Here is a 72089-nt window from a genome sequence, read left to right as displayed (position 1 = left end):
CTTTCCGAGATAATGTTCTCGACTTCCACACATTCTTCAAGGCTCCCAGAATTTTCGCCCCCTCCCCCACCCTATGATCCACTTCCGCTTCCATGGTTCCATCCGCTGACAGATCCACTCCCAGATATCTAAAACACTTCACTTCCTCCAGTTTTTCTCCATTCAAACTCACCTCCCAATTGACTTGACCCTCAACCCTACTGTACCTAATAACCTTGCTCTTATTCACATTTACTCTTAACTTTCTTCTTCCACATACTTTACCAAACTCAGTCACCAGCTTCTGCAGTTTCTCACATGAATCAGCCACCAGCGCTGTATCATCAGCGAACAACAACTGACTCACTTCCCAAGCTCTCTCATCCCCAACAGACTTCATACTTGCTCCTCTTTCCAAAACTCTTGCATTTACCTCCCTAACAACCCCATCCATAAACAAATTAAACAACCATGGAGACATCACACACCCCTGCCGCAAACCTACATTCACTGAGAACCAATCACTTTCCTCTCTTCCTACACGTACACATGCCTTACATCCTCGATAAAAACTTTTCACTGCTTCTAACAACTTTCCTCCCACACCATATATTCTTAATACCTTCCACAGAGCATCTCTATCAACTCTATCATATGCCTTCTCCAGATGCATAAATGCTACATACAAATCCATTTGCTTTTCTAAGTATTTCTCACATAACATTCTTCAAAGCAAACACCTGATCCACACATCCTCTACCACTTCTGAAACCACACTGCTCTTCCCCAATCTGATACTCTGTACATGCCTTCACCCTCTCAATCAATACCCTCCCATATAATTTACCATATATATATATATATATATATATATATATATATATATATATATATATATATATCCTGGGGATAGGGGAGAAAGAATACTTCCCACGTATTCCCTGTATGTCGTAGAAGGCCACTAAAAGGGGAGGGAGCGGGTGGCTGGGAATCCTCCCCTCTCGTTTTTTTCTAATTTTCCAAAACAAGGAACAGAGTGGGGCCAGGTGAGGATATTCCAAAAAATGCCCACTCGTCTGTTCTTAACGCTATATCGCTAACGCGGGAAATGGAGAACAGTTTAAAAGAAAAAAAAGAAAATATATATATATATATATATATATATATATATATATATATATATATATATATATATATATATATATATATATACATCATACTTAACCGCCGTGTCGAACGTTGTTTGTTAGGTTTAGCGGCCATCGACCTATGAGGAAGGTCATTAGGCCTGCAACCCTATTCAATGTATGACTGAGGTCATCATTCCTGAATACACATTAGAAAATATGTATATATGTGATTTTGATATAATGATAATAAAGATAAATAATGATAATAAAAATATGTAATGGAAATAAAAGATTTGTGGGTATTGGTCCGACATGGCGGTAAATACCACCCCGTCGGTACAGTATCCACGGTTGTATTTTAACCAAGAATGCGAGAAGATAGGACAGGTTAGAGACAGGCTTCCACCATGACATGCACACAGAATAGATAGTTAGTCGGAGGTCCGCTGACTCAACACCATGACGCAGCCGACCCGGAGGATGACCACCTCCCTCCGAGGCCGACCGCCTGATAAATGGACATATCCACCCACCACCATGCGACCAGCCCAAGTAGGAGGAGCCGCACACCAAGCCGACTCCGCCACAGAGGAGAATCCATGAACCACCTTACATCATCTTGATTAATTCTATTTATCTGAGGAAGACCATCAGTTTGTTAATAGTTCTCTGGCTATCCCCGAGTACATTAATAATGTTAAAGGAAATGTTTTGGTTGATGTGGTAATTTAAAAATTTTCATCTATATTGTTCATATCTCCTACATTTTAACAGTAGATGTTCTGTTGTTGATGTCTGTTTGTACTGTTGGCATACGAGTGGAAAGCTTTTGGTTGTGTATGGCTGCAGGTGGGTGGTGTACGTACAGTTCATTCTGTGGCGGGCCAGCACGACCTCTTCTGTTCTTACGGTATGAGGTCGGCCAGTCTGCCACTTCTTGCTGGTATTTCTTGTTGATGGTCAGGTTGATCCACTGACTCTGCCACAGAAGATGGATTGATCTCTTCCACAAGGAAAGGCAAGACCCCAGCTCCCGAGGGATCGGAACGAGCTCCTCGAGTTCTGAGGTCGACTTGGCCAAGCTGTCTGCCTGCTCATTGTTGCCGTATATATTGCAATGACCAGCCAGCCACGCACCCACATCAAGATGATATCTTTATCACATGAATTTACTTTATTAGTAATATTGCCCTGTAATTCACAGGACTCTGTATATTTAGAGCCTATTGCTTTAAGAGCAGAAAGAGAATCAGAAAAAATTATGGCTTTACTGTGATTTGAATTAATTATGTAGTCTATGGCTCGATCAATGGCAAACAATTCAGCGCGAAGTACGGATGTATGGTTCGGCAAGCGATATCTGAGTGCACACTCCATCGACCATACACTTGCGCCCACACATTCATCCTTCTTGGAGCCATCAGTGTAGAAGTGAACATACGATAAGTGATCAATGATGACCTGACGAAAACGCTGGTGTGCCTCGCTCTCCGATGTATGTGCTTTTTTGGTTGGTAGCCAGCTCGTCTTTATGTTAATTTTAGAACCCTCGCAGGGGGGTAAGGAATTCTTAACCTCAGTTCTCACTGAGGAAGTGTATTCTGACGGCTAGGGGCCTGACGCCTGTGTTGACGAGCTGTGAACATTCCAGAATGAGGCGACGATCAGTTGTATTGTTCCTCCTGACCATCAGAATATCGCGTTGCCACGACAGGATCTCACGTCTTAGCCGGAGAGGAGGTACATGGACCTCAACTTCCAATCGTGGAACTCTGGTACAGGTTACGGCTCCGAGACACATTTGCAAACATTTATTCTGTATCACATCCAACCTCCTCAGGGTATACTCGCTCTCCGAAGCACACACCTGAGAGCCATAGTCTAATTTAGATCTAATTAGAGACTTATAAATCATTAATAAAGATCTTCTGTCGACTCCCCAGAAGGAACCCGGAAGGCATTTAAGAACATTTAATCTCTTAATGCAGTTTGTTACTAGATAGTCAACATGACTTTTCCAATTAAATCTTTTATCAAAACCTAAGCCTAGGAATTTAACTGTATTTCGAAATGGGATCGGGCTGTTGTCTAACGTTAAAAGCAAATTCGGGATATAATTTTTCGGGTGAAGGCAACCACGATACTTTTGTTGGGTGAGAACCTAAATCCCCACAGTAGCGCCCAACTATGAACGGACTCAAGCGCAGCTTGGACCCGCTCAGCCGAAAATTGTGCGCCAGGCGAAGATGTGCCTTAGCGCACAATAATCAGCATAAAGTGAGTATTTAAGATCTCGCGGGACGCAACCTGGAGACATATTATCATTAATCATAATATGAAATAATGTTGTGCTCAGAACGCTGCCTTGAGGCACTCCATTCTCTTGGACAAATGTGTCCGAAGTGACATTGAGTGCTGTAAGTTTCACAACAAAAGTTCTATCGTTCAAAAAGTTTTTTATAAATATGGGTAAATAGCCCTTTGAATCAAAAGCATAAAGTTTGCTTAGAATTCCGTTTCGCCATGTCATATTGAAGGCTTTTTCTAAATCTAGAAATACGGTAACCAAAAAACACACTTTACTAAATGAGTCTAGGATAGAATGTTCTAGGTGTATTAAATGATCCAATGTCCCTCTGTTTCGACGGAAAGCACACTGTTGATCATTTAATGAACCCTTCGATTCTAACAAAAACGTAGCCTTCTCTTAACCATTCTCTCCATGACCTTACAAATGCAGCTCGTGAGCGCAATAGATCGAAACGAATTAGTCAGGTAAGGTGCTGGATCATCCCATAAGTGATCCCGCTGGGTCCCGGGCTCGAACCTTTACAGGATTTCAGGGCAAAAAGCAATTCTATCATTATGAATATTTGGTTATAATCAAAAGTGTCATCTGTGGCAAAGTCTGGTAACTGCATCTCGGCCTGGCGCTTGCTTGTGGTGTAGGAAGCGCTGGTCGTTATTGGCCGAGCTGCTTGTTTCTGAGAATCTGCTGGCGAGTGTGTTGACCATGTCCACCGCGTCGTCGATGACTTGATCTTGGTGCTGGATTTGCGGGGGAAGTGGCGGCTTGTATTTTCTTTTGATTTTATTGATTGTGGACCAGACCTGACTTATTGGTGTATCCTTGTTCACTGTAGTGACAAAGCCGAGCCAGGAGTCTCGTTGGGCTTGTTTGATAGTTCTTCTTGCCTGAGCCTCGCACGTTTGTATGTAGTAAAGTTATTATCTGAAGGCTCGTTGTCGAGATTCCTGTATCTCCTATTGCGTTCACGCTATGCATTTCGGCAATCTGGTGTCCACCAAGGAACTCTGTGCTTCGTGGATATTGTAGAAACCTTAGGTATAAAGTTGTCAGCAGCCCTCAGTATGGTGGAAGTAACCTTGAGGACTTTTGCATCAATGTCACCACCGGATATATCAAGGACGGCTTGCCTTGTAAATGACATCCAGTCTGCTTTCTTATAGTTAAATTTAGGCGGAGACGAGACGGGTTGGTAATAATGTCGCATGAATAAGAAAAACAGATCGGGAAATGGTCACTTCCCAGGGAGTCGTCATAAATACCCCAGGTGATGATGTCGTTATGTATATCCGACAATGACAAGGATAAATCAATTGTTGAGGTATTGCCAGTTCGGTCATCTACACGAGTCCCACTACCATCGTTCAGAAGAGCGAGGTTGGCGTTTATCATAAGATTAACCATTTGTTCTCCCCTGGCGTCTGTCCGGATACTTCCCCACTGATAATGATGAGCATTGAAGTCTCCTAAAACTACTTTACGGTGAGGCAATTGATTAACAAGCAAATTTAACTCATCATTATTAAGGGCACTGGAACCGGAACAATGTATTGAACAGATGGCCAGGTACATGTTATTAAATTGCACTCTACATGCGACAGCGTTTAGAGTGGAATTTAAAGTCACTCCTGTGTGGGATAGATTTTGGTGTACATAGATAGCTACCCCACGATTCTCGTCTCTTCAATGCGAGTGATAGTAAACTGTGCCGTTTAGAAGGGTCTCCTGTAAACATATCACGGCTGGCCTATACAGTGCAAGCAACAGTTGTAGTTGTGCTTGCTTATGCCTAAGGCCTCTACAATTCCACTGGATGATGTTGAACGCGTTAGTTTAAGAGTTATTTAACCGACCAGCCCGTTTATGTCGGGACTTGGGCGAGTCCCCAGGAGAACATGATCGGTCACTTATCTTTATGGCGGGAAGAGGATGTGGTGTTGGCATAGGATTTTTTGTGGGCTTTGGTTGGAGAATTTGGTATAGGGTTAGGTGGAGCTGGGTTCTTGGCATTGACGGTCGGCGTGTCACAAGGAGTCTGCGTCGAGATTGTTTGCATAACCGGCTTACATTTCAGAGCCGACGCGTAGGATTCATTAGGTTTAGGAGTCTCATGAAACTCCTTAACCCTCCTCCTAGCCTCGCCATATGAGATGTTATTTTGCGTCTTAACTGTGCACACTTCTTTCTCAAACTGGAACCGGGGACAGGCCCGGTCCCAGCTTGGGTGGTTGCCATCACAGTTGACACACAACATCCTGTTGCTCGCACACTCCTCCGCAGTATGACCCTCCTCAGCACACTTCCCGCATCTTGCACAATGGGTGCAAGACTTGAAAGAGTGACCAAACTTCTGGCATTGAAAACAACGTAGGGGATTCGGGATATATGGACGAACTTGACAACGCATGTAACCAATCGAGATGTTATCCGGTAGATGAGATTATCCGAATGTTAGATTTATCAGGGGAGTTTTACATCGTTCGCCATTGATAAATCTAGTGATGAACCTGGCAGCGATAACGTCCTCGTTTGCCAGTTCCTTCACAATGTCGTCCTCTGACATATCCATGACATCAGTGCAGTAGATGACTCCACTGTATGAGTTTATGGAAACGGATATAGAGAGCACAACATCATAAGTATGGAACTTGATCAACTTTAGCATTTCTACCACCTGATTCGTTAATTTTACTTTAACCAACAAGTCACCACTAGCCAGTTTCCATGCCGTTACAACAGGCCCAGACCATCCATCAATGACCTTCCTGATTAGGAAGGGATTCAGGGAGGCGAGGGTCATTGCTCCGGTCGCATGAGCCAAAACGGAATCAGCATTTTTAGTTTCGATAGAAGGTCCGTCACCACTACCGCCTAAGGGGGAAGTGGATGGCTTACCTGGATCCATCCTATAGGGGCCTAACCCCAAAGTCTGGGGTGGCAAACCACCCCAAACAGTGGGAAAAAAAAAACTAGCTACCCCCCCCAAAAAAAAAAAAAAATCAGGCAATTGTTTTATGCAGAAAAAATTTTCAGGACAGAGCCGGTCGCACAAAGGCCAGGCGGAGTTCTCGTGCGGACACCGATCAGTGAGATATCAATTTTACATAAAACAACCTTATCAAAGATACTGATGAACAATTTTACATAAAACAACCTTATCAAAGATACTGATGAACAATTTTACATAAAACAACCTTATCAAAGATACTGATGAACAATTTTACATAAAACAACCTTATCAAAGATACTGATGAACAATAACTTTACAAATAAAACCTTCAAAACAAAGCAAGGGTAGCGACAACGCAGGGGGGATTAGCTACAGCCTACCTCTGAAAGACGACAGCAGCTCAGTACACGTCGGTAGCTGGTGGGCGACTGTCGAACGTTAGCGAGGTTTTTCAAGGAAACAGACGGAGAATGGCCGAACTTGCCCATATACGCCCACACACGCGCATGCACATAAATATATATATATATATATATATATAGTTCAACGTTTACAGACATAATGAGACATATTCATATATACACATGTATATATCCGTACTTGCTGCCTTCATGTATTTCTGTCGCCACCCCGCCACACACGTAATAGCATTCCCCCTCCCTTCCCCTCCCTCCAGCGAGGCGGCGCCGAATAACAGGCAAAAAAGACCACTTTCGTTGACACCGAAACCACAGCTCCCTTTCCACATCCAGGCCCCACAAGACTTTCCATGGTTTACCCCAGACGTTTCACATGCCCTGGTCAATACATTAACAGCACCTCGACCTCGGTATACCACATCGTTCCAGTTCACTCTATTCCTTGCACGCCTTTCACCCTTCTTTGTGTTCAGGGCCCGATCGCTCAAAATTTTTTCACTCCATCCATCCACCTTGAATTTGGTCTCCCACTTCTCCTTCTTCCTTCCACCTCTGACACATATATCCTCTTTGTCAATCTTTCCCAACTCATTCTCTCCACGTGTCCAAACGATTTCAACACACTCTCTTTGCTCTTTCAACCGCACTTCGTATATCGACACATTTCTCTCACCCTTTCATTACTTACTCGATCAATTCACCTCACTCCACATATTGTCCTCAAATATTTCCTTTCCAACACATCCACCTTCCTCCGCACAACCCTATCTGTAGCCCATCCTTCTCAACCATATAACATTGTTGGAACCACTGTTCTTTCAAACATACCCATTTTTGCGCTCTTAGATAACGTTCTATATATTTCATATATATGTATATATATATATATATATATATATATATATATATATATATATATATATATATATATATATATATATATATATATTTATTTTCTAAATTGTTTCTTACATTTTTCATATGTATATATATGTATGTGTGTGTGTGTGTGTATATGTGTGTATGTATGTGTACGTGTGTGTATGTGTATATGTATATATATATGTATATTATCCCTGGGGATAGGGGTGAAAGAATACTTCCCACATATTCCTCGCGTGTCGTAGAAAGCGACTAGAGGGGACGGGAGCGGGGGGCCAGAAATCCTCCCCTCCTTGTATTAACTTTCTAAAATGGGAAACAGAAGAAGGAGTCACGCGGGGAGTGCTCATCCTCCTCGAAGGCTCAGAGTGGGGTGCCTAAATGTGTGTGGATGTAACCAAGATGTGAAAAAAGGAGAGATAGGTAGTATGTTTGAGGAAAGGAACCTGGATGTCTTGGCTCTGAGTGAAACGAAGCTCAAGGGTAAAGGGAAAGAGTGGTTTGGGAATGTCTGGGGAGTAAAGTCAGGGGTTAGTGAGAGGACAAGAGCAAGGGAAGGAGTAGCAATACTCCTGAAACAGGAGTTGTGGGAGTATGTGATAGAGTGTAAGAAAGTAAATTCTCGATTAATATGGGTAAAACTGAAAGTTGATGGAGAGAGGTGGGTGATTATTGGTGCATATGCACCTGGGCATGAGAAGAAAGATCAAGAGAGGCAAGTGTTTTGGGAGCAGCTGAATGAGTGTGTTAGTGGTTTTGATGCACGAGACCGGGTTATAGTGATGGGTGATTTGAATGCAAAGGTGAGTAATGTGGCAGTTGAGGGAATAACTGGTATACATGGGGTGTTCAGTGTTGTAAATGGAAATGGTGAAGAGCTTGTAGATTTATGTGCTGAAAAAGGACTGATGATTGGGAATACCTGGTTTAAAAAGCGAGATATACATAAGTATACTTATGTAAGTAGGAGAGATGGCCAGAGAGCGTTATTGGATTACGTGTTAATTGACAGGCGTGCGAAAGAGAGACTTTTGGATGTTAATGTGCTGAGAGGTGCAACTGGAGGGATGTCTGATCATTATCTTGTGGAGGCTAAGGAGAAGATTTGTATGGGTTTTCAGAAAAGAAGAGTGAATGTTGGGGTGAAGAGGGTGGTGAGAGTAAGTGAGCTTGAGAAGGAGACCTGTGTGAGGAAGTACCAGGAGAGACTGAGTACAGAATGGAAAAAGGTGAGAACAATGGAAGTAAGGGGAGTGGGGGAGGAATGGGATGTATTTAGGGAATCAGTGATGGATTGCGCAAAAGATGCTTGTGGCATGAGAAGAGTGGGAGGTGGGTTGATTAGAAAGGGTAGTGAGTGGTGGGATGAAGAAGTAAGAGTATTAGTGAAAGAGAAGAGAGAGGCATTTGGACGATTTTTGCAGGGAAAAAATGCAATTGAGTGGGAGATGTATAAAAGAAAGAGACAGGAGGTCAAGAGAAAGGTGCAAGAGGTGAAAAAAAGGGCAAATGAGAGTTGGGGTGAGAGAGTATCATTAAATTTTAGGGAGAATAAAAAGAGTTCTGGAAGGAGGTAAATAAAGTGCGTAAGACAAGGGAGCAAATGGGAACTTCAGTGAAGGGCGCAAATGGGGAGGTGATAACAAGTAGTGGTGATGTGAGAAGGAGATGGAGTGAGTATTTTGAAGGTTTGTTGAATGTGTTTGATGATAGAGTGGCAGATATAGGGTGTTTTGGTCGAGGTGGTGTGCAAAGTGAGAGGGTTAGGGAAAATGATTTGGTAAACAGAGAAGAGGTAGTGAAAGCTTTGCGGAAGATGAAAGCCGGCAAGGCAGCAGGTTTGGATGGTATTGCAGTGGAATTTATTAAAAAAGGGGGTGACTGTATTGTTGACTGGTTGGTAAGGTTATTTAATGTATGTATGACTCATGGTGAGGTGCCTGAGGATTGGCGGAATGCGTGCATAGTGCCATTGTACAAAGGCAAAGGGGATAAGAGTGAGTGCTCAAATTACAGAGGTATAAGTTTGTTGAGTATTCCTGGTAAATTATATGGGAGGGTATTGATTGAGAGGGTGAAGGCATGTACAGAGCATCAGATTGGGGAAGAGCAGTGTGGTTTCAGAAGTGGTAGAGGATGTGTGGATCAGGTGTTTGCTTTGAAGAATGTATGTGAGAAATACTTAGAAAAGCAAATGGATTTGTATGTAGCATTTATGGATCTGGAGAAGGCATATGATAGAGTTGATAGAGATGCTCTGTGGAAGGTATTAAGAATATATGGTGTGGGAGGAAAGTTGTTAGAAGCAGTGAAAAGTTTTTATCGAGGATGTAAGGCATGTGTACGTGTAGGAAGAGAGGAAAGTGATTGGTTCTCAGTGAATGTAGGTTTGCGGCAGGGGTGTGTGATGTCTCCATGGTTGTTTAATTTGTTTATGGATGGGGTTGTTAGGGAGGTAAATGCAAGAGTTTTGGAAAGAGGGGCAAGTATGAAGTCTGTTGGGGATGAGAGAGCTTGGGAAGTGAGTCAGTTGTTGTTCGCTGATGATACAGCGCTGGTGGCTGATTCATGTGAGAAACTGCAGAAGCTGGTGACTGAGTTTGGTAAAGTGTGTGGAAGAAGAAAGTTAAGAGTAAATGTGAATAAGAGCAAGGTTATTAGGTACAGTAGGGTTGAGGGTCAAGTCAATTGGGAGGTGAGTTTGAATGGAGAAAAACTGGAGGAAGTGAAGTGTTTTAGATATCTGGGAGTGGATCTGGCAGCGGATGGAACCATGGAAGCGGAAGTGGATCATAGGGTGGGGGAGGGGGCGAAAATTCTGGGGGCCTTGAAGAATGTGTGGAAGTCGAGAACATTATCTCGGAAAGCAAAAATGGGTATGTTTGAAGGAATAGTGGTTCCAACAATGTTGTATGGTTGCGAGGCGTGGGCTATGGATAGAGTTGTGCGCAGGAGGATGGATGTGCTGGAAATGAGATGTTTGAGGACAATGTGTGGTGTGAGGTGGTTTGATCGAGTGAGTAACGTAAGGGTAAGAGAGATGTGTGGAAATAAAAAGAGCGTGGTTGAGAGAGCAGAAGAGGGTGTTTTGAAGTGGTTTGGGCACATGGAGAGGAATGAGTGAGGAAAGATTGACCAAGAGGATATATGTGTCGGAGGTGGAGGGAACGAGGAGAAGAGGGAGACCAAATTGGAGGTGGAAAGATGGAGTGAAAAAGATTTTGTGTGATCGGGGCCTGAACATGCAGGAGGGTGAAAGGAGGGCAAGGAATAGAGTGAATTGGAGCGATGTGGTATACCGGGGTTGACGTGCTGTCAGTGGATTGAATCAAGGCATGTGAAGCGTCTGGGGTAAACCATGGAAAGCTGTGTAGGTATGTATATTTGCGTGTGTGGACGTATGTATATACATGTGTATGGGGGGGGGGTTGGGCCATTTCTTTCGTCTGTTTCCTTGCGCTACCTCGCAAACGCGGGAGACAGCGACAAAGTATAATAAATAAATAAATTAATATTTATTTATTTATCTATTTATTTAGCTTTGTCGCTGTCACCCGCGTTAGCGAGGTAGCGCAAGGAAACAGACGAAAGAATGGCCCAACCCACCCACATACATATGTATATACATATATGTCCACACACGCAAATATACATACCTATACATCTCAATGTACACATATAGATACACACACAGACATATACATATAAACACATGTATATAATTCATACTGTCTGCCTTTATTTATTCCCATCGCCACCTCGCCACACATGGAATAACAACCCCCTCCCCCCTCAGGTGTGCGAGGTAGCGCTAGGAAAAGACAACAAAGGCCCCATTCGTTCACACTCAGTCTCTAGCTGTCATGTAATAATGCACCGAAACCACAGCTCCCTTTCCAAATCCAGGCCCCACAGAACTTTCCATGGTTTACCCCAGACGCTTCACATGCCCTGGTTCAATCCATTGACAGCACGTCGACCCCGGTATACCACATCGTTCCAATTCACTCTATTCCTTGCATGCCTTTCACCCTCCTTCATGTTCAGGCCACGATCACACAAATTCTTTTTCACTCCATCTTTCCACCTCCAATATGGTCTCCCACTTCTCGTCGTTCCCTTCACCTCCGACGCATATATCCTCTTGGTCAATCTTTCCTCACTCATTCTCTCTATGTGACCAAACCATTTCAAAACACCCTCTTCTGCTCTCCCTCAACCACACTCTTTTTATTTCCACACATTTCTCTTACCCTTACATTACTTGCTCGATCAAACCACCTCACACCACACATTGTCCTCAAACATCTCATTTCCAACACATCCACCCTCCTGCGCACAACCCTATCCATAGCCCACGCCTCGCAACCATACAATATTGTTGGAATCACTATTCCTTCAAACAAACCCATTTTTGCTTTCGGAGATAATGTTCTCGACTTCCAAACATTCTTCAAGGCTCCCATGATTTTCGCCCCCTCCCCCACCCTATGATTCACTTCCGCTTCCATGGCTCCATCTGCTGCCAGATCCACTCTCAGATATCTAAAACACTTTACTGCCTCCAGTTTTTCTCCATTCAAACTTACCTCCCAATTGACTTGACCCTCCGCCCTACTGTACCTAATAACCTTGCTCTTATTCACATTTACTCTTAACTTTCTTCTTTCACACACTTTACCAAACTCAGTCACCAGCTTCTGCAGTTTCTCACATGAATCAGCTACCAGCGCTGTATCATCAGCGAACAACAACTGACTCACTTCCCAAGCTCTCTCATCCTCAACAGACTTCATACTTGCCCCTCTTTCCAAAACTCTTGCATTCACCTCCCTAACAACCCCTTCCATAAACAAATTAAACAACCATAGAGACACTACACACCCCTGCCGCAAACCTACATTCACTGAGAACCAATCACTTTCCTCTTTTCCTACACGTACACATGCCTTACATCCCCGATAAAAACTTTTCACTGCTTCTAACAACTTTCCTCCCACACCACATATTCTTAATACCTTCCATAGAGTATCTCTATCAACTCTATCATATGCCTTCTCCAGATCCATAAATGCTAAATACAAATCCATTTGCTTTTCTAAGTATTTCTCACATACATTCTTCAAAGCAAACACCTGATCCACACATCCTCTTCCACTTGTGAAACCACAATATATATATATATGTATATATATATATATATATATATATATATATATATATATATATATATATATATATATATATATATATATATATATATATATTATCCCTGGGGATAGGGGATTAAGAATACTTCCCACGTATTCCCTGCGTGTCGTAGAAGGCGACTAAAAGGGGAGGGAGCGGGGGGCTGGAAATCCTCTCTTTTTTTTTTTTTTTTTTAATTTTCCAAAAGAAGGAACAGAGATGGCCAGGTGAGGATATTCCCTCAAAGGCCCAGTCCTCTGTTCTTAACGCTACCTCGCTAACGCGGGAGATGGCGAATAGTTTAAAAAAAAACAAAAACAAAAAAAAAATATATATATATATATATATATATATATATATATATATATATATATATATATATATATATATATTTTCTTTCATACTATTCGCCATTTCCCGCGTTAGCGAGGAAGCGTTAAGAACAAAAGACTGGGTCTTTGAGGAAATATCCTTACCTGGCCCCTTTCTCCGTTCCTTCTGGAAAATTAAAAAAAAAGAAACGAGAGGGGAGGACTTCCAGCCCCCCGCTCCCTTCCCTTTTAGTCGCCTTGTACGACACGCAGGGAATACGTGGGAGGTATTCTTTCTCCCCTATCCCCAGGGATTCTATGTATATATATATATATATATATATATATATATATATATATATATATATATATATATATATATATATATATATATATATATATATATTTATATATATATATATATATATATATATATATATATATTTATATATATATATATATATATATATATATATATATATATATATATATATATATATATATATATATATATATATATATATATATATATCTTTCTTTTAAACTATTCGCCATATCCCGCATTAGCGAGGTAGCGTTAAGAACAGAGGACTGGGCCTTTGTGGAATATCCTCACCTGGCCCCCCTCTTTTCCTTCTTTAGGAAAATTAAAAAAAAAAAAAAAAAAAGGAGAGGGGAGGATTTCCAGCCTCCTGCTCCCTCCCCTTTTAGTCGCCTTCTACGACACGCTTGGGAATACGTGGGAAGTATTCTTCATCCCCTATCCCCAGGGATAATATATATATCTATATATATATTTATATATATATATATATCTATATATATATATATATATATATATATATATATATATATATATATATATATATATATATATATATATATATATATATATATATATATATATATATATATATATATATATATATATATATATATATATATATATATATATATATATATATATATCACATTTTTAGAAAGTTACCTTGTGGAGGCGAAGGTGAAGATTGGTACGGGTTTTCAGAAAAGAAGAGTGAATGTTGGGGTGAAGAGGGTGGTGAGAGTAAGTGAGCTTGGGAAGGAAACTTGTGTGAGGAAGTACCAGGAGAGACTGAGTACAGAATGGAAAAAGGTGAGAACAATGGAAGTAAGGGGAGTAGGGGAGGAATGGGTTGTATTTAGGGAAGCAGTGATCGCTTGCGCAAAAGATGCTTGTGGCATGAGAAGCATGGGAGGTGGGTTGATTAGAAAGGGTAGTTAGTGGTGGGATGAAGAAGTAAGATTATCAGTGAAAGAGAAGAGAGAGGCATTTGGACGATTTTTGCAGGGAAAAAATGCAAATGAGTGGGAGATGTATAAAAGAAAGAGACGGGAGGTGCAAGGTGCAAGAAAGGTGCAAGAGGTGAAAAAGAAGGCAAACGAGAGTTGGGGTAGGAGAGTATCATCAAGTTTTAGGGAGAATAAAAAGATGTTTTGGAAGGAGGTCAATAAAGTGCGTAAGACAAGGTAGCAAATGGGAACTTCAGTGAAGGGGGCAAATGGGGAGGTGATAACAGGTAATGGTGATGTGAGGAGATGGAGTGAGTATTTTGAAGGTTTGTTGAATGTGTTTGATGATAGAGTGGCAGATATAGGGTGTTTTGGTCGAGGTGGTGTGCAAAGTGAGAGGGCTAGGGATAATGATTTGGTAAACAGAGAATAGGTAGTAAAAGCTTTGCGGAAGATGAAAGCCGGAAAGGCAGCAGATTTAGATGGTATTGCAGTGGAATTTATTAAAAAAGGGGGTGACTGTATTGTTGACTGGTTGGTAAGGTTATTTAATGTATGTATGACTCATGGTGAGGTGCCTGAGGATTGGCGGAATGCTTGCATAGTGCCATTGTACAAAGGCAAAGGGGATAAGAGTGAGTGCTCAAATTACAGAGGTATAAGTTTGCTGAGTATTCCTGGTAAATTATATGGGAGGGTATTGATTGAGAGGGTGAAGGCATGTACAGAGCATCAGATTGGGGAAGAGCAGTGTGGTTTCAGAAGTGGTAGAGGATGTGTGGATCAGGTGTTTGCTTTGAAGAATGTATGTGAGAAATACTTAGAAAAGCAAATGGATTTGTATGTAGGATTTGTGGATCTGGAGAAGGCATATGATAGAGCTTATAGAGATGCTCTGTGGAAGGTATTAAGAATATATGGTGTAGGAGGCAAGTTGTTAGAAGCAGTGAAAAGTTTTTATCGAGGATGTAAGGCATGTGTACGTGTAGGAAGAGAGGAAAGTGATTGGTTCTCAGTGAATGTAGGTTTGCGGCAGGGGTGTGTGATGTCTCCATGGTTGTTTGATTTGTTTATGGATGGAGTTGTTAGGGAGGTGAATGCAAGAGTCTTGGAAAGAGGGGCAAGTATGAAGTCTGTTGGGGATGAGAGAGCTTGGAAAGTGAGTCAGATGTTGTTCGCTGATGATACAGCGATGGTGGCTGATTCATGTGAGAAACTGCCGAAGCTGGTGACTGAGTTTGGTAAAGTGTGTGAAAGAAGAAAGTTAAGAGTAAATGTGAATAAGAGCAAGGTTATTAGGTACAGTAGGGTTGAGGGTCAAGTCAATTGGGAGGTAAATTTGAATGGAGAAAAACTGGAGGAAGTAAAGTGTTTTAGATATCTGGGAGTGGATCTGGCAGCGGAGGGAACCATGGAAGCGGAAGTGAATCATAGGGTGGGGGAGGGGGCGAAAATCCAGGGAGCCCTGAAGAATGTGTGGAAGTCGAGAACATTATCTCGGAAAGTAGAAATGGGTATGTTTGGAGGAATAGTGGTTCCAACAATGTTGTATGGTTGCGAGGCGTGGGCTATGGATAGATTTGTGCGCAGGAGGGTGGATGTGCTGGAAATGAGATGTTTGAGGACAATGTGTGGTGTGAGGTGGTTTGATGGAGTAAGTAATGTAAGGGTAAGAGAGTTGTGTGGAAATAAAGAGAGCATGGTTGAGAGAGCAGAAGAGGGTGTTTTGAAATGGTTTGGGCACATGGAGAGAATGAGTGAGGAAAGATTGACCAAGATGATATATATGTCGGAGGTGGAGGGAACGAGGAGAAGTGGGAGACCAAATTGGAGGTAGAAAGATGGAGTGATCGGGGCCTGAACATGCAGGAGGATGAAAGGCGGACAAGTAAAGAGTGAATTGGATCGATGTGTTATACCGGGGTCGACGTGCTGTCAATGGATTGAATCAGGGCATGTGCAGCGTCTGGGGTAAACCATGGAAAGTTCCGTGGGGGCCTGGATGTGGAAAGGGAGCTGTGGTTTCGTTCATTGTTGCATGACAGGTGGAGACTGAGTGTGAACGAATGCGGCCTTTGTTGTCTTTTCCTAGCGCTATCTCGCGGACATGGGGGGGGAGGGGGATGTTGTACCATGTGTGGCGGGGTGGCGATGGGAATGAATGGGGCAGATGGTGTGAGTTGCGTGCATGTGTGTATATGTGTGTCTGTGTGTGTGTGTATGAGTGTACGTTGGATATACGGGTATGTATATTTGCGTGTGTGGACGTGTATGTATATACATGTGTATAGGGGTGGGTTGGGCCATTTCTTTCGTCTGTTTCCTTGCGCTACCTCGCAAAAGCGGGAGACAGCGACAAAGCAAAATATATATATATATATATATATATATATATATATATATATATATATATATATATATATATATATATATATATATATATATATATATATATATATATATAATTTTATATATAATTTTTTTTTTTTTTTTTTTTTTTTTTAAATTTTCCAAAAGAAGGAACAGAGGGGGCCAGTTGAGGATATTCCAAAAAAGGCCCAGTCCTCTGTTCTTAGCGCTACCTCGCTAACGCGGGAAATGGCGAATGGTTTAAAAGAAAGAAATATATATATATATATATATATATATATATATATATATATATATATATATATATATATATATATAAATATATATATATATATATATATATATATATATATATATATATATATATATATATATATATATATATATATATATATATATATATATATATATATATATATATATATATATATATATATATATATATATATATATATATATATATATATATATATATATGTGTGTGTGTGTGTGTGTGTGTGTGTGTTGCGTTTAGGATGTAGAGGTGAGTGAATGTGCTCTTTTATGATTTCCGTGTCTTCCCCCGTCCCTCTGTTCCTCTCACCGCCGGCCCACTCATAACAAGTGGCACACGACACAGGAAACCCGCTTGGAAAGGAACTTTTACTTTCTACGGAGATCCATCGTACCCGGGCACGTCAACCCACCGAGCGAAGCGGCAGCTCTGAACGAAACACTGGCGTGTACCGTACTACCATACGACGTTGTTTACTGTGGTGCAAATCATACTGAAATATTCGTTCAGTATTACTCTATGTGTCCCATCTGACGTATTTTTTGAGATATCCTTTCTTCCTGTGCGAGGAGGAGAGTACGAGGCCATACAACTCTCCACTGGGAAGCAAAACGTACGAATGAAATCCGTACAATCCGAGGAAACCCCATGTGGGATAAGGTCAACGATTCCTGTTAGTGAGGGTCATGTGGCGCCTCCTCCCAGGTCGGGGTGGCAGTATATAAGGCTGGGCAGTCATGCTAGAGGCAGCAGATCCTCACCTTCTCTCCACACACCAACACCAGCAGCATCTACACCATGAAGGCAGTGAGTACAACAATGTTTCTCACGCTTTCCTGAGGAAACTCAGGCCACTGCTCTTATGATGTTTGATACAGTTTGTCTGTTTTTCTATCTCTCCTGGAGCCTCTAGGTGCCTGGGAGACATTAGCTCAGTCCTTTGGAGCCTCCAGGAAGCTGAAAGACATGTGTTCTATTGTACAGTCTCCAGGAGCCTAGGAGGCAGGCGTTTCTTCCTGTGGGATACTCAGAAACTTAAGAGGTGTGTTCCTTCCTGTGAACTCTACAGAAACCTACGTAAAAACATGTGTTTTATCGAATAATCTTAGAATATTTTCAAAGAAATTTTGATTTTTCTTGATTATTTTTTCTGTAATTCCAATTGCCTTTCGTGAGCTACCATCAGGGACAAACGAAAGATAGCCTCGTTGCTGTCATCCGGAGTTAATCCATCATGTATATTGCACAAAACAAGCCACAATCAACAGCCAAGCCACACGGGATACCTCTTTGTTTACCATCGTTGCTTCATCTGCCCTTGTTCAGCCCTTTCACAATACGTGACCACTGAGGAGAGCGGATGGGGAAGTAGTAACAGGCCAAGATATTATCGAAAGATGAGTGAGTATTTTGAACGATTGTTGAATGTATTAGATAACAGGGAGGCGGACGTGGTGTGATTGGGACGAGGTGGTATGTGGAGTGAGAGAGTTATGGGTGTTGTTATGGTAAAGAAAGGTCGTGAAAACCTTGTGCAAGATGAAGTGCGGGAGAGCAGCAGGAGTGGATTTAATTAGAGTTGATTAGTTATTCAGGCTGTTCGACGTCTGTTTGGCATTCTGCCTGTGGAGGATACAAATGAAGTATACCTGGTAAGGTGTATGGCATGCACAAAGCATCTGACTGTAAGAAAAAAAATTCTTAGAGAAAGAAAGGACCTGCAGAAAGCATATAAGGCTGACGGAGATGCCTTGTGGAAAGTTTTACGAATATATGGTGCGGAAGAAAGCTGCCAAATGCAGTAAGGAGTTTTACTGAGAGAATAATGCATGTGAGCTAGTAGAAAGGGAGGAGGTATCACAATGGCTATCTGATCTGTTCATGGACGGGGTGATGAGGGACGTAAATACAGGTCTTGGTGCGATTAGGCGTGTCGTCATTAACTGGAAGTGGTGTTTGTGACATGAATCAATTGCTGTAGCAGAGGGCACGGCTCTAGTGGCAGACTCCAGAGAGAAACTAGCAAGAGCTTGGGAGGAGACTGTGAAAGGAAAAATCAATAGTTCATATAAACAAAAGTAAGGTCATAAGTTGCAGAAGAGGAGGAGACAGGTAGGTCTGTGTAACTATAAATAGGGAGAACCTAGAGGAAAAGGAGTGTTCTAGGTTCCTGGGAGTGCACGAGGCAGCGGATGAATCCACAAGGGCTGTAATTAGCTATAGGTTGATTAGGGTGATACAAGGGACCTAAGTTTCTTAGTCTATTGGGAAGCCTGTGAAAGGATGAGTCGGTGTCTATATGGCGAAAGATGGCTAAGTCTGGAGGTACAGTAATCTCGACGTGTTGTATGGATGTGAGGCTTGTAACCTGGACGCAAACGAACGGATGAGAGCGTAGGTGTTGGAAGTAAAATGTCTGAGGACGATATTATATAGTGTAAGACTGACGGGTTCTGTAAGGAATAACAGTAGCAGAGAGACGTGGCAGTAGCAGTTGTCTGACTGAGTCAAGTGAGGAAGGTCTGCTAAAATGGTTTGGGCATACGACAAGGATAAGCCAATATTAATTGACTGAGAGGTTACATGTATCGTAAACTGTGAGGGCAATGGGGCAGGGGATGATTGAGGAGAAAGTAACTTGTAATGGGGAGTATGGGGTATCGGGGACTGAACATTTAAAAGGGCAAGGGATGCGCTTTGGATTCGTAACCAATATCTAAGGACAAAAAAAGAAAGAAAAAAAGCAATATAACCTGGGGTGGGATACGAAAGATTCGTGCGAACTGTCTGTATACTCTGACTGTATTTCAATCATTTTCCTTCCATGAGAAAGTGATGTACAGATTAAGGTTGTTTTCCTTAGACGTGTGGTAAATACTGTGCTACTGTGTTATATTCACATAATAGGTGAGCTGCATACAGAGTCGCGTCCATCAAAATATTTATAGCAAAAATTTCTTATGTTTCTGAACCTTCACCTTACTGTGTCTGAACCTTCACCTTACTGTGTGTGAACCTTCACCTCTCTCTGTCTGAATCTTCAACTCACTGTTTCTGAGCTTTCATCCCACTGTGTCTGAACCTTCACCTTACCGTGTGTGAACATGCACCTCCCTCTGTCAGAATCTTCAACTCACTGTTTCTGAACCTTCACCTCACTGTGTCTGAATCTTCACCTCTCTCTCTCTGAATCTTCAACTTACTGTTTCTGAACCTTCACCTGACTCTGACTGATCTTTCACCTCACTCTGTCTGAACCTTCACCTCACTGTGTCTGAATCCACCTCTCTCTGTCTGAATCTTCAACTTACTGTTTCTGAACATTCACCTTACTCAGTCTGAACTTTCACCTCACTGTGTCTGAACCTTCACTACATTGTGTCTGAACCATCACTTTCCTTTGTCTGAACCTGCGTCACACTGTGTCTGAACCTTCACAATACTCTGTCTGAACCTTCACCTTGCTCTGTCTGATCCTTCACCTTACTGGGTCTGAACCTTCACCTCAGTGTGTCTGAAAATCACTTTGCTTTGTCTGAACATCACCTTACTGTGTCTTAAGTTTCATCTCACTCTGTCTGTGTCTTACTGTGTCTGAACATCACTTCACTGGGTCTGAACATCACTTCGCTGGGTCTGAACCTTCATCTTATTGTGTCTGAACCTTCACCTCGTTGTGCCTGAACCATCACTTCACTGTCTGAGCTTCACTGAAGTGTGTTGAACCTTCAACTCACTCTGTCTGAACCTTCACCTCACTGTGTCTGAAGCTTCACTTTACTCTGTCTGAACCTTCACCTTACTATGTCTGAATATCACTTTACTGTATCTGAACCTTCACTTCACTAAGTCTAAACCTTCATCTTATTGTGTCTGAACCTTCACCTCGTTGTGCCTGAACCATCACTTCACTGTGTCTGAACATCACTCAAGTGTGTTGATCCTTCACCTCAATTTGTCTGACCCTTCACCTCACTGTGTCTGAACCTTCACCTCACTGTGTCTGAACCTTCACCTCACTGTTTCTGAACATCACTTTACTGTGTCTGAACCTTCATCTCATTGTTTCTGAACATCTCTGCTTTGTCTGAATCTTCACCTCACCGTGTCTGAACATCACTTTACTGCGTCTGAACCTTCACCTCATTGTGTCTGAGCCTTTATCTCGCTGTGTCTAAAACTGCACCTCACTTTGTCTATAATTTCATCTTACTGTGCCTGAACCTTCACTTTACTTTGCCTGAACCTTCACCTTACTGTGTCTTAACCATTATCTCACTGTGTCTGAACCTTCAACCAACTCTGTTTGAACCTTCACCTTACTGTGTCTGAACCTCCACCTTACTATGTCTAAACCTTCATCCCACTGTGTCTGAACTTTTACTTTACAGTGTCTGACCCTACACCTTACTGTGTCTGAGCCTTCACCTCACTGTGTTTGAACATCATTTTACAGTTCCTAAACCTTCACCTCACTGTGTCTGATTATCACTTTACTGTGTCTTAACCTTCATCTTATTGTGTCTGAACCCTCACTTTACTATTTCTGAACCTTCAACTCTGTGTCTGAACCTTCATTACATTGTGTCTGAACCGTCACTTTCCTCTGTCTGAACTTGCAACTAGCTGTGTCTGAACTTTCATCTTACTGTGTCTGAACCTTCACCTCACTGTGTCTGATCCCTCACCTCGCTCTGTCTGAACCTTCACCTTACTGTGTCTGAACATCGCCTTACTGTGTCTTAACCTTCATCTCACTGTGTCTAAACCTTCACCTTACTCTGTTTGAACCTTCACCCTACTGTATATGAACCTCCACCTCACTCTGAGGTTTTATCTTACTGTGTATGAACCTTCACTTTACTATGTCTGAACCTTCACCTTAATGTTTTGAACCTTAACTTCACTATGTCTGAACACCACTTTACTGTGTTTGAACCTTCATCTCACTGTGGCTGAACCTTCACCTCACTGTGTCCGAAACATCACTTAACTGTGTCTGAACATCACCCTACTGTGTCTTGACCTTCATCTCACTGTGTCTGGACCTTCACCTTACTGTGTCTGAACATCACCTGTGTCTTGACCTTCATCTCACTGTGTCTGGACCTTCACCTTACTCTATTTGAACCTTCACCTTACTCTGCCTAAACCTCCAACTCACTCTGTCTAAACCTTTATCATACTGTGTCTAAACCTTCACTTTACTATGTCTGAACATTCACCTTACTGTTTTTGAGCCTTTGCCTTATTGTGTCTGAACATCACTTTACCGTGTCTGAAACTTCACCTCACTGTGTCTGAATATAACTTTACTGTTTACTTCCTTACTGTCTCTGAACCTTCATCTCACTGTTTCTGAATCTTCACCTTACTGTAGCTGAACCTTCACCTCACTGTGTCTGAAACATCAAGTAACTGTGTCTGGACCTTCACTTTAATATGTCTAAACCTTCAACTCACTGTGTCTGAACCTTCACCTTACTGTGTCTGAACATCACCTTACTGTGTTTTAACCTTCATCTCAGCGTGTCTGAACCTCATCTTACTCTGAACCTACACCTATCTGCGTCTGAACCTCTACCTCACCATGTATAAACCTTCATCTTACAATGTCTGAACCAACACATTGCTATGTCTGAACCCTCACCTTCCTGCGTCTGAACCCTCACCTCACAGTGTCTGAACATCACTTTACTGTATCTGAACCTTCACCTCATGTGTCTAAACCTTCATCTTACTGTGTCTGACCCTTCACCTCACTGTTTCTGAACTTTCACCTCACTGTGTCCGAAACTTCATCTGACTGCGTCTGAACCTTCCCCTCACTGTGTCTGAACATCACCTTACTACATCTTACTGTGTCTGAACCTTCACCTTTATGCCTGAACCTTCACCCCAGTGTGTCTGAACCTCATCTTACTGTGTCTGAATTTTACCTGAATGTTACCGTGCTAGATCATTCCCCTTAAGTTAATGTTTCTACTGCAGATATCTGTTGGAAATAGTATACAGCTCTTAGCATCCCTGCTAACGAAATTGACTATGATTACACATGATATGAGGTTAACATTCTTTAAGACCGATCAAAATATTAAGAATACGACACCCAGCTGGTGAATTACGACGACACCCAGCTGTAGAAAGTAAAATAGCATGAAAAATATTTTTTTTTTTTTTTTGCTCTATATAGCATTTCGCGTCTAGTTACGAATCCTGTGGAGACATTTTCCGACTCGTTTTGGAGTGACAGCCAAAGGTCTACGTGGAGGTCATTTTAGATAAGTAAACGTAGATTTGATAAGTGAACATTAATGGAAAAGAAGAGATGGTGATGAGAAAGGAATGAAGAAAAAACTTCATCAGCTAAGTCTTTCACTATTGGTGTTAGGAATTGCTCATCGACGTCTGCCTTTCATTGTTCATATTTTGTTGCAAGGGAGAGTATGCGTACATGATGAAGTGAGACGCTTATCAGACGGTGAGGAGGGGAGCGTTGCCACTCGCTAGAGGTAAAAGTTACATGAGCGAACACTGAGAGGCTTCATGAGACTCATCATCACCTCATTATCTCCCTAAAGCACCACACTGGGCAAGCTCTCGCTCCTCACAACTTAAAGTCTAAGGTTCGAGGTATGTGTATCATGTACCTCCAGTCTCATGCATCACCAGTCTCATTCATCACCAGTCTCATGCATCACCAGTCCCATGCATCACCAGTCTCATGCACCACCAGTCTCATGCACCACCAGTCTTATGCACCACCTGCCTCATGAAACAGCAATGTCATGCACCACCGGTCTCATGCAACACCAATCTCATGTATCACCAGTCTCATGCACTATCAGCCTCATGCACCACAAGCGTCATGCAACAACACTTTCATGCACCACCTGTCTCATGCATCACCAGTCTCATGCATCACCAGTCTCATGCATCACCAGTCTCATGCATCACCAGTCCCATGCATCACCAATCTCATGCATCACCAATCTCATGCATCACCAGTATCATGCATCATTAATCTCATTAACCACCAATCTCATGCATCACCAGTCTCATTAACCACCAGCCTCATGCATCACCAGTCTCATTAACCACCAGTCTCATGCATCACCAACCTCATAAACAACCAGTCTAATGTATCTCCAATCTCATGCACCAACAGTATCATGCATCATTAATCTCATTAACCACCAATCTCATGTATCACCAGTCTCATTAACCACCAGCCTCATGCATCACCAGTCTCATTAACCACCAGCCTCATGCATCACCAATCTCATTAACCACCAGTCTCATGCATCACCAGTCTCATTAACCACCAGTCTCATGCATCACCAATCTCATTAACCACCAGCCTCATGCATCACCAGTCTCATGCATCACCAGTCTCATTAACCACCAGTCTCATGCATCACCAATCTCATTAACCACAATCCTCATGCATCACCAGTCTCATTAACCACCAGTCTCATGCATCACCAATCTCATTAACCACCAGCCTCATGCATCACAGTCTCATTAACCACCAGCCTCATGCATCACAGTCTATTAACACCAGCCTCATGCATATTAACCACAAGCCTCATGCATCACCAATCTCATAAACAACCAGTCTAATGTATCTCCAATCTCATGCACCACCAGTATCATGCATCATTAATCTCATTAACCACCAATCTCATGCATCACCAGTATCATGCATCATTAATCTCATTAACCACCAATCTCATGCATCACCAATCTCATGCATCACCAATCTCATGCATCACCAGTATCATGCATCATTAACCACCAATCTCATGCATCACCAGTCTCATTAACCACCAGCCTCATGCATCACCAATCTCATTAACCACCAGTCTCATGCATCACCAGTCTCATTAACCACCAGTCTCATGCATCACCAATCTCATTAACCACCAGCCTCATGCATCACCAGTCTCATGCATCACCAGTCTCATTAACCACCAGTCTCATGCATCACCAATCTCATTAACCACAATCCTCATGCATCACCAGTCTCATTAACCACCAGTCTCATGCATCACCAATCTCATTAACCACCAGCCTCATGCATCACCAGTCTCATTAACCACCAGCCTCATGCATCACCAGTCTCATTAACCACCAGCCTCATGCATCACCAATCTCATTAACCACCAGCCTCATGCATCACCAGTCTCATTAACCACCAGCCTCATGCATCACCAGTCTCATTAACCACCAGTCTCATGCATCACCAGTCTCATTAACCACCAGTCTCATGCATCACCAGTCTCATTAACCCCCAGTCTCATGCATCACCAATCTCATTAACCACAATCCTCATGCATCACCAGTCTCATTAACCACCAGTCTCATGCATCACCAATCTCATTAACCACAATCCTCATGCATCACCAGTCTCATTAACCACCAGCCTCATGCATCACCAGTCTCATTAACCACCAGCCTCATGCATCACCAGTCTCATTAACCACCAGTCTCATGCATCACCAGTGTCATTAACCACCAGTCTCATGCATCACCAATCTCATTAACCACCAGCCTCATGCATCACCAATCTCATTAACCACCAGCCTCATGCATCACCAATCTCATTAACCACCAGTCCTCATGCATCACCAATCTCATTAACCACCAGCCTCATGCATCACCAGTCTCATTAACCACCAGTCTCATGCATCACCATCTCATTAACACCAGTCCTCATGCATCACCAATCTCATTAACCACCAGCCTCATGCATCACCATCTCATTAACCACCAGTCTCATGCATCACCAATCTCATTAACCACCAGTCTCATGCATCACCAATCTCATTAACCACCAGCCTCATGCATCACCAATCTCATTAACCACCAGCCTCATGCATCACCAATCTCATTAACCACCAGTCTCATGCATCACCAATCTCATTAACCACCAGCCTCATGCATCACCAATCTCATTAACCATCAGTCTCATGCATCACCAATCTCATTAACCACCAGCCTCATGCATCACCAATCTCATTAACCACCAGCCTCATGCATCACCAATCTCATTAACCATCAGTCTCATGCATCACCAATCTCATTAACCATCAGTCTCATGCATCACCAATCTCATTAACCACCAGCCTCATGCATCACCAGTCTCATTAACCGTCAGTCTCATGCATCACCAATCTCATTAACCACCAGCCTCATGCATCACCAATCTCATTAACCACCAGCCTCATGCATCACCAATCTCACTAACCACCAGCCTCATGCATCACCAATCTCATTAACCATCAGCCTCATGCATCACCAATTTCATTAACCACCAGCCTCATGCATCACCAGTCTCATTAACCACCAGTCTCATGCATCACCAATCTCATTAACCACCAGCCTCATGCATCACCAATCTCATTAACCATCAGCCTCATGCATCACCAATTTCATTAACCACCAGCCTCATGCATCACCAGTCTCATGCATCACCAGTCTCATGCATCACCAGTCTCATGCATCACCAGTCTCATTAACCACCAGCCTCGTGCGTCACCAGTCTCATTTACCACCAGCCTCATGCATCACCAATCTCATTAACCACCAGCCTCGTGCGTCACCAGTCTCATTTACCACCAGTCTCATGCATCACCAATCTTAACCACCAATCTCCTGCATCACCAGTCTCATTAGCCACCAGCCTCTTGTATCACCAGTCTCATTATCCATCAGTCTCATTCATCAGGAACCTTATGCACGACCGATCTCCTGTGTTGACCTCCGATTCCTTAGCAAAGGGTAATGTAAGCACCAAACTTTACAAACTTGTTCACTCAACAACTGCTTCATATTTTCCCAACTTTTAAGAAGGATTCCTGAACTCGTTGTGGACAAAGCGTGTTTCCTGGGCGAGGCAAGAAGTGGTCGCAGTGAGCCGGGTGAAGAAAGACTTTGTGTCTCTTTAGGAGAGACTTGTCTGTGCCTCTTGCAGCATCATCTCATGTATACCATCCCCACCTGTATATCTTGACGGCCACGGTGACATGTGTAGGCCAGGCTGCTTCTTGGTGTGTCAGTTCATATTCTATACTCATTTACATATATGCTAATCTAACGCACATTCATATGTATATATATATATATTTTCTTTCATACTATTCGCCATTTCCCGCGTTAGCGAGGTAGCGTTAAGAACAAAGGACTGGGCCTTTGAGGGAATATCCTCATCTGCCCCCTTCTCTGTTCCTTTGGAAAAAAAAAAAAAACAAGAGGGGAGGATTTCCAGCCCCCCGCTCCCTTCCCTTTTAGTCGCCTTCTACGACACGCAGGGAATACGTGGGAATTATTTTCTCCCCTATCCCCAGGGATAATATATATATATATATATATATATATATATATATATATATATATATATATATATATATATTATTTTTTTTTTTTATTATACTTTGTCGCTGTCTCCCGCGTTTGCGAGGTAGCGCAAGGAAACAGACGAAAGAAATGGCCCACCCCCCCCATACACATGTATATACATACGTCCACACACGCAAATATACATACCTACACAGCTTTCCATGGTTTACCCCAGACGCTTCACATGCCTTGATTCAATCCACTGACAGCACGTCAACCCCGGTATACCACATCGCTCCAATTCACTCTATTCCTTGCCCTCCTTTCACCCTCCTGCATGTTCAGGCCCCGATCACACAAAATCTTTTTCACATCCATCTTTCCACCTCCAATTTGGTCTCCCTCTTCTCCTCGTTCCCTCCACCTCCGACACATATATCCTCTTGGTCAATCTTTCCTCACTCATTCTCTCCATGTGCCCAAACCACTTCAAAACACCCTCTTCTGCTCTCTCAACCACGCTCTTTTTATTTCCACACATCTCTCTTACCCTTACGTTACTCACTCGATCAAACCACCTCACACCACACATTGTCCTCAAACATCTCATTTCCAGCACATCCATCCTCCTGCGCACAACTCTATCCATAGCCCACGCCTCGCAACCATACAACATTGTTGGAACCACTATTCCTTCAAACATACCCATTTTTGCTTTCCGAGATAATGTTCTCGACTTCCACACATTCTTCAAGGCCCCCAGAATTTTCGCCCCCTCCCCCACCCTATGATCCACTTCCGCTTCCATGGTTCCATCCGCTGCCAGATCCACTCCCAGATATCTAAAACACTTTACTTCCTCCAGTTTTTCTCCATTCAAACTCACCTCCCAATTGACTTGACCCTCAACCCTACTGTACCTAATAACCTTGCTCTTATTCACATTTACTCTTAACTTTCTTCTTCCACACACTTTACCAAACTCAGTCACCAGCTTCTGCAGTTTCTCACATGAATCAGCCACCAGCGCTGTATCATCAGCGAACAACAACTGACTCACTTCCCAAGCTCTCTCATCCTCAACAGCCTTCATACTTGCCCCTCTTTCCAAAACTCTTGCATTTACCTCCCTAACAACCCCATCCATAAACAAATTAAACAACCATGGAGACATCACACACCCCTGCCGCAAACCTACATTCACTGAGAACCAATCACTTTCCTCTCTTCCTACACGTACACATGCCTTACATCCTCGATAAAAACTTTTCACTGCTTCTAACAACTTTCCTCCCACACCATATATTCTTAATACCTTCCACAGAGCATCTCTATCAACTCTATCATATGCCTTCTCCAGATCCATAAATGCTACATACAAATCCATTTGCTTTTCTAAGTATTTATATATATATATATATATATATATATATATATATATATATATATATATATATATATATATATATATATATATATATATATATATATAGTGAAGCGCTACAAAAGGCTGTAACACTGTCTGTTGGAGATGGTGCTAATGATGTTTCCATGATCAAAACTGCCCATATTGGTGTAGGCATCTCTGGTCATGAAGGCTTACAAGCTGTACTGGCTTCAGACTATTCTATGGCTCAGTTCAGATTTCTGGAGCGGCTTTTACTTGTGCATGGACGGTGGCCATACTACCCGAATGTGCAAGTTCCACAGATATTTCTTCTACAAGAATTTTGCCTTTACGTTATGCCACTTCTGGTTTGCCTTCTTTGTGGTATTCTCAGCTCAGACACTGTTTGACCCCATGTTTATATCGGTGTATAACCTATTCTACGCATCGATGACCTTCCTGGCTCTGGGTATCTTTGAACAAGATGTTAATGCTAAGAACAGTATCAAATTCCCAAAACTCTACACTCCTGGCCTCAAGAATGCTCTGTTCAATAAGAAAGAATTCTTCAGGTCTGCTGTTCATGGACTTATCACTTCTTGTGTCCTGTTCTTCATACCATTTGGAGCCTACTATAATGGTATGGACCAAGAGGGACGTAGTATGGCTGACCAACAGACATTTGGTAGTGTTGTAGCCACAATCCTTGTCATTGTGGTCACTATGCAGAGTTGCTTGGACACATCCTATTGGACCTTGTTTAACCACATCACCATCTGGGGTTCTCTTATTTTTTACTTGCTCCTTCAGTATTTCTACAATTATGTCCTTGGTGGAGATTGCGTTGGTGCACTGGCAAAGGCTATGGGAAAACCAGTGTTCTACTTCACTTCACTGTTGACTCTTGTGATACGAATGCTGCCTGTCATGGCATGGCGCTTCAACTGGGTTGATGTTGCTCCAACTCTCTCTGATAAAGTGAGGTTTAAACAGCGTCATGAGGCAAAGATGGCTAGGAAACGCACTGAACATGATATGATGCGAACCCCATCCGCAAGAAGATCTCGACGCTCCATTCGGTCTGGTTAAGCCTTCGCTCACCAGGAAGGCTTTGGACGCCTTAACACAAGTGGGAAAATCATGCGTCCCAGAAATCCAAAGCCTAGGGCTGTGTCCAAGTCTTCGTCCAGATGCCAACAAAGTTTCAGTGGTGGCACCAGCACCTTCAACACTGGAGGTGTAATAATTACTTTTCTACTTATTTACAAGTTGTTCTTATTGAAGAACATGACTTTCACTTTTTTTACAACTTAGGTGATACCCTATATCTATTTTCACTAAACCGGTGGTGCCAATAGTTTTATTCTTGTGGTCAGAAAATGTTTTTAAATGTTAATGTTTAATTTATGATTGAGATTTATTTTCATAATTGCTTGTGACAGAAATAAAAATGGAACCATGGTAGTCATAGTTAAGGACAATATAACTGGTGGTACACCATATATGTGAACTTCCAGCAAGAAGCTGTGGATAAAGCTTTGCATATTTTCCATGATGTTAAGAATCTTGAACTCAAGTGTTTAATTTTTCTGGTATGTAATTTTGTTGTTGCCTTTGCACCCATTCAGTATATGGCTGTGGTGCCTCTCAAAAGTGTCCTTACAATAGATTTTTCAAGTTTTCTCTTAATTCATTCTCATACGGAAATATGTTTAATGTCTGGATCATGAGTGATGACAATGGTTGTATATATATATATATATATATATATATATATATATATATATATATATATATATATATATATATATATATATATATATATATATATATATATATATATATATTTTTTTTTTTTTTTTTTTTTCTCTATTTTGCTTTGTCGCTGTCTCCCGCGTTGCGAGGTAGCGCAAGGAAACAGACGAAAGAAATGGCCCAACCCACCGCCATACACATGTATATACATACACGTCCACACACGCAAATATACATACCAATACATCTCAATGTACACATATGTATACACACACAGACATATACATATATAAACATGCACACAATTCACACTGTCTGCCTTTATTCATTCCCATCGCCACCTCGCCACACATGGAATAACATCCCCCTCCCCCATCATGTGTGCGAGGTAGCGCTAGGAAAAGACAAAGGCCCCATTCGTTCACACTCAGTCTCTAGCTGTCATGCAATAATGCCCGAAACCACAGCTCCCTTTCCACATCCAGGCCACACACAACTTTCCATGGTTTACCCCAGACGCTTCACATGCCCTGATTAAATCCATTGACAGCACGCCGAACCCGGTATGCCACATCGATCCAATTCACTCCATTCATTGCCCGCCTTTCACCCTCCTGCATGTTCAGGCCCCGACCCCTGGGGATAGGGGAGAAAGAATACTTCCCACGCATTCCTCACGTGTCGTAGAAGGCGACTAAAGAGGACGGGAGCGGGGGGCCAGAAACCCTCCCCTCCTTGTATTTTAACTTTCTAAAAGGGGAAACAGAAGGAGTCACGCGGGGAGTGCTCATCCTCCTCGAAGGCTCTGATTGGAGTGTGTAAATGTGTGTGGATGTAACCAAGATGAGAAAAAAGGAGAGATATGTAGTATATTTGAGGAAAGGAACCTAGATGTTTTGGCTCTGAGTGAAACGAAGCTCAAGGTAAAGGGGAAGAGTGGTTTGGGAATGTCTTGGGAGTAAAGTCAGGGGTTAGTGAGAGGACAAGAGCAAGGGAAGGAGTAGCACTACTCGTGAAACAGGAGTGGTGGGAGTACGTGATAGAGTGTAAGAAAGTAAATTCTAGATTGATATGGGTAAAACTGAAAATTGATGGAGAGAGATGGGTGATTATTGGTGAATATGCACCTCGGCATGAGAAGAAAGATCATGAGAGGCAAATGTTTTAGGAGCAGCTGAATGAGTGTATTAGTGGCTTTGATGCACAAGACCGGGTTATAGTGATGGGTGATTTGAATGCAAAGGTGAGTAATGTGGCATTTGAGGGAATAACTGGTATACATAGGGAGTTCAGTGTTGAAAATTGAAATGGTGAAGAGCTTGTAAATTTGCATGCTGAAAAATGACTGGTGATTGGGAATACCTGGTTTAAAAAGAGAGATATGCATAAGCATACGTATGTAAGTAGGAAATTTGGCCAGAGAGCATTATTGGATTACGTGTTAATTGAAAGGCGCGCGAAAGAGAGACTTTTGGATGTTAATGTGCTGAGATGTGCAACTGGAGGGATGTCTGATCATTATCTTGTGGAGGCGAAGGTGAAGATTTGTAGGGGTTTTCAGAAAAGAGAGAATGTTGGGGTGAAGAGAGTGGTGAGAGTAAGTGAGCTTGGGAGGGAGACTTGTGTGAGGAAGTACCAGGAGAGACTGAGTACAGAATGGAAAAAGGTTAGAACTAAGGGGGTAAAGGGAGTGGGGGAGGAATGGGATGTATTTAGTGAAGCAGTGATGGCTTGCGCAAAAGATGCTTGTGGCATGAGAAGCGTGGGAGGTAGGTTGATTAGAGAGGGTAGTGAGTGGTGGGATGAAGAAGTAAGATTATTGGTGAAAGAGAAGAGAGAGGCATTAGGACGATTTTTGTAGGGAAAAAATACAAATGAGTGGGAGATGTATAAAAGAAAGAGACAGGAGGTCAAGAGAAAGGCGCAAGAGATGAAAAAGAGGGCTAATGAGAATTGGGGTGAGAGAGTATCATTAAATGTTAGGAAGAATAAAAAGATGTTTTGGAAGGAGGTAAATAAAGTGTGTAAGACAAGGGAGCAAATGGGAACTTCAGTGAAGGGGTCTAATGGGAAGGTGATAACAATTTGTGCTGATGTGAGAAGGAGATGGAGTGAGTATTTTGGAGGTTTGTTGAATGTGTTTGATGATAGAGTGGCAGATATAGGGTGTTTTGGTCGAGGTGGTGTGCAAAGTGAGAGGGTTAGGGAAAATGATTTGGTAAACAGAGAAAAGGTAGTAAAAGCTTTGCGGAAGATGAAAGCCGGCAAGGCAGCAGGTTTGGATGGTATTGCAGTGGAATTTATTAAAAAAGGGGGTGACTGTATTGTTGACTGGTTGGTAAGGTTATTTAATGTATGTATGATTCATGGTGAGGTGCCTGAGGATTGGCGGAATGCTTGCATAGTGCCATTGTACAAAGGCAAAGGGGATAAGAGTGAGTGCTCAAATTACAGAGGTATAATTTTGTTGAATATTCCTGGTAAACTATATGGGAGGGTATTGATTGAGAGGGTGAAGGCATGTACAGAGCATCAGATTGGGGAAGAGCAGTGTGGTATCAGAAGTGGTAGAGGATGTGTGGATCAGGTGTTTGCTTTGAAGAATGTATGTGAGAAATACTTAGAAAAGCAAATGGATTTGTATGTAGCATTTATGGATCTGGAGAAGGCATATGATAGAGTTGATAGAAATGCTCCGTGGAAGGTATTAAGAATATATGGTGTGGGAGGCAAGTTGTTAGAGGTAGTGAAAAGTTTTTATCGAGGATGTAACGCATGTGTACGTGTAGGAAGAGAGTAAAGTGATTGGTTGTCAGTGAATGTAGGTTTGCTGCGGGGATGTGTGATGTCTCCATGGTTGTTAATTTGTTTATGGATGGGGTTGTTAGGAAGGTGAATGCAAGAGTTTTGGAAAGAGGAGCAAGTATGGAGTCTGTTGTGGATGAGAAAGCTTGGGAAGTGAGTCAGTTGTTGTTCGCTGATGATAGAGCGCTGGTGGCTGATTCATGCGAGAAACTGCAGAAGCTCGTGACTGAGTTTGGTAAATTGTGTGAAAGAAGAAATTTAAGAGTAAATGTGAATAAGAGCAATGTTATTAGGTACAGTAGAGTTGAGGGTCAAGTCAATTGGGAGGTAAGTTTGAATGGAGAAAAACTGGAGGAAGTAAAGTGTTAGAGATATCTGGGAGTGGATCTGGCAGCGGATGGAAACATGGAAGCGAAATTGAATCATAGGGTTGGGGATGGGGCGAAAATTCTGGGAGCCTTGAAGAATGTTTGAAAGTCGAGAACATTATCTCGGAAAGAAAAATGGGTATGTTTGAAGGAATTGTGGTTCAAACAATGTTGTATGGCTTCGAGGTGTGGGCTATGGATAGAGTTGTGCGCAGGAGGGTGGATGTGTTGGAAATGAGATGTTTGAGGACAATATGTGATGTGAGGTGGTTTGATCGAGTGCGGACTGTAAGGGTAAGAGAGATGTGTGGAAATAAAAAGAGGATAGTTGAGAGAGCAGAAGAGGGTGTTTTGAAATGGTTTGGTAAATATATATATATATATATAATATATATATATATATATATATATATATATATATATATATATATATATATATATATATATATATATATATATATATATATATATATATATATATATATATATATATATATATATATATATATATATATATATATATATATATATATATATATATATCCCATTCCTCCCCCACTCCCCTTACTTCCATTGTTCTCACCTTTTTCCATTCTGTACTCAGTCTCTCCTGGTACTTCCTCACACAAGTCTCCTTCCCAAGCTCATTTTCTCTCACCACCCTCTTCACCCCAACATTCACTCTTCTTTTCTGAAAACCCATACAAATCTTCACCTTAGCCTCCACAAGATAATGATCAGACATCCCTCCAGTTGCACCTCTCAGCACATTAACATCCAAAAGTCTCTCTTTCGCTCGCCTGGGATGTATTTAGGGAATCAGTGATGGATTGCGCAAAAGATGCTTGTGGCATGAGAAGAGTGGGAGGTGGGTTGATTAGAAAGGGTAGTGAGTTGTGGGATGAAGAAGTAAGAGTATCAGTGAAAGAGAAGAGAGAGGCATTTGGACGATTTTTGCAGGGAAAAAATGCAATTGAGTGGGAGATGTATAAAAGAAAGAGACAGGAGGTCAAGAGAAAGGTGCAAGAGGTGAAAAAAAGGGCAAATGGGAGTTGGGGTGAGAGAGTATCATTAAATTTTAGGGAGAATAAAAAGATGATCTGGAAGGAGGTAAATAAAGTGCGTAAGACAAAGGAGCAAATGGTAACTTCAGTGAAGGGCGCAAATGGGGAGGTGATAACAAGTAGTGGTGATGTGAGAAGGAGATGGAGTGAGTATTTTGAAGGTTTGTTGAATGTGTTTGATGATAGAGTGGCAGATATAGGGTGTTTTGGTCGAGGTGCTGTGCAAAGTGAGAGGGTTAGGGAAAATTGATTTGGTATACAGAGAAGAGGTAGTAAAAGCTTTGCGGAAGATGAAAGCCGGCAAGGCAGCAGGTTTGGATGGTATTGCAGTGGAATTTATTAAAAAAGGGGGTGACTGTATTGTTGACTGGTTGGTAAGGTTATTTAATGTATGTATGACTCATGGTGAGGTGCCTGAGGATTGGCGGAATGCGTGCATAGTGCCATTGTACAAAGGCAAAGGGGATAAGAGTGAGTGCTCAAATTACAGAGGTATAAGTTTGTTGAGTATTCCTGGTAAATTATATGGGAGGGTATTGATTGAGAGGGTGAAGGCTGGTACAGAGTATCAGATTGGGGAAGAGCTGTGTGGTTTCAGAAGTGGTAGAGGATGTGTGGATCAGGTGTTTGCTTTGAAGAATGTATGTGAGAAATACTTAGAAAAGCAAATGGATTTGTATGTAGCATTTATGGACCTGGAGAAGGCATATGATAGAGTTGATAGAGATGCTCTGTTGAAGGTATTAAGAATATATGGTGTTGGAGGCAAGTTGTTAGAAGCAGTGAAAAGTTTTTATCGAGGATGTAAGGCATGTGTACGTGTAGGAAGAGAGTAAAGTGATTGGTTGTCAGTGAATGTAGGTTTGCGCCAGGGGTGTGTGATGTCTCCATGGTTGTTTAATTTGTTTATGGATGGGGTTGTTAGGGAGGTGAATGCAAGAGTTTTGGAAAGAGGGGCAAGTATGAAGTCTGTTGTGGATGAGAGAGCTTGGGAAGTGAGTCAGTTGTTCGCTGATGATACAGCGCTGGTGGCTGATTCATGTGAGAAACTGCAGAAGCTGGTGACTGAGTTTGGTAAAGTGTGTGAAAGAAGAAAGTTAAGAGTAAATGTGAATAAGAGCAAGGTTACTAGGTACAGTAGGGTTTAGGGTCAAGTCAATTGGGAGGTGAGTTTGAATGGAGAAAAACTGGAGGAAGTGAAGTGTTTTAGATATCTGGGAGTGGATCTGGCAGCGAATGGAACCATTGAAGCGGAAGTGGATCATAGGGTGGGGGAGGGGGCGAAAATTCTGGGAGCCTTGAAGAATGTGTGGAAGTCGAGGACATTATCTCGGAAAGCAAAAATGGGTATGTTTGAAGGAATAGTGGTTCCAACAATGTTGTATGGTTGCGAGGCGTGGGCTATGGATAGAGTTGTGCGCAGGAGGATGGATGTGCTGGAAATGAGATGTTTGAGGACAATGTGTGGTGTGAGGTGGTTTGATCGAGTAAGTAACGTAAGGGTGAGAGAGATGTGTGGAAATAAAAAGAGCGTGGTTGAGAGAGCAGAAGAGGGTGTTTTGAAATGGTTTGGGCACATGGAGAGAATGAGTGAGGAAAGATTGACCAAGAGGATATATGTGTCGGAGGTGGAGGGAACGAAGAGAAGAGGGAGACCAAATTGGAGGTGGAAAGATGGAGTGAAAAAGATTTTGTGTGATCGGGGCCTGAACATGCAAGAGGGTGAAAGGAGAGCAAGGAATAGAGTGAATTGGATCGATGTGGTATACCGCGGTTGACGTGCTGTCAGTGGATTGAATCAGGGCATGTGAAGCGTCTGGGGTAAACCATGGAAAGCTGTGTAGGTATGTATATTTGCGTGTGTGGACGTATGTATATACATATGTATGTGGGTGGGTTGGGCGATTTCTTTCGTCTGTTTCCTTGCGCTACCTCGCAAACGCGGGAGACAGCGACAAAGCAAAAATATATATATATATATATATATATATATATATATATATATATATATATATATATATATATATATATATACTGTACCTAATAACCTTGCTCTTATTCACATTTACTCTTAACTTTCTTCTTCCACACACTTTTCCAAACTCAGTCACCAGCTTCTGCAGTTTCTCACATGAATCAGCCACCAGCGCTGAATCATCAGCGAACAACAACTGACTCACTTCCCAAGCTCTCTCATCCCCAACAGACTTCATACTTGCCCCTCTTTCCAAAACTCTTGCATTCACCTCCCTAACAACCCCATCCATAAACAAATTAAACAACCATGGAGACATCACACACCCCTGCCGGAAACCTTCATTCACTGAGAACCAATCACTTTCCTCTCTTCCTACACGTACACATGCCTTACATCCTCGATAAAAACTTTTCACTGCTTCTAACAACTTTCCTCCCACACTATATATTCTTAATACCTTCCACAGAGCATCTCTATCAACTCTATCATATGCCTTCTCCAGATCCATAAATGCTACATACAAATCCATTTGCTTTTCTAAGTATTTCTCACATACATTCTTCAAAGCAAACACCTGATCCACACATCCTCTACCACTTCTGAAACCACACTGCTCTTCCCCAATCTGATGCTCTGTACATGCCTTCACCCTCTCAATCAATACCCTCCCATATAATTTACCAGGAATACTCAACAAACTTATACCTCTGTAATTTGAGCACTCACTCTTATCCCCTTTGCCTTTGTACAATGGCACTATGCACGCATTCCGCCAATCCTCAGGCACCTCACCATGAGTCATACATACATTAAATAACCTTACCAACCAGTCAACAATACAGTCACCCCCTTTTTTAATAAATTCCACTGCAATACCATCCAAACCTGCTGCCTTGCCGGCTTTCATCTTCCGCAAAGCTTTCACTCCCTCTTCTCTGTTTACCAAATCATTTTCCCTAACCCTCTCACTTTGCACAGCACCTCGACCAAAACACCCTATATCTGCCACTCTATCATCAAACACATTCAACAAACCTTCAAAATACTCACTCCATCTCCTTCTCACATCACCACTACTTGTTATCACCTCCCCACTTGCGCCCTTCACCGAAGTTCCCATTTGCTCCCTTGTCTTACGCACTTTATTTATCTCCTTCCAGAACATCTTTTTATTCTTCCTAAAATTTACTGATAGTCTCTCACCCCAACTCTCATTTGCCCTTTTTTTCACCTCTTGCACCTTTGTCTTGACCTCCTGTCTCTTTCTTTTATACATCTCCCACTCAATTGCATTTTTTCCCTGCAAAATTCGTCCAAATGCATCTCTCTTCTCTTTCACTAATACTCTTACTTCTTCATCCCACCACTCACTACCCTTTCTAATCAACCCACCTCCCACTCTTCTCATGCCACAAGCATCTTTTGCGCAATCCATCACTGATTCCCTAAATACATCCCATTAATCCCCCACTCCCCTTACTTCCATTGTTCTCACCTTTTTCCATTCTGTACTCAGTCTCTCCTGGTACTTCCTCACACAGGTGTCCTTCTCAAGCTCACTTACTCTCACCACCCTCTTCACCCCAACATTCACTCTTCTTTTCTGAAAACCCATACAAATCTTCACCTTAGCCTCCACAAGATAATGATCAGACATACCTCCAGTTGCACCTCTCAGCACATTAACATCCAAAAGTCTCTCTTTCGCACGCCTGTCAATTAACACGTAATCCAATATATATGTATATATATATATATATATATATATATATATATATATATATATATATATTATTTTTTATTTTATTATACTTTGTCGCTGTCTCCCGCGTTTGCGAGGTAGCGCAAGGAAACAGACGAAAGAAATGGCCCAACCCACCCCCATACACATGTATCTACATACGTCCACACACGCAAATATACATACCTACACAGCTCTCCATGGTTTACCCCAGACGCTTCACATGTATGTGAGAAATACTTAGAAAAGCAAATGGATTTGTATGTAGCATTTATGGATCTGGAGAAGGCATATGATAGAGTTGATAGAGATGCTCTGTGGAAGGTATTAAGAATATATGGTGTGGGAGGCAAGTTGTTAGAAGCAGTGAAAAGTTTTTATCGAGGATGTAAGGCATGTATACGTGTAGGAAGAGAGTAAAGTGATTGGTTTTCAGTGAATGTAGGTTTGCGGCAGGGGTGTGTGATGTCTCTATGGTTGTTTAATTTGTTTATGGATGGGGTTCTTAGGAAGGTGAATGCAAGAGTTTTGGAGAGAGGGGCAAGTATGAAGTCTGTTGGGGATGAGAGAGCTTGGGAAGTGAGTCAGTTGTTGTTCGCTGATGATACAGCGCTGGTGGCTGATTCATGTGAGAATCTGCAGAAGCTGGTGACTGAGTCTGGTAAAGTGTGTGAAAGAAAAAAAAAAAGTTAAGAGTAAATGTGAATAAGAGCAAGGTTATTAGGTACAGTAGGGTTGAGGGTCAAGTCAATTGGGAGGTAAGTTTGAATGGAGAAAAACTGGAGGAAGTAAAGTGTTTTAGATATCTGGGATTGGATCTGGCATCGGATGGAACCATGGAAGCGGAAGTGGATCATAGGGTGGGGGAGGGGGCGAAAATTCTGGGAGCCTTGAGGAATGTGTGGAAGTCGAGAACATTATCTCGGTAAGCAAAAATAGGTATGTTTGAAGGAACAGTGGTTCCAACAATGTTGGTTGCGAGGCGTGGGCTATGGACAGAGTTGTGCGCAGGAGGATGGATGTGCTGGAAATGAGATATTTGAGGACAATATGTGGTGTGAGGTGGTTTGATCGAGTAAGTAACGTAAGGGTAAGAGAGATGTGTGGAAATAAAAAGAGCGTGGTTGAGAGAGCAGAAGATGGTGTTTTGAAATGGTTTGGTCACATGGAGAGAATGAGTGAGGAAAGATTGACCAAGAGGATATATGTGTCGGAGGTGGAGGGAACGAGGAGAAGAGGGAGACCAAATTGGAGGTGGAAAGATGGAGTGAAAAAGATTTTGTGTGATCGGGGCCTGAACATGCAGGAGGGTGAAAGAAGGGCAAGGATTAGAGTGAATTGGATCGATGTGGTATACCGGGGTTGGCGTGCTGTCAGTGGATTGAATCAGGGCATGTGAAGCGTCTGGGGTAAACCATGGAAAGCTGTGTAGGTATGTATATTTGCGTGTGTGGACGTGTATGTATATACATGTGTATGGGGGTGGGTTGGGCCATTTCTTTCGTCTGTTTCCTTGCGCTACCTCACAAACGCGGGAGACAGCGACAAAGCAAAAAAAAAAAAAAGAATATATATATATATATATATATATATATATATATATATATATATATATATATATATATATATATACATATATATATATATATATATATATATATATATATATATATATATATATATATATATGTATATATATATATATATATATATATATATATATATATATATATATATATATATATATATATATATATATATATATATATATATATATATATATATATATATATTCTTTTCTTTCTTTCAAACTATTCGCCATTTCCCGCATTAGCGAGGTAGCGTTAAGAACAGAGGACTGGGCCTTTGAGGGAATACCCTCACCTTGCCCAATTCTCTGTTCCTTCTTTTGGGAAAAAAAAAAAAAAAAAAAAACGAGAGGGGAGGATTTCCAGCCCCCCGCTCCCTCCCCTTTAAGTCGCCTTCTACGACACGCAGGGAATACGTGGGAAGTACTCTTAAACCCCTATCCCCAGGGATATATATATATATATATATATATATATATATATATATATATATATATATATATATATATATATATATATATATATATTATATATATATATATATATATATCACTGGGGATAGGGGAGAAAGAATACTTCCCACGCATTCCTCACGTGTCGTAGAAGGCGACTAAAGGGGACGGGAGCGGGGGGCCAGAAACCCTCCCCTCCTTGTATTTTAACTTTCTAAAAGGGGAAACAGAAGAAGGAGTCACGCGGGGAGTGCTCATCCTCCTCGATGGCTCAGATTGGGGTATCTAAATGTGTGTGGATGTAACCAAGATGAGAAAAAAGGAGAGATAGGTAGTGTGTTTGAGGAAAGGAACCTGGAAGTTTTGGATCTGAGTGAAACGAAGCTCAAGGGTAAAGGGGAAGAGTGGTTTGGGAATGTCTTGTGAGTAAAGTCAGGTGCTAGTGAGAGGACAAGAGCAATGGAAGGAGTAGCACTACTCCTGAAACTGGAGTTGTGGGAGTATGTGATAGAGTGTAAGAATGTAAATTCTAGATTGATATGGGTAAAACTAAAAGTTGATGGAGAGAGATGGGTGATTATCGGTGCATATGCACCTGGGCATGAGAAGAAAGATCATGAGAGGCAAGTGTTTTGGGAGCAGCTGAATGAGTGTGTTAGTAGGTTTTGATGCACAAGACCGGGATATAGTGATGGGTGATTTGAATGCAAAGGTGAGTACTGTGGCAGTTGAGGGAATAATTGGTATACATGGGGTGTTCAGTGTTGTAAATGGAAATGGTAAAGAGTGTGTGGATTTATGTGCTGAAAAATGACTGGTGATTGGGAATACCTGGTTTAAAAAGGTAGATATACATAAGTATACCTATGTAAGTAGGAGAGATGGCCAGAGAGCTTTATTGGATTACGTGTTAATTGATAGGCGCGCGAAAGAGAGACTTTTGGATGTGAATGTGCTGAGAGGTGCAACTGGAGGGATGTCTGATCAATATCTTGTGGAGGCGAAGATGAAGATTTATAGGGGTTTTCAGAAAAGAAGAGAGAATGTTGGGGTGAAGAGAGTGGTGAGAGTAAGTGAGCTTGGGAAGGAGACTTGTGTGAGGAAGTACCAGGAGAGACTGAGTACAGAATGGAAAAAGGTGAGAACAAAGGAGGTAAGGGAAGTGGGGGAGGAATGGGATGTATTTAGGGAAGCAGTGATGGATTGCGCAAAAGATGCTTGTGACATGAGAAGCGTGGGAGATGGGTTGATTAGAAAGGGTAGTGAGTGGTGGGATGATGAAGTAAGATTATTAGTGAAAGAGAAGAGAGAGGCATTTGGACGATTTTTGCAGGGAAAAAATGCAAATGAGTGGGAGATGTATAAAAGAAAGAGGCAGAAAGTCAAGAGAAAGGTGTAAGAGGTGAGAAAGAGGGCAAATGAGAATTGGGGTGAGAGAGTATCATTAAATTTTATGGAAAATAAAAAGATGGTTTGGAAGGAGGTAAATAAAGTGCGTAAGACAAGGGAGCAGATGGGAACCTCAGTGAAGGGGGCTAATGGAGAGGTGATAACAAGTAGTGGTGATGTGAGAAGGAGATGGAGTGAGTATTTTGAAGGTTTGTTGAATGTGTTTGATGATAGAGTGGCAGATATAGGGTGTTTTGGTCGAGGGGGTGTGCAAAGTGAGAGGGTTAGGGAAAATGATTTGGTAAACAGAGAAGAGGTATTAAAAGCATTCCGCAAAATGAAAGCCGACAAGGCAGCAGGTTTGGATGGTATTGCAGTGGAATTCATTAAAAAAGGGGGTGACTGTATTGTTGACTGGTTGGTAAGGTTATTTAATGTATGTATGACTCATGGTGAGGTGCCTGAGGATTTGCGGAATGCTTGCATAGTGCCATTGCACAAAGGCAAAGGGGATAAGAGTGAGTGCTCAAATTACAGAGGTATAAGTTTGTTGAGTATTCCTGGTAAATTATATGGGAGGGTATTGATTGAGAGGGTGAAGGCTGGTACAGAGTATCAGATTGGGGAAGAGCTGTGTGGTTTCAGAAGTGGTAGAGGATGAGTGGATCAGGTGTTTGCTTTGAAGAATGTATGTGAGAAATACTTAGAAAAGCAAATGGATTTGTATGTAGCATTTATGGACCTGGAGAAGGCATATGATAGAGTTGATAGAGATGCTCTGTTGAAGGTATTAAGAATATATGGTGTTGGAGGCAAGTTGTTAGAAGCAGTGAAAAGTTTTTATCGAGGATGTAAGGCATGTGTACGTGTAGGAAGAGAGTAAAGTGATTGGTTGTCAGTGAATGTAGGTTTGCTGCGGGGGTGTGTGATGTCTCCATAGTTGTTTAATTTGTTTATGGATGGGGTTGTTAGGAAGGTGAATGCAAGAGTTTTGGAAAGAGGGGCAAGTATGCAGTCTGTTGTGGATGAGAGAGCTTGGGAAGTGAGTCAGTTGTTGTTCGCTGATGATACAGCGCTGGTGTCTGAGACATGTGAGGAACTGCAGAAGTTGGTGACTGAGTTTGGTAAAGTGTGTGAAAGAAGAAAGTTAAGAGTAAATGTGAATAAAAGCAAGGTTATTAGGTACATTAGGGTTGAGGGACAAGTGAATTGGGAGGTAAGTCTGAATGGAGGAAAACTGGAGGAAGTGAAGTATTTTAGATATCTGGGAGTGGATTTGGCATCGGATGGAACCATGGAAGCGAAAGTGAGTCATTGGGTGGAGGAGGGGGGCGAAAATTCTGGGAGCGTTGAAAAATGTGTGAAAGGCGAGAACATTATCTCGGAACGCAAAAATGGGTATGTTTGAAGGAATTGTGGTTCCAACAATGCTATATGGTTGCGAGGGGTGGGCTATAGATAGAGTCGTGCGGATGAGGGTGGATGCTCTGAAAATGAGATGTTTGAGGACAATATTTGATGTGAGGTGGTTTGATCGGGTAAGTAATGAGAGGGGAAGAGAGATGTGTGGTAATAGAAATAGTGTGTTTGAGAGAGCAGAAGAGGGTGTTTTGAAATTGTTTGGTCACATGGAGAGAATAAGTGAGGAAGGATTAACAAAGTGGATATATGTGTTAGAGGTGGAGGGAATGAGAAGTGGGAGACCAAATTGAAGGTGGAAAGATGGAGTCAAAACGATTTTGAACAATCGGGATCTGAACATGCAGGAGTGTGAGAGGCGTGGAAGGAATAGAGTGAATTGGAACGATGTAGCGTACCGTGGTCGACGTGCTGTCAGTGGATTGAACCGGGGGATGTGAAGCGTCTGGGGTAAACCATGGAAAGTTTTGTGGGGCCTGGATGTGGAAAGAGAGCTGTGGTTTCGGGGCATTATACATGACAGCTAGAGACTGACTGTGAACGTATGTGGCCTTTGTTGTCTCTTCCTAGAGCTACCTCGCGGGCTTGCGGGTGGAGGGGGTCGTCATTTCGTGTGGCGGGGTAGCGACGGAAATGAATATAGGCAGTAAGTATGAATTATGTACATGTGTACATATGTATACGTCTATACATATATATATATATATATATATATATATATATATATATATATATATATATATATATATATATATATATATATATATATATATATATATATATATATATATATATATGTATATATATATATATATATATATTATTTATTATAATAATAATATAATATAATATAATATAATATGATATAATAATATGATAATAATAATAATATATATATATATATATATATATATATATATATATATATATATATATATATATATATATATATATATATATATATATATATATATTTTCTTTTTTTTTTCGCCATTTCCCGCGTTAGCGAGGTAGCGTTAAGAACAGAGGACTGAGCCTTTGAGGGAAATCCTCAATTGGCCCCCTTCTCTGTCCCTTCTTTTGGAAAATTAAAAACGAGAGGGGAGGATTTCCAGCCCCCCGCTCCCTCCTCCTTTAGTCGCCTTTTACGACACGCAGGGAATACGTGGGAAGTATTCTTTTCCAAAAGAAGGAACAGAGAATTGGGCCAGGTGAGGGTATTCCCTCAAGGGCCCAGTCCTCTGTTCTTAACGCTACCTCGCTAATGCGGGAAATGGCGAATAGTTTGAAAGAAAGAAAATATATATATATATATATATATATATATATATATATATATATATATATATATATATATATATATATATATATATATATATATATATATATATATACTTACGTCCATACACGTACATATTCATATATATACATATACAAACACAGACATATACATATATACACATGTGCTTATTCTTATTAGCTTGCCTTCATCCGATCTTGGCGCTACCCCGCCACATATAGGAAAACAGCATCGCTACCCCCTCCTTCAGGTAGAGAGCGCCAGGAAAACAGACAAAGAAGACCACATTCGGTTAAGCTCAGACACTCAACTTTGCAAAGACTTGTACTCGTCTTCAGATGTCAATCCCGGCATTTCCCTGGAGATGAGTGTCGGGAATAATTCCGTTCCTCGAAGTTCTGGTCAATGTTACTTCTGGCAATTGTGTTACACATGTGTCAGCAACAGATATGAATGGCTCGGGTGGAAATTTGAAGGATTACAAGCTGGGTGCTATTACAGTGTACGTGGTAAGAATATAGACCATCTGTTCGACTAAGTAACTTCTCCATCAGGAAATACACCGACCAAGTGTGGTAAACAAAGATATTGATGCAGGTAGCCATGAACAACTTAATCGACTAGCGATAGTATATGTTAATGTATATTGCAGGAAGACTTACATATGAATATGAGGTGGATAAAAAAGTTGTGCGTGACATAGTGCTGAAGAACTATAAACCCGCCAACGGAAACAAGAGGATTCGTTTAGTAATTCACTTTAAGGATCCAAAGACGTCTTCATATGTGATGAAGAATAATACGTCCAGAAGTTCTGAGATGTTGACCCGTAAAGATATGGTTTAAAAACACTGCTGTGACACGAGGGACTATGCAACCAATAACTCAAATCACGTTAGTTACACGACTAACGAACTCAGCGGACACACCTGCAACAGGGAGAGTTAAAACCCATCACCTACACCATCGTGGGGCTAGACTGACATTGTAACATCAGGATCTTAGTCACTGTCATAGGTAACGACAAGTTTGGGAGGCGGCGCAACATATCTGAGACGGGAATCAATATCATAGCAAATATGACATCTATCGTTACGGTATTTGATGGAGCATCAACAGTTTACTATAACACTGCCCGTCTTGTGAGCTAAGGGCTTCCTCTGACTCTTAAGAAGTTCTTCGGAAGTCGACTTGTGTGTTAACCTATGATCTCTACCACTATCACTACACATTCAGGGTGTAGCATTTGCATAAACTGTTTAAAAGATGTACGAGACTATGTATTATAACTTGCAAATGTTTATTTCTGAAGATGTCTTTTTTGGTGAAACGTTGAATTGGACTGATGAGTGTGAACATCCGTCCCGCAGTGGTGAGAAAACTAGAAAACAACAGTTGGAATTATGATGTCGCGTCTCTCTCTCTCTCTCTCTCTCTCTCTCTCTCTCTCTCTCTCTCTCTCTCTCTCTCTCTCTCTCTCTCTCTCTCTCTCTCTCTCTCTCTCTCTCTCTCTCTCTCTCTCTCTCTCTCTCTCACCCCAGGACTCCTTATTCAAGGGCTCTGCAGCCTCAACGCTCCTGCTCTACGCTCAGTAACAAGGACAAGATACACTTCTTGGAAGTGAGTTCTTTGACGAGACTACTCTCGCCCACTGATGACGATGCAGCAGCCTCTCCAAGCTGCTCTTGAAGCAGGTAACGCCAGGACTCTTTCTTAGACACGTCAGTGCTTGAGTTGTCTCCAGACAAAGGAACTCAGGACCTGTTACCTCGAGACTGTTTCCCCGCCGTAGTGTTGAGGCAGATTAGAAAGACACAAAACGAAAAACTGAAAAATAAACGACTGTCTTTTTACACTTTAAGACCAACCGAACTCAGAATCCGTCCTCTAAGAAAGTTCCACCATATTTGGTGATCAGACGACCTTCATGACACGAACGAGTTGCTCGGTATTTTTCGAAGACATGACTTTGAGGAGGATGGAGTACCTGCTGGTGGATTAACAAGTTTCACATTAAGATTCATTGTCTCAGAAACGATCTCGGAGTCCAGTAGAGGGTAACAAAGTGTATTCGTCTTCTAGATGATAAAATCAACCCCGTTAACCTCCTGACCTCTTCCCCCATCAGGTCATCTTCGTCACCGTCGTCGCCATGGCCGCTGCCGACAAACTGCCGGGAGAGTCAACCCCAACACCCATCCCCATCATCCGTCAGTCCATGATCAACCAGGAGATCGGCACACATAACCATGTGTTCGAAGCAGGCAACGGCATCATCGTCCAGGAGTCCGGATCTGAGGGCGCTGCAGGAGGCAACATCCGCATCGGCGAGTTCAGGTGAGGGGAATCTGACGCAGTCTCCTGACACTGGTGAGGGGACACTGACGCGTTCTGCTGACACTGATGAGGGGACACTGACACGGCCTGCTGACACTGGTGAAGGGGACCTTGATGGGGTGTGCTGAAACTGGTGAGGGGGACCTTGATGGGGTCTGCTGACACTGGTGAGGGAGATCTTGATGGGGTCTGCTGAGACTGATAAGGGAGATCTTGATGGGGTCTGCTGACACTGGTGAGGGAGATCTTAAAGGGGTCTGGTGACACTGGTGAGGGAGACCTCGATGGGGTCTGCTGACACTGGTAAGGGAGATCTTGATGGGGTCTGCTGACACTGGCGAGGAAGACCTCGATGGGGTCTGTTGATAATGGTAAGGGGGACCTTGGTGGGATCTGCTGACAATGGTGAGGGGACATTGGTGGGGTCTACTGACACTGGTGAGGGGGACCTTGATAAGGTCTGCTGACAGTGGTGAGGGGGACTTTGATGGGGTTTGTTGACACTGGTGAGGGGGACCTTGATAGGGTCTGTTGACACTGGTTAGAGGACCTTGATGGGGTCTGCTGATATTGATTACGGGGGACCTTGATGGGTCCGTTGATACTGATGAGGGGGATCTTGGTGGGGTCTGCTGACACTGTTGAGAAGGACCTTGATGAGATCTGCTGACGCTGGTGAGGGGGACCTTGATGGGATATGCTGACACTGGTGTGGGGACTTTGATAGGATCTGCTGACACTGATGAGGGGGACCTTGATGGGGTCTGTTGATATTGGTGAGGAGGATCTTGATGGGGTCTGCTGACACTGGTGAGGGAGACCTTGATGGGGTCTTCTGATAATGGTTAGGGGGCCTTGGTGCGGTCTGCTGACAATGGTGAGGGGACTTTGATGAGGTCTGCTGAAACTGGTGAGGGGGACTTTGATGGGGTTTGCTGATACTGGTGAGGGGGATCTTGATGGGGTCTGCTGCACTGGTTAGAGGACCTTGATGGGGTCTGCTGACGCTGGTTAGGAGGACCTGGCTTGGGTCCTGATACTGGTGAGGGGGACCTTAGTGGGATCTGCTGACACTGGTAAGGAGACATTGATGGGAAATGCCGACACTGGTGAAGGGGACCTTAATGAGGTCTGCTGATGGTGAGGAGCACCTTGATGGGGTCCGTTGATACTGGTGAGGGGGATCTTGATGGGTTCTGCTGACACTGGTGAGGGAGACCTTGATAGGGTCTTCTGATAATAGTTAGGGGGGGCCTTGGTGCGGTCTGCTGACAATGGTGAGGGGACCTTGGTGAGGTTTGCTGTCACTGGCGAGGGGGACCTTGATAGGGTCTGCTGATACTGGTGAGGGGGGGCCTTGATAGGGTCTGCTGACACTGGTGAGGGGGACCTTGATAGGGTCTGCTGACACTGGTGAGGAGGACCTGGGGTTTGCTGACACTGCTTAGGGGGCCTTGATGAGATTTGCTGACGCCGGTGAGGGGGACGCTGATGGCACCAGTTGACACTGGTGAGGGCTAGCAGGGTCTGCTGACACTGGTAAGGAGAAGGTGGAAGGGTAGCTGTTATGGGAGTTTTGGGCTCTGGCTTCCAGGAGGGCAGCGGCCGATGTATTCCTGTTTTCTATCCTGGTCACAATAATTTCCTTTTTAAAACACTATGTTATGTCTGGACACTGCCTGCGTTCACCTTACCATATGTTATGTCTGGACAGTGCATGCGTTCACCTTACCATATGATAAGCTTCAGTGTCTCCTGTTGATGTATTCTTTCAGTCACTCCAGAAATTCCTTCTCCCTCTTTTATTTTGTATTAAAAGGACAGGTATATTCCCTCCCTATTAGTGGTTTCTTATGCAAGTTGATCTTTCTCACTCAGCCACGTATCCCTTTCACGAGAAGGCAAGTGCAGCAGAAACAGATGTACTCCCCTCTCATCATTCCCAGCTGTTATGCTGCTCCCCATTATCATTCCCAGCTGTTATGCTGCTCCCCATTGTCATTCCCAGCTGTTATACTGCTTCCCATTATCATTCCCACCTGTTATGCTGCTTCCCATCATCATTCCTTGCTGTTATGCTGCTCCCCATTATCATTCCCAGCTGTTATGCTGCTCCCCATCATCATTCCCAGCTGTTATGCTGCTCCCCATTATCATTCCCAGCTGTTATGCTGCTCCCCATCATCATTCCCAGCTGTTATGCTGCTTCCCATCATCATTCCTTGCTGTTATGCTTCTCCCATTATCATTCCCAGCTGTTATGCTGCTCCAATCGTCATTCCCAGTGTTATTCTGCCCATCATCATTCCAAGCTGTTATGCTGCTCCCCATCATCATTCCCAGCTGTTATGCTGCTTCCCATCATCATACCCAGTGTTATGCTGCCAATCATCATTCCCAGCTGCTCTGCTGCTCCCATCGTCATTCCCAGTGTTATGCTGCCCATCATCATTCTCAGCTGTTATGCTGCTCCCATCGTCATTCCCAGTGTCATGCTTCCCATCATCATTTCCAGCTGTTATGCTGCTTCCCATCATCATTCCTAGCTGTTATGCTGCTCCCCACCATCATTCGCAATGTTATGCTGCTTATCATCATACCTAATGTTTTGCTGCTCTCCATCACCATTCTCAGCCGTTATGCTGCTCCACATCATCATTCCCAGTGTTATGCTGCCCATCATCATTTCCAGTGTTATGCTGCTCCCCATCATCATTCCCAGCTGTTATGCTGCTCTCTATCATCATTCAAAGTTGTTATGCTGCTCCCCATCATAATTCCCAGCTGTTATGCTGCTCCCATCATCATTCCCAAGTGTTATGCTAATCTCCATCATCATTTCTAGTGTTATGCTGCTTCCATCATCATTCTCAGCTGTTATGCTGCTCCCCATCATCATTCCCAGGTGTTATGCTGCTCCCATCATCATTCCCAGCTGTTAAGCTACTCCCATCATTATTCCCAGCTGTTATGATGCTTCCCATCATCATTCCCAACTGTTATGCTAATCCCCATCATCATTCCCAGTTGTTATGCTGCTCCCATCATCATTCCCAGCTGTTAAGCTACTCCCATCATTATTCCCAGCTGTTATGATGCTTCCCATCATCATTCCCAACTGTTATGCTAATCCCCATCATCATTCCCAGTTGTTATGCTGCTCCCCATCATCATTCCAAATGTTATGCTGCCCATCATCATTCCCAGTGTTAAGCTGCCCATCATCATTCCCAGCTGCTATGCTGCTCCCATCATCATTCCCAGCTGTTATGCTGTTTCCATCATCATTCCCAGCTGTTATGCTGCTCCCATCATCATTATCAGCTGTTATGCTGCTCTCTATCATCATTCCCAGCTGTTATGCTAATCCCCATCATCATTCCCAGCTGTTATGCTGCTCCCCATCATCATTCCCAGTGTTATGCTGCCCATCATCATTCCCAGATGTTATGCTGCCCCCTTAATCATTTCCAGCTATTATGCTTCTTCCCATCATCATTCCCAGCTGTTATGCTAATCCCCATAATCATTCCCAGCTGTTATGCTGCTCTCCATCATTATTCCTATTGTTATGCTGCCCATCACCATTCCCACCTGTTTTGCTGCTCCCATCATCATTCCTAGCTGCTATGCTAATCCTAATCATCATTCCCAGCTGTTATGCTGCTCCCATCATCATTCCCAGTGTTATGCTGCCCGTCATCATTCTCAGTGTTATGCTGCTCCCATCATCATTCCCAACTGTTATGCTAATCTCCATCATCATTTCAAGTGTTATGCTGCTCCCCATCATCATTACTCGTGTTATGCTGCTTCCATCATCATTCCCAGCTGTTATGCTGCTCCTCATCATCATTCCCAGCTGTTATGCTGTTCCCATCATCATTCCCAGCTGTGAAGCTACTCCCATCATCATTCCCAGCTGTTATGATGCTTCCTATCATCATTCCCAACTGTTATTCTCATCCCCATCATCATTCCCAGCTGTTATGCTGCTCCCATCATCATTCCCAGTGTTATGCTGCCCGTCATCATTCCCACTGTTATGCTGCCCACCATCATCCCCAGCTGCTATGCTGCTCCCATCATCATTTCCAGCTGTTATGCTGTTCTCATCATCATTCCCAGCTGTTATGCTGCTCCCTTTATCATTTCCAGCTGTCATTCTGCTCCCTATTATCATTCCCAGCTGTTATGCTAATCCCCATCATCATTCCCAGCTGTTATGCAGCTCCCCATCATCATTCCCAGTGTTATGCTGCCCATCATCATTCCCAGTTGTTATGCTGCTCCTATCATCATTCCCAAATGTTATGCTAATCTCCATTATCATTTCTAGTGTTATGGGGTTCCACATCATCATTCCTAGTGTTATGCTGCTTCCATCATCATTCCCAGCTGTTATGCTGCTCCCCATCATCATTCCCAGCTGTTATGCTGCTCCCATCATCATTCCCAGCTGTTAAGCTACTGTCATTATCTTTCCCAGCTGATATGATGCTTCCCATCATCATTTCCAACTGTTATGCTAATCCCCATCATCATTCCCAGCTGTTATGCTGCTACCCATCATCACTCCCAGTGTTAAGCTGCCCATCATGATTCCCAGTGTTATGCTGCCCATCATCATTCCCAGCTGCTATGCTGCTCCCATCATCATTCCCAGGTGTTATGCTGTTCCCATCATCATTCCCAGCTGTTATGCTGCTCCCTTCATCATTTCCAGCTGTTATGCTGCTCCCTATCATCATTCCCAGCTGTTATGCTAATCCCCATCATCATTCCTAGCTGTTATGCTGCTCCCATCATCATCCCAGCTGTTATGCTGCTCCCATCATCATTTCCCAGCTGTTATGCTGTTCTCATCATCATCCCAGCTGTTATCTCCCTTTATCATTTCCAGCTGTCATTCCTCCCTATTATCATTCCCAGCTGTTATGCTAATCCCATCATCATTCCAGCTGTTATGCAGCTCCCTCATCATTCCCAGTGTTATCTGCCCATCATCATCCAGTTGTTATGCTGCTCCTATCATCATTCCCAAATGTTATTAATCTCCATTATCATTTCTAGTGTTATGGGGTTCCACATCATCATTCTAGTGTTATGCTGCTTCATCATCATTCCCAGCTGTTTGTGCTCCCTATCATTCCAGCTGTTATGCTGCTCCCATCATCATTCCAGCTGTTAAGCTACTGTCATTATTTCCCGCTGATAGATGCTTCCCATTCATTTCCAATGTTATGCTAATCCCCATCATCATTCCAGCTGTTATGCTGCTACCCATCATCACTCCAGTGTATGCTAATCCCCATCATCATTCCTAGCTGTTATGCTGCTCCCCATCATCATTTCCAGCTGTTATGCTGCTCCCCATAATCATTCCCAGCTGTTATGCTTCTTCCCATCATCATTCCCAGCTGTTATGCTTATCCTCATAATCATTCCCAGCTGTTATGCTGCTCTCCATCATTATTCCTATTGTTATGCTGCCCATCACCATTCCCACCTGTTATGTTGCTCCCATCATCATTCCTAGCTGTTATGCTAATCCAAATCATCATTCCCAGCTGTTATGCTGCTCCCCATCATCATTCCCAGTGCTATGCTGCCCATCATCATTCCCAGTGTTGTGGTGCCCATCATCATTCCCAGCTGTTATGCTGCTCCCCACCAGAATTCCCAGCCATCATCATTCTATGCTGTTATACTTTTCCCATCCTCCTTCCCAGTGCTATCCTGCTCCTCACCATCATTCCTAGTGTTATACTGCCCCATCATCATTCCCAGCTATCATGCTGCTCCCATCATCATTCCCAGCCGTTATGCATCATCATTGACAGCTGTTATGCTGCTCCCCATTCATCATTCGTATCTGTTATGCTAATCCCCATCATCATTCTCAGTTGTTATGGTGCCCATCATCATTCCCAGCTGTTATGCTGCTCTCCATCATCATTTCCAGTGTTATGCTGCCCATCATCATTCCCAATTGTTATGCTGATCCCATCATCATTTCCAGCTGTTATGCTGCTCCCCATCATCATCCCCAGCTGTTATGCTGCTCTCCATCATCATTCCCAGTTGTTATACTGCTTCCATCATCATTTCCAGCTGTTATTCTGTTCCCCATCGTCATTCCCAGTGTTATGCGTTCCCCATCATCATTCCTAGTGTTATGCTGTCCATCTTCATTCCCAGCAGTTATGATGCTCCCCATGTTCATTCCCAACTGTTATGCTAGTCCCCATCATCTTTCCCAGCTGTTATGCTGCTCCCCATCATCATTCCCAGTGATAAGCTGCCCGTCATGATTCACATTGCTATGCTGCTCACTATCATCATTCACAGTGTTGTGGTGCCCTTCATCGATCCCAGCTGTTATATTGCTCCCATCAGCATTCACATTGTTATGCTGCTCCCCATCATCATTCCCAGCTGTTATTGTGGTCTCATCATCATTCCTAGTGTTATGCTGCCCATCATCATTCTCAGCTTTATTATTGGTCCCATCATCATTCCCAGCTGTTATGCTGCTCCTCATCATCATTCCTAGCTGTTATGCTGCTTCCATCATCATTCCTAGTGTTATGCTGCCCATCATCATTCTTAGCTCTCATGCTGCTCCCCATCATCATTCCCAGCTGTTATGCTGCTCCCAGCATCATTCCTAGTGTTATGCTGCCCATCATTATTCCCAGCTGTTATGCTGCTACCCATCATCATTCCCAGCTGTTATGCTGCTCCCCATCATTATTTCCAGCTGTTATGCTGCTCCCCATCATCATTCCTAGTATTATGCTACCCATCATCATTCGTAGCTGTTATGCTACTCCCTATCATCATTTCCAATTGGTATGCTGCTCCCATAATCATTCCCAGCTGTCATGCTGCTGTCATCATCATTCCCAGCTGTTATGCTGCTCCCCATCATCATTCCCAGTGTTATGCTTCTCCCCATCATCATTCCTAGTGTTATGCTGCCCATCATCATTCCCAGCTGTTATGCTGCTCCCATCATCATTCCCAGCTGTTATGCTGCTCCCATCATCATTCCTAGTGTTATACTGCCCATCATTATTCCCAGCTGTTATGCTGCTCCCCATCATCATTCCCAGCTGTTATGCTGCTCCCATCATCATTCCTAGTGTTATACTGCCCATCATTATTCCCAGCTGTTATGCTGCTACCCATCATAATTCCCAGCTGTTATGCTGCTCCCATCATCATTCCCAGCTGCCATGCTGCTGTCCATGATCATTCCAAGCAGGTGTGTTAATCCCCATCATCATTCCCAGCTGTTATGCAGCCCATCATCATTCCCATCTGTTATGTTGCTCTCCATCATCATTCCTAGTGTTATGTTTCTGCCATCATCGTTCCCAGCTGTTCTGCTGTTCCTCCCTATCATCCCAGCTCAGAACGTGTCATAGAAAACAGATATGTTTCGTTTGATGAACCTTACCAGTTCAGGGGCGGGTGGCAGGTGCCTTTCCTTAAGTATGATAATCTACTAGAGGTTGATGGGAGTTACCCTTCCTTTAGTGTGATAATAGTCCAGGGCTGGGTGGGAGGTGTGTGTCCTTAATTATGATCCTTATCTTTCTAGCTACCCTAAGGAGGACGGCACGTTGGCAGTCGTCACTTTTGTGGCCGACGAGAACGGCTTCCAGCCCCAGTCCGACCTGCTGCCCGTGGCCCCAGCCTTCCCCCACCCCATCCCCCAGTTCGTCCTCGACCAGATCGCCTTCGCTGAGGAAGAAAAGAGACGCAAGGAAATCGAAGGCGAAGCTTAAATCTGGCTCTCATCATCTCTTTGCGACCGAACGCCCTCAGCAAATATCTTAATGCCTCTGTTTCTGTGCAGTGTATTCATATTCTTTCCGATATGTAAATAAATCATTTACAAACACTAACTGAACCGTACTTTTTGAATATCCAAACAGCATGATCCAATTGAACAAGTAGCGAACGCTTTATCTCACGTCTCACCATCAACTAGAAATTAGGATTCCTCTTGATCAACCTCTGAGTCTTTATCATGAGGCTCGAGAATGGGACATCATCAGTGAATGATCAGTTTTATTGATTTGCAATGATATTGCAGAGTTAGAGACAACAGCGCTAGAAGGGAACTGTAATATGACTGTTGTATCTGGGCCTTGTTAATTATAAAGGTCAACAAAATTGATATTCTTTCGTTCCACGAAGTGAAATAGGTGAACCTTATAGCATCATTTACGGTGAATTCCAATCTGCTTTCAAAATATTTCTATCAGGTGCGGCTCTTAAGTGACGGGGCAATTAAATTTTACAATGAACGTTAATTGATAGGCGTGTAAAAGAGAGATTTTTGGATGTTTATATGCTGAGAGGGGTAGGCAGAGGGATGTCTGAACATTATCTTGTGGAGGCGATGGTGAAGATTTGTAGAGGTTTTCAGTAGAGAGAATGTTGGTGAGAAGAGAGTGTTGAGAGTAAGTGAGCTTGGAAAGGAGACTTGTGTGAGGAAGTACCAGGAGAGATTGAGTGCAGAATGGCAAAAGGTGAGAGCAAATGACATTAGGGGAGTGGGGAGGAATGGGACGTATTTATGGAAGCAGTGATGGCTTGTGCAAAAGATGCATGTGAAATGAGAAAGGTGGGAGGTGAGCAGATTAGAAAGGGTAGTAAATGGCGGGACGAAGAGGTAAGAAAGTTAGTGAAACAGAGGGGAGAGGCGTTTTGACGATTTTTGCAGGGATGTAGTGCAAATGACTGAGAGGTGTATAAGAGAAAGAGGCAGGAGGTCAAGAGAAAGGTGCAAGAGGTGAAAAAGGGCTAATGAGAGTTGGGGTGAGAGAGTATTATCACATTTCAGGGAGATGTTTTGGAAGAATGTAAATAAAGTGCGTAAGACAAGAGAGCAAATGGGAACATCGGTGAAGGGCGCAAATGGGGAGGTAATAACAAGTAGTGATGAAGTGAGAAGGAGATGGAGTGAACATTTTGAAGGTTTGTCGAATGTGTTAGATGATAGAGTAGCAGATATAGGGTGTTTAGGTCGGTGTTGTGTGCGAAGTGAGATGGTCAAGGAGAATGGTTTGGTAAACAGAGAAGAGGTAGTGAAAGGTCTGCGGCGGGTTTGGATGGTATTGCAGTGGAATTCTTAAAAGAAAGGGGGGATGACTATGTTGTTGATTGGTTAGTAAAGATATGCACTGTATGTATGGATCATGAAGTGCCTGAGGATTGGCGGAATGCATGCATCATTCCATTGTATACAGGCAAAGGTGGTAAAGGTGAGTGTTCAAATTACAGAGGCATAAGTTTGTTTGAAATGGTTTGGGCACATGGAGAGAATGAGTGAGGAAAGATTGACCAAGAGGATATATGTGTCGGAGGTGGAGGGAACGAGGAGAAGAGGGAGACCAAATTGGAGGTGGAAAGATGGAGTGAAAAAGATTTTGTGTGATCGGGGCCTGAACATGCAGGAGGGTGAAAGGAGGGCAAGGAATAGAGTGAATTGGAGCGATGTGGTATACAGGGTTTGACGTGCTGTCAGTGGATTGAATCAAGGCATGTGAAGCGTCTGGGGTAAACCATGGAAAGCTGTGTAGGTATGTATATTTGCGTGTGTGGACGTGTGTATGTACATGTGTATGGGGGGGGGGGGGGGGGGGGGGTTGGGCCATTTCTTTCGTCTGTTGAGTATTCCTGGGAAATTATATGGGAGGGTATTGATTGAGAGGGTGAAGGCATGTACAGAGCATCAGATTGGGGAAGAGCAGCATGGTTCCATAAGTGGTAGAGGATGTGTGGATCAGGTGTTTACTTTCAAGAATGGATGTGGAAAATACTTAGAAAAACAGATGGATTTATGTGTAGCATTTATGGATTTGGAGAAGGCATATGACAGGGTGGATAGAGATACTTTGTGGAAGGTATTAAGAATATATGGTGTTGGAGGCAAGTTGTTAGAAGCAGTGAAAAGTTTTTACCAAGGATGTAAGGCATGTGTACGAGTAGGAAAAGAGGAAAGTGATTGGTTCCCAGTGAATGTCGGTTTGCGGCAGGGGTGCGTGACGTCTCCATGGTTGTTTAATTTGTTTATGGGTTGGGCGGTTAGGGAGGTAAATGCAAGAGTTTTGGAGAAAGGGTCTGTTCTGGATGAAAGGGCTTGGGAAGTGAGTTAATTGTTGTTCGCTGATGATACAGCGCTGGTGGCTGATTCGGGTGAGAAATTACAAAGGTTGGTCAATGAGTTTGGAAAAGTGTGTGAAAGAAGAAAGTTGAGAGTGAATTTGAATAAGAGCAAGATTATCAGGTTCAGTAGGATTGAGGGACAAGTTGATTGAGAGGTAAGTTTGAATGGAGAAAAATTGGAGAAGGCGAAGTATTTTAGATATCTGGGAGTGGATTTGGTAGCGGATGAAACCATGAAAGCGGAAGTGAATCACAGGGTGGGGGAGGGAGCAAAGGTTCTGTGAGCGTTGAAGAATGTGTGGAAGGCGAGAACGTTATCTTGGAGAGCAAAAATGGGTATGTTTGAAGGAATATTGGTTCCAATAAAGTTACATGGTTGCGAGGCATGGACCATAGATAGAGTTGTTCGGAGAAGGGTGGATGTGTTGGAAATGAAATGTTTGAGGACAATATGTGGTGTGAGGTGGCTTGATCGAGTAGGTAATCAAAGGATAAGAGAGATGTGTGCAAATGAAATGAGCGTGGCTGCGAGAGCGGAAGAAGGTATGTTGAAATGGTTTGGACACATGGAGAGAATGAATGAGGAAAGATTGACAATGAGGATATATTTGTCAGAGGTGGAGGGAAGAAGGAGAAGCGGGAGACCAAATTTGAGGTGAAAGAATGGAGTGAAAAAAGAATTTGAGCGATCGGGGCCTGAATATACAGGAGAGTGAAAGGCGTGCAAGGGATAGAGTGAATTGGAACGATGTGGTATACTGGGGTCAACGTGCTGTCAGTGCATTGAACCAGGGCATGTGAAGCGCCTGGGGTAAACCATTGAAAGATCTGTGGGGCCTGGATGTGGAAAGGGAGCTGTGGTTTCGGTGCATTACACATGACAGCTAGAGACTGAGTGTGAACGTCTGTTCCTGGTACTGTCTTGCTGGAAGGGGGGGGGATGCTTTTTCGTGTGATGAGAGTAGATGAAGGCAGCAAGTGTGGATACGTATATGTGTGTATATGTATATGTCTGTGTATATATTTGTATGTATATGTTGAAATGTGTATGTATGTATATGTGCGTGTGTGGATGTTTATGTATATACATGTGTATGAGGGTGGGTTGGGCCATTCCTCCTTTGTTTCCTTGCGCTACGTCGCTAATGCGGGATATGGCGGTTAAGTATGATTAGATTAATAGATAAGTGTATATTAACCATTTATAGATAAGGCTTGTATTACACTTAAAAATTTATGTCTGAAATGTAGAAGTGTATGATTTTCAGCTATATTTGGCCCCAGGAACATCCCTCCTTAGTGCCCAGCAGTAATCTGCCAACATAGAGGGGCTCCACTTTCCTTGGTACCACTTTTCCATGTCCAAAATGTCCTGGTGAAATCCTTCTTCCTGCTCATCACTGATTACCACAAAAGTTTCCAGGATTAAATCTTAGTGTGAGTCCAAAAATGGATTTTTAGACTCATATTGCACTCCATACCTTTTTATGAAGTCAATAAATCTTTTGCAGCATCATAGTAGTTTTCTGATCCTTGATTCTCCAGAAATCTTTGCAAACTGTCTTAAATGACAGCCATGCAGTGTTTTCAACTTCATTTAGCTCTTCATCGAAATTTTCATCTTGAAGCAGTTCCCCGATGTGTGGTCCTACAAAATACCCTCCTTGATTTCTATATCACTGATTCTGGGGAATTTATTCCTTGAATATGTGAATCCATGGCCAGTTATATCCATACCTTTCATGAAGCCTTTCCTCAACCCGAGCTTAATGTGCAGAGGAGGCAGATGAATTTTCTCAGGATCAACAAGAGGAAGATTGATGACATTCTTCTTCAATGGAGTCAGTGAAGTTCGTTTTGGTTACATTTTCTTTACATTATGATTTTTCTTGTCCCAGCTGTCCCACTCACTGAGGAAACAACAGAACTTCATATAACCAAGTTGCATTCCCAGTAAAAGTGTCGCTACCTTTAGGTCCCCACATACATTCCACTTAAAGTTCCCATGATTAACATCTTTCAAAAGAAGCTTCATGTCATCATACGATTCCTTCGTGTTAGCTGCGTGAGCCAGAGGAACGGAGGGTTACTTGTATCCGTTGTGGAGTAGAAAGGCTTTCAAGCTTACTTTTGATGAATCAATAAACAAGCGCCAGTCATCTTTCTTATATTCGTGGGCCAGTGCCTCCATAACAGAACGAATATCATTGGAAAACACCAAACCATATTCAAGGGAGAAAAATCATTTGAAAACGATATGACGATCTCAATGAAAACAAACTTTAGTTTCATTCTGAAGATTGCAGCCTTTTAACCTGGAACCCAAAACTTCGTCTTGCTTCTTAGACAAATTCAAATCACAGACGAGGTCATCTAGATCTTGACTCAGCAAATGTGGTTCACTTGAAGGACAGCTTCGTGCAAATGTTGGATCCATATTGTCCTCTATTTGGTCTATTTCCTCACCACCAGACTCATCGTCATTCAGTGCCATGTTTCTTGGAAGCTCTGTCACAGGTAATTGCAGACTGTCAGGTACTGGCCTCATAGCAGACGATAAATTAGGAAATTTAACTGTGATCGGATTTTAATGTTATACCATTTAAATTTGTTAGGCGGAAGTAGCACTCCGAAGCGTGATATATATATATATATATATATATATATATATATATATATATATATATATATATATATATATATATATATATATATATATATATATATATATATATATAAACAAATTAAACAATTTGTTTAATTTGTTTATGGATGGGGTTGTTAGGGAGGTAAATGCAAGAGTTTTGGAAAGAGGGGCAAGTATGAAGTCTGTTGGGGATGAGAGAGCTTGGGAAGTGAGTCAGTTGTTGTTCGCTGATGATACAGCGCTGGTGGCGGATTCATGTGAGAAACTGCAGAAGCTGGTGACGGAGTTTGGTAAAGTGTGTGGAAGAAGAAAGTTAAGAGTAAATGTGAATAAGAGCAAGGTTATTAGGTACAGTAGGGTTGAGGGTCAAGTCAATTGGGAGGTGAGTTTGAATGGTGAAAAACTGGAGGAAGTGAAGTGTTTTAGATATCTGGGAGTGGATCTGTCAGCGGATGGAACCATGGAAGCGGAAGTGGATCATAGGGTGGGGGAAGGGGCGAAAATTTTGGGAGCCTTGAAAAATGTGTGGAAGTCGAGAACATTATCCCGGAAAGCAAAAATGGGTATGTTTGAAGGAATAGTAGTTCCAACAATGTTGTATGGTTGCGAGGCGTGGGCTATGGATAGAGTTGTGCGCAGGAGGATGGATGTGCTGGAAATGAGATGTTTGAGGACAATGTGTGGTGTGAGGTGGTTTGATCGAGTAAGTAACGTAAGGGTAAGAGAGATGTGTGGAAATAAAAAGAGCGTGGTTGAGAGAGCAGAAGAGGGTGTTTTGAAATGGTTTGGGCACATGGAGAGAATGAGTGAGGAAAGATTGACCAAGAGGATATATGTGTCGGAGGTGGAGGGAACGAGGAGAAGAGGGAGACCAAATTGGAGGTGGAAAGATGGAGTGAAAAGGATTTTATGTGATCGGGGCCTGAACATGCAGGAGGGTGAAAGGAGGGCAAGGAATAGAGTGAATTGGAGCGATGTGGTATACAGGGGTTGACGTGCTGTCAGTGGATTGAATCAGGGCATGTGAAGCGTCCGGGGTAAACCATGGAAAGCTGTGTAGGTATGTATATTTGCGTGTGTGGACGTGTGTATGTACATGTGTATGGGGGGGGTTGGGCCATTTCTTTCGTCTGTTTCCTTGCGCTACCTCGCAAACGCGGGAGACAGCGACAAAGTATAAAGAAAAAAAAAAAAAAAAAAAAAAAAAAAAAATATATATATATATATATATATATATATATATATATATATATATATATATATATATTTTTTTTTTTTTTTTTGCTTTGTCGCTGTCTCCCGCGTCTGCGAGGTAGCGCAAGGAAACAGACGAAAGAAATGGCCCAACCCACCCCCATACACATGTATATACATACGTCCACACACGCAAATATACATACCTACACAGCTTTCCATGGTTTACCCCAGACGCTTCACATGCCTTGATTCAATCCACTGACAGCACGTCAACCCCGGTATACCACATCGCTCCAATTCACTCTATTCCTTGCCCTCCTTTCACCCTCCTGCATGTTCAGGCCCCGATCACACAAAATCTTTTTCACTCCATCTTTCCACCTCCAATTTGGTCTCCCTCTTCTCCTCGTTCCCTCCACCTCCGACACATATATCCTCTTGGTCAATCTTTCCTCACTCATTCTCTCCATGTGCCCAAACCATTTCAAAACACCCTCTTCTGCTCTCTCAACCACGCTCTTTTTATTTCCACACATCTCTCTTACCCTTACGTTACTTACTCGATCAAACCACCTCACACCACACATTGTCCTCAAACATCTCATTTCCAGCACATCCATCCTCCTGCGCACAACTCTATCCATAGCCCACGCCTCGCAACCATACAACATTGTTGGAACCACTATTCCTTCAAACATACCCATTTTTGCTTTGCGAGATAATGTTCTCGACTTCCACACATTCTTCAAGGCTCCCAGAATTTTCGCCCCCTCCCCCACCCTATGATCCACTTCCGCTTCCATGGTTCCATCCGATGCCAGATCCACTCCCAGATATCTAAAACACTTCACTTCCTCCAGTTTTTCTCCATTCAAACTCACCTCCCCATTGACTTGACCCTCAACCCTACTGTACCTAATAACCTTGCTCTTATTCACATTTACTCTTAACTTCTTCTTTCACACACTTTACCAAACTCAGTCACCAGCTTCTGCAGTTTCTCACATGAATCAGCCACCAGCGCTGTATCATCAGCGAACAGCAACTGACTCACTTCCCAAGCTCTCTCATCCTCAACAGACTTCAAACTTGCCCCTCTTTCCAAAACTCTTGCATTCACCTCCCTAACAACCCCATCCATAAACAAATTAAACAACCATGGAGACATCACACACCCCTGCCGCAAACCTACATTCACTGAGAACCAATCACTTTCCTCTCTTCCTACACGTACACATGCCTTACATCCTCGATAAAAACTTTTCACTGCTTCTAACAACTTGCCTCCCACACCATATATTCTTAATACCTTCCACAGAGCATCTCTATCAACTCTATCATATGCCTTCTCCAGATCCATGAATGCTACATACAAATCCATTTGCTTTTCTAAGTATTTCTCACATACATTCTTCAAAGCAAACACCTGATCCACACATCCTCTACCACTTCTGAAACCACACTGCTCTTCCCTAATCTGATGCTCTGTACATGCCTTCACCCTCTCAATCAATACCCTCCCATATAATTTACCAGGAATACTCAACAAACTTATACCTCTGTAATTTGAGCACTCACTCTTATCCCCTTTGCCTTTGTACAATGGCACTATGCACGCATTCCGCCAATCCTCAGGCACCTCACCATGAGTCATACATACATTAAATAACCTTACCAACCAGTCAACAATACAGTCACCCCCTTTTTTAATAAATTCCACTGCAATACCATCCAAACCCGCTGCCTTGCCGGCTTTCATCTTCCGCAAAGCTTTTACTACCTCTTCTCTGTTTACCAAATCATTTTCCCTAACCCTTTCACTTTGCACACCACCTCGACCAAAACACCCTATATCTGCCACTCTATCATCAAACACATTCAACAAACCTTCAAAATACTCACTCCATCTCCTCTCACATCACCACTACTTGTTATCACCTCCCCATTTGCGCCCTTCACTGAAGTTCCCATTTGCTCCCTTGTCTTACGCACTTTATTTACCTCCTTCCAGAACATCTTTTTATTCTCCCTAAAATTTAATGATACTTCGTCGCTGTCTCCCGCTTCAGCGAGGTAGTGCAAGGGCTCTGACGAAAGAATGGCCAAACCCACTCACATACACATGTATAAACATAAACGATCATACACGCACATATATTACCTATACATTTCAACGTATGCATACATATACTTACACAGACATATACGTATATACACATCTACATATGCATACATGCTGCCTTTATATATTCCTTTCGCTACCCCGCTACACATGAAATGGGACCCCTCTCCCCCGCGTGTGCGGGCGAGGTAGTGCTAGGAAAAGCCAACAAAGGCCATATTCGTTCACACTCATTCTCTAGCTTTCATGTGTAATGCACCGAAACTAGAGCTCCCTTTCCATATCAAGGCCACACAAATTTTCTATGTATTACCCCAGACGCTTCACATGCCCTGGTTCAATCCATTGACATCACGTCGACCCCGGTATACCACATCGTTCCAATGCACTGTATTCCTTGCACACCCTTCAGTCTCTTGTATGTTCAAGCCCCGATCGCTCAAAATCTTTTTCACTCCATCCTTCCACCTCCAGTTTGGTCTCCCACTTCTTGTTCCCTCCACCTTTGACACATATAGCCTCTTTTTCGATATTACCTCACTCATTCCTTCCACGTGACGAAACCATTTCTATACACCCTCTTCTGCTCTTTCAATCACACTCTTTTCATCGCCACACATCTCTTTTGCCCTTTAATTACTTACTCGATCAAACCACTTCACACAACATATTGTCCTCAATCATTTAATTTCCTAAACATCTATCTTCCTATGTACAACCCTCTCTATAGCCCATAACTCACAACCATATAACATTGTTGGAACCACTATTCCTTCAAACATACCCATTTCTGCTCTCCGAGATAAAGTTCTAGCCTTCCACATATTTTTCAACGTTCCCAGAACCTTCACCCCCTCCCCAACCTGTGTCTCACTTCCGGCTCCATGGTTCCATCCGCTGCCAAATCCACTCACAGATATCTAAAACGCTTCACTTCCTCCAGTTTTTCTCTACTCAAACTTACCTCCCAATCTACTTGTTCCTCAACTCTACTGAACCTAATAATCTTGCTCTTATTCTCATTTACTCTCAACTTTCTTCTTTCACACACTTTACCAAACTCAGTCACTAACTTCTGCAGTTTCTCACCCGAATCAGCCACCAGCCCTTTATCATCAGCGAACAACAACTGACTCTCCCTAATCCCTGTCAGACTGTACACTTGCCCCTCTCTCCAAAAATCTTGCATTCGCCTCCCTAACAGCCTCATCCATAAGCAAATTTAACATCCACGGAAACATCACGCATCCTTGCCGCAAACCAACATTCACTTTTCTTTCTTCCTACTCGTACACATGCCCTACATCCTCGATAAAAACTTTTCACTGCATCTCGCAGCTTACCTCTCACACCATATACTTTTAATACCTTCCATAGAGCATCAGTATTAACTCCATCACATGCCTTTTCCAGATCCATAAATGTTACATGCAAATCCATGTTTTTATGAGTATTTCTCACATACATTCTTCAAAGCATACACATGATTTACACATCCTCTAACCCTTCTGAAACCACACTGCTCTTCTCCAATCTGTTACTTTGTACATGCCTTCACCCTCTCAGTCAATACCCTCCCATATAATTTCCCAGGTATACTCAACAGACTTATACCTCTAATCTGAACACTCATCTTTAACCCGTTTCTCTTCAGACAATGGCACTATCCATGCATTCCGCCAATCCTCAGGCACTTCGACATGAACCGAACCTACATTGAATATTCTCACCAACCAGTCCACTGCAATACCATCCAAAACCACAGCCTTGCTGGCTTTCATCTTCCGCAAAGCTTTCACTACCTCCTCTCTGTTTACCAAACCATTCTCCCTAACCCTCTCACTTCGTACACCACCCCGACGAAAACACCCAATATCTGCCACTCTATCATCAAACACATTCAACACACCTACAAAATGCTCACTTTATTTCCTTCTCACTTCACCACTACTTGTCTTTACTTTCCCGTTAGCCCACTTCATTGATGTTCCCATTTGTTCTCTTGTCTTACGCACTTTATTTACCTCCTTCAAAAACTTCTTTTTATTCTCCCTAAAATTTAATGATACTCTCTCACTCCAACTCTCATTTGCCCTCTTTTTCACCTCTTGCACTTTTCTCTTGACCTCCTGTTTCTTTCTTTTAAAATTTGCACTATTTCCTTGTAAAAATCGTCCAAATGCCTCTTTCTTCTCTTTCACTAACTATCTTATAGGCATCTTTTGAGCAAGTCATCACTGCTTCCCAAAATACACGCCTTCCTCCCCACTCACCTTACGTCTTTTGCTCTCAACTTTTTCCATTCTGCACTCAATCTCTCCTGGTACTTCCTCAGACTAGTTTCCTTTCCAAGCTCACTTACTCTCACCACTTTCTTCACCCCAACATTCTTTCTTCTTTTCTGAAAAACTCTATAAACCTTCACCTTCGCCTCCAGAAGATAATGATCAGACATGCCTCCAATTGCTCCTCTCAGCGTATTAACATTTAAAAGTTTCCCTATCACGCGCATACCAATTAACACGTAATCCAGTAACGCTCTCTGGCCATCTCTCCTACTTACTTACATACGTATACTTATGTATATCTCTCTTTTTAGACCAGGTATTCCCAATCACCAGTTCTTTTTCAGCACACAAATCTACAAGCTCTTGACCATTTCCATCTACAACACTGAACAACTGCCACTTTACTTGTCTTTGCATTTAAATCACCCATCACTGTAACTCGGTCTCGTGCATGAAAGCTGCTAACACACTAATTCAGCTGTGCCCAAAACACTTGCCTCTCACTATCTTTCTTCTCATGAGCAGGTGCTAGGCACCAATAATCACCCATCTCTCTCCATCCGCTTTCAGTTTTACCCATATTAATGTAGAGTTTACTTTCTTACACTGTGTCACATACTCCCACAACTCCTACTTCACGAGTAATGCTACTCCTTCCTTTGCCCTTGACCTCTCACCAACCCCAAAATTTACATCCAAGACATTCCCAAACCACTCCTCCTTTTTACCCTTGAGCTTCGTTTCACTCAGATCCAAAACATCCAGGCTCCTTTCCTCAAATATACTACCTATCTCTCCTTTTTTCTCACCTTGGTTACATCCACAGACATTTAGACACCCCAGACTGAGCCTTCGAGTAGGATAAGCACTCTCCGCATGACTCCTTCTTCTGTTTCCCTTTTAGAAAGCTAAAATACAAGGAGGGAGGGTTTCTAGCCGCCACTCCCTTCCCCTTTAGTCGCTTTCTACGACACGTGGGGAATGCGTGGAAAGTATTATTTCTCCCCGCCACACATGAAATAGCACCCCCTCCCCACATGCGCGTGCGAGGTATCGCTAGGAAAAGACAACAAAGGCCACATTCGTTCTCACTCAGTCTCCAGCTGTCATGTGTAATGCACCGAAACCACAAGTCCCTTTACACATCCAAGCTTCACAGACCTTTCCATGGTTTACCCCAGACGCTTCACATGCCGTGGCTCAATCCATAGACAGCACGTCGACCACGGTATACCACATCGTTCCATTTATCTCCATTCCCTGCACGCCTTTCACACTCCTGTATGTTTAGGCCCCGATCGCTTAAAATCTTTCTTGCTACGTCCTTCCACCTCCAATTTGGTCTCCCGCTTATCCTTCTTCCCTCCACCTTTGACACATATATCCTTTTTGTCAATCTTTCCTCACTCATTCTCTTCATGTATCCAAACCATTTCAACACATCCTCTTCTGCTCTCTCGACTACACTCTTTTAATTGCTACATATCTCTCTTACCCTTTCATTACTTAGTCGATCAATCCACCTCAAACAACATATTGTTCTCAGTCACTTCATTTCCAGCACATCCACCCTCCTCCGTACAATCAAATCTATACACCATGTCTGGCAACCATTTAACATTGTTGGAACCACTATTCTTTCAAACATACCCATTTTAGCTCTCCGAGATAAGGCTCTCGCCTTTCAAATATTTTTCACCGCTACTAGAGCTTTCGCTCCCTCCCCCACCCTGTGACTCCCTTCCGCTTCCTTGATTGCATCCGCTGCTAAGTCCACTCCCAGATATCTAAAACACTTCATTTCCTCCAGTTTTTCTCCCAGTTCACTTGTCCCTCCACCCTACTGAACCTAATAACCTTACTCTTATTGAAATTGACTCTCAACTTTCTTCTTTCGCACACTTTGCTAAACTCAGTCACCAGTTTCTGCGGTTTATCACCCGAATCAACCACAAGGGCTGTATCATCAGCGAACAACAACTGACTCACTTCCCAAGCCCTCTCATCCACAACAGATTTCATACTTGCTCCTCTCTCCAAAACTCTTGGATATACCTCCCTATCCACCCCACCAATAAACAAAATAAACAACCATGGAGACATCACGCACCCCTGCCGCAAACCGACATTCACTGGGAACCAATCACTTTCCTCTCTTATTACTCGTACACATGCCTTATACCTTAAAAAAAGTTTTCATTGCTTCTAGCAACTTACCTCCCACACCATATACCCTTAAAACCTTTCAAAAAGCATCGCTATCGACCCTATCATATGCCTTTCCCAGATCCATAAGTGCTACATACAAATCCACATCTGTTTATCTAAGTTTTTCTCACATATATTCTTCAAAGCAAACACCTGATCCTCACATCCTCTACCACTTCTGAAACCACACTGCTCTTCCCCAATCTGATGCTCCGTACATGCCTTCTTTGCCCTGTCAGTCAATACCCTCCCATATGATTTCCCAGGAATACTTAACAAACTTATGCCTTTGTAATCTGACATTTACCTTTATAACCTTAGCATTTGTGCAATGACACTGTGCATGCATTAGGCCAAACCTCAGGGATTTCACCATGATCCATACATACACTGAATATCCTACCAACCAAACAACAACACAGTCGCGCCTTTATTTAATGAATTCCACTGCAATAGCATCCAAACCCACCGCCTTGCCAGCTTTCATCTTCCGCAAAGCTTTCACTACCTTTTCTCTGCTTACCAAATCATTCTTCCTAACTCTCTCACTTCGCACACCACCACGATCAAAACACCCTATATTTGCCACTCTGTCATCAATCACATTCAACAAACCTTCAAAATACTCACTCCATCTCCTTCTCACTTCATCAATACCTCCCAGTTTTCCCCCTTCACCGATGTTCCTATTTGTTCTTTTGTCTTACGCACTTTATTTACCTCCTTCCAAAACTTCTATTCATTCTCCCTAAAATCTAATGATACTCTCTCACCCCAAGTTTCATTTGCCCTACTTTTCAACTCTTGCACCTTTCTCTTGACCTCATGCCGCTTTCTTTTAAACATCTTCCAGTCATTTGTATTGCTTCCCTGCAAAAATCGTGCAAACGCCTCTCAGTTCTCTTTCACTAACAATCATATTTCTTCGTCCCACCATGATGCCTCCATGGTTGCTTGATTTGTTTTTGGATGGGGTGGTTAGGGAGATAAATGTAAGAGTTTTGTAGAGAGAGGGAAGTATGCAATCTATTGTGGATGAGTGGGCCCTGAAGTGAGTCAGTTGTTGTTCGCTGATGATACAGGTCTGGTGGATGATTCGGGTGAGAATCTGCAGAGGTTGGTGACTGAGTTTAGTAAAGTGTGTGAAAGGAGAAAGTTGAGAGTAAATGTGAATAAGAGCACGGTTATTAGGTTCAGTAGGATTGTAGGACAAGTTACTTGGGAGGTAAGTTTGAATTGAGAAAAAATGGAGGGAGTGAAGTTTTTAGATATCTGGCAGTGGGCCTAGCAGCGGAAGGAACCATAGAAGCGGAAGTGAGTCACAGGGTGGGGATGGGGCGAAGGTTCTGGGATCGTTGAACAATGTGTGGAGGAGAACGTTATCTCGGAGAGCAAAAATGGGTATGTTTGAAGGAATAGTGGTTCCAGCAATGTTATATTGTTGCAAGGCATGGGCTATAGATAGGGTTGTCTGGAGGAGGGTGTACGTGCTGGAAATGAAATGTTTGAGGACAGTATGTGGTGTGAGAGGTTTGATTAAGTGATGAAAAGGTAAGAGAGGTGAGTGGTAATAAAAAGAGTGTGGCTGAGAGATTAGAGGAGGGTGTGTTGAAATGGATCGGACACATAACGTGAATGAGTGAGGAAAGATTGTCAAAGAGGATATATATGTTTAAGGTGGAGGGAACTAGGAGCACGTCGACCGCGGTATACCACATCTCTCTAATTCATTTATTCCTTGCCCGCGTTTAATTCTCCTGTATGTTCGGGCCCCGATAGCTCAAAATCTTTTTCACTCCATCCCTCTTCCACCTCTTCCTTCCACCTCCAATTTGGTCTCCCGCTCCTCCTTGTTCCCTGCACCTCTGACACATATATACTTTTTGTCGATCTTTCCTCACTTATTCTCTCCATATGTCCAAACCATTTCGACACACCCTCTTCTGCTCTCTCAACCACACTTCTTAGTACCACATATCTCTCTTGCTCTTACATTACTTATTCCTCAAACCACCTCACACCACATATTGCCCTCATACATTTTATTTCCAACACATCCATGCTCTTCCGCACAATTCTATCTATAGGCCAGGCCTCGCAACCATAAAACATTGTTGAAACCACTATTCCTTTAAACATAACCATTTTCGCTCTCCGAGATAACGATATTGCCTTACACACATTCTTCAACGCTCCGAGAACCTTCGCCCTCTCCCCCACCCTGTGACCCACTTCCGCTTCCATGGTTCCATCCGCTGTTAAGTACACTCCCAGATATCTAAAAAGCTTCACTTTCTCCAGTTTTTCTCCATTCAAACTTACCTCCCGATTAACTTATCTCTCTACCCTAATGATCAAAACAACCTTGCTCTTATTCACATTTCCTGTCAGCTTTCTCCTTTCAGACACTTTACCAAACTCAGTCAGCAACCTTTGCAGTTTCTCACCTGAATCAGCCATCAGTGTTGTATCATCGAACAACAACTGACTTACTTCCCAGGCCGTTTTATCCACAACAGACTGCATACTTGCCATCTCTCCAAAACTCTTGCATTCACCTTCCTAACCATCCCGTCCATAAACAAATAAACAGCCATGGAGACATCACGCACCCCTGCCTCAAACCGACATTCACTGGGAACCATTCACTTTCCTCTCTTTCCACTCGTACACATGCCTTACATTCTTGGTTAAATCTTTTCACTGCTTCCACGAAGCATATCCATCAACCCTATCATATGCCTTCTTCAGAACCATAAATGCCACATACAAATCCATCTGTTTTTCTAAGTATTTCTCACATATATTTTTTAAAGGAAATAACTGATCCACACCTTCTCTACCACTTCCGAAACCAAACTGCTGTTTCCCGGTCTGATGCTCTGTACATGCCTTTACCCTCTCAGTCAATACCCTCCCATATAATTTCCGAAGAATACTCGAGAAACGTATGCGTGTGTAATTTGAACAGTCACCTTTATCCCCTTTGCCTTTGTGCAGTGGCACTATGAATATATTCCGCCAATCCTCAGGCACTTCACCATTATTCATACTTACATTGAATATCCTTGCTAACCAATCAACAACACATTCACCCCCTTTCCTAATAATTTCCACTGCAATACCATCCGCACCCGCCACCTTGGCGGCTTTCATTTTCTGAAATGCTTTCACTACCTCTTCTCTGTTTCCAAAGCATTATCCCTGACCCTCTCACTTCGCACTTCACCCCGAACAAAACACCCTATATCTGCCACCCAAATCATCAAACACATTCAATAAACCTTTTGAATACTCACTTCATCTCCTTAACACTTCATCACAACTCTTTATTACCTCCCCATTGCCCCCTTCACCGATGTTCCCATTTGTTCTCTTGCCTTACGCACTTTATTTACCTCCTTCCAAAACAGCTTTTTATCCTCCCTAAAATTTAATGATAATCTATCACCCCAACTCTCATTTGCCCCTTTTTCAACTCTTGCACCTTTCTCGTGACCTCCTGCCGCTTTCTTTTATACATCTCTTAGTTATTTGCACTCCTCTACATAAATCGTCCAAACGCCTCTCTCTTCTCTTTCACTAAAAATCTTACTTTTTCATCCCACCGCTCACTACCCTTTCGACTTTACCCACCTACCACCTTCCTCATGCCACATGCATCTTTTGCGCAAGCCATCACTGATTCTCTAAATACATCCCACTCCTCCCCCACTCCCCTTCTATCATTTGCTCTTACCTATTGCCATTCTTCACTCAATCTCTTCTGGTACTTCCTCACACAAGTCTCCTATCCAAGCTCACTTACTCTCATCATTCTCTTCTCCCCAACATTTTCTCTTCTTTTCTGAAAACCTCTACAAATCTTAACCTTCGCCTCCACAAGATAGTGATCAGACATCCCTCCAGCTGCCCCTCTCAATATATTAACATAAAAAAGTCTTTCTTTTACACCAATTAATTAACTCGTAATCAAATAACACCCTTTGACCATCTCTCCTACTCATATGCGTATACTCATGTATATTTCCTTTTTTAAACAAGGTATTCACAATCACTAGTCCTTTGTCAGCACAGAAATCCACAAGGTCTTCACCTTTTTCATTAGAACACTGAACACCCCATATACACTAATTGTACCCTCAACTGCCACATTACTCACCTTCGCATCTAAATCACTCATCACTATAACCCAGTCTAGTGCATCAGAGCTCCTAACACACTCACTCAGCTGCTCCCAAAACACTTGCCTCTCTTGATCTTTTTTCTCATGACTAGGTGCATAGGGGCTATTAATCAGCTATTTCCCTCCATCCATTTTCAGTTTTACCGATATCAACTTTGAATCTACGTTCTTACACTCTATCACATATTCCCACAACCCTTTCCTTTGCTCTTGTTCTCTCACCAACGCCTGACTTTACTCAGAAGA

General features: G+C 42.7%; 1 protein-coding gene across 1 annotated transcript; it reads left to right on the top strand.

Annotated features, from left to right (window-relative positions):
- The first annotated feature begins 17776 nt into the window (after positions 1–17776).
- Positions 17777–54931, top strand: LOC139750914 (cuticle protein AMP4-like). The gene is made up of 3 exons (XM_071665801.1): positions 17777–17892; positions 46802–47010; positions 54620–54931. The coding sequence occupies exons 1-3, from the start codon at positions 17884–17886 to the stop codon at positions 54804–54806; spliced, it is 405 nt and encodes a 134-aa protein (XP_071521902.1). The 5' UTR covers positions 17777–17883; the 3' UTR covers positions 54807–54931.
- Positions 54932–72089: the final 17158 nt, after the last annotated feature.

Source organism: Panulirus ornatus, chromosome 10 (genome assembly GCF_036320965.1).
Source record: "Panulirus ornatus isolate Po-2019 chromosome 10, ASM3632096v1, whole genome shotgun sequence".
Taxonomy (NCBI): domain Eukaryota; kingdom Metazoa; phylum Arthropoda; class Malacostraca; order Decapoda; family Palinuridae; genus Panulirus; species Panulirus ornatus.
This window is presented reverse-complemented; position numbering and strand designations above follow the sequence as displayed.

Bases quoted from the DNA above. Each gene is read 5' to 3' on its own strand.
- LOC139750914 (XM_071665801.1), top strand. The intron at 47,011-54,619 runs GTGAGGGGAATC...TTATCTTTCTAG, and splicing joins ATCCGCATCGGCGAGTTCAG to CTACCCTAAGGAGGACGGCA.